The sequence below is a fragment of the Gigantopelta aegis genome, chromosome 3, assembly GCF_016097555.1.
Source record: "Gigantopelta aegis isolate Gae_Host chromosome 3, Gae_host_genome, whole genome shotgun sequence".
In the NCBI taxonomy this organism is placed as follows: Eukaryota; Metazoa; Mollusca; class Gastropoda; order Neomphalida; family Peltospiridae; genus Gigantopelta; species Gigantopelta aegis.
Genome location: NC_054701.1, coordinates 48,602,745 through 48,655,792, shown reverse-complemented (window position 1 = coordinate 48,655,792; position 53,048 = coordinate 48,602,745). Strand labels below are relative to the sequence as shown.

Genomic DNA, 53,048 nt, shown 5'->3' with positions numbered 1-53,048 from the left:
TAACCTAAACAATAAAATCTAAATATTGTCTGATTTCAATTGTAAAAAGGCTCTAATAGTGAAAATACGCTCTAATGTCAAACCTTTTCTGACATTCAATAGCCGATGTGTATGTTTGTATTGGGGTGTTGTTAAACATTCATTCACACGGGCGTATGAAGGTGCAAAACAAAGGGGGGGGGGGGGCGCGCGCGCGCGCGCATACACACACACACACACACACACATATATACACACAGTTTAAGTAAATGTATAGATATATAAAAATCATCGTTGCTGCTAAAAAGTGTGTGTGTGTGTACGCCCAGTGATTCGTTTATTTCAGTGGTATTTCGACACTGTCCGTCAAGATACGAAAATTGCCGGAAACATTACCATTAAAAACATCAACATTTCTTTGACGTGACGTCAACAATGCTTTTACGTTTCAATATACTGATTGATCTCAAAGCGAGATGTTTGAACAGAATCGCTGTTTGACATTTATGATCATATTTGTTTTAAATGTGTATAAATATAAACGTGCATGGATCTAATTCTGCCTAATGACGATTGTTAACTTCAGTGCTGTTCTGTGGAATATTAATCGAGGTAAGAGTTTGAATGTATATTTTGTTTGTTTCTTAGGACACGCATAGGCGTCGGAAAACGGGGGAGAAACTAAACATGATTAGAGATATTGATTTGATTTTAGAGGACTCTATGGTAAATTTAAGGTAATCTGTATTTATTTTACACTTATTGACAATAATGTAAGATTTTTTAACATTTAATGTGAAAATCATTGCACATTGCAATTTGTCCTACTTAATAAAAAGATAAAAATATGGCTTGTGGCCACTGCTATCTAGACTGTGTCCCCTCCATCTAAGGTTGTGCCCCCACGCTAAAAATCGTTCCTACGAGCCTGTTATATGACTGTCAAAAAATGTTTAGTTTATTGCATCAATTTAACCATAAGAAGTACATTTGAGTGAGTTCAAGCGTGTATCACCCATCCAACTTCCAACTGAAAGTACACCGAAAAAATCCAGTGTTTAGCAGATGGATGTAATGCATGTATTTTTGTGGAAGATTATCATATAGGTAATACATGTTAGTCTGCTTTTGAATACTGTAGGTATTCAGTGGCGGATCTAGAAAATCCATTTAAGGGGGCCCCATTGACATGAGGTGGAATGCCAAGGAAACTTTGGGGGAGGTTTGGAAGGGGATCGTACAAAAATGAAAATTAATATATAATAAAATTATATCTATCGCAAAATTTAGGGGGGGGCGGGCCCCTGCCCCCCCCTAGATCCGCCTCTGGTACTAGGTGCCCCCTTTTAAAACCTCGTAAGAAACATTCTACTTCCGCCCCTGTTTGTTGTGACACTATTTAACAAAAATCGTGAAAAAACAACCCACCCCCTTATCCATCAGCTAGCTTCACAGCATTGCTGTGACCCTTGCTCGATTTCACACTGGATCCGCCACTTAAATTATATAACATTTTGGCGGATAAGTCAATTAGGTCAGGTCAGGTCATAGGGTTTTACGTGCACATTCAGAACAAGCTGTTGTAGGGCACGCCTGTCATGGGCACAAGAGCCGGCCTTGGCCGGCTTCTCCGTCCATGACAGGATAAGTCAGTTTGTTTTGGGGTTCAGTTAACGTTTTAGGTGTTATTAGGCTTTCTTCTTCAGTAAGGGCCGGGATTTAGCTCAGTCGGTTGAGTGCTCTGTTGAGGTGGATCCATTCAACAGATTTTTTTCCTGTTCCAACCAGTGGACCACATCTGATCAAAGACCGTGATATGTGCTTTCCTGTCTGTGGAAAAATGCATTAGAAAAAATGTAGTGGGTTTCCGCTAATGACTACGTGTCAGAATTACCAAATGTTTGACATCCAATAGCCGATGATTAATTAATCAATGTGCTCTAGTGGTGTTGTTAAACAAAACAAACTTTTCGTTTTCAGTAAGTGTTATTTTAAATTGTCCATATCACGCCATAACCCCCCATAGTTATGGGTAGGCATACACACTCTGGTTATGTCAGTTTGTACCAACAACGAACTGGATTGGGGTGCGGGGGTGTTTGATGGATTGGGGCTGTGGGAAGTAGCCCAGGGGTAAAGCACACGTCTGATGCGCGGTCGGTCTAGGATCAATCCTCATCGGTGGGCCCATTGGGCTATTTATCGTTTCAACCAGTGCACAACGACTGGTATATCAAAGGCCGTGGTATGTGCTATTCTGTCTGTGGGATAGTGCATATAAAAGATCCCTTGCTACTAATGGAACAATGTTGCGGGTTTCCTCTCTATGACTGTAAAAATGGCCGTATGTTTAACATCCAATAGCAGATGATTAATAAATCAATGTGCTCTAGTGGTGTTGTTAAACAAAACAAACGTTTCATAAAATGCGGGACGGGATGACGCTCAATGGTAGATAGATTGCAAGATCGATCACCCTTCCTCCGTCCTAACGACAACTGATACATCAAAGGTCGTGGCATGTACTGCCCTGTCTATGGGAAAGTGTGTATATATAATCCCTTGCTGCTATATAGGTTGGGATAGCCTATGTGGTAACAGCCGGCTTCTTCTGTTTCGAACAAAAGGTGAAATAACCATCGATTCACTCGTAAATTTTGCAAAGATGAAGCAAGACGTATGCGCCTGCTCTCTCGAGTTACCCCCCCCCCCCACCTGGGGGGACTCACTGCCAGTTATGGAGTGCTTCTTGAATACCGCGTCACGTACACCGGGCCACGGGCAACCGTGACCTTGGTGTACGGCGACCCGGTAAAGAAATCAACCAGGAGGAGAAGAAGGAGGAAGACGGACGCGCCAGGGGCGGACCGGGGGAGGACAAAACCGACAGCTCAACTGCCGGCAGCGGCCTCTTCCGTTGTGCACCCCCAGCACCGATCAACATCAACGAGACCAGCGGATCCAGCTCAGCCGGACCCAGCCGTCGACTCGCCAGGGGCGGACCTCAATCAAGCGGTGATGGAATCGCCCCCATCAACTCCAGAGACTTCAGCCCCCGGGACTCCTGCGATGCCACCTCCGCCTCGGAAGAGTGCCGCAGTCGAGTCCCAGGCCCGATCTGTGGTCGTTGCCAATTGTAAGGCAATTGCGTCTCCAGGCAACCAACCAGCCAAGCCAGATCCGCCGACACAACCGCCGAATCCTGCTACGGAAACTGAGGAGCAGTGGTCACTCAAGGCCGGCAAACTACCAACGCGCTACTCCCAGTTAATTAAGACCAACATCGAGGACGTCCGGAATCTATTCACGCAACCTAAGCACAGTGCTTTTAGACCGTTACCAGCAAGCCCCTCAGAGGGAGACTTCTGTGTACACAGCGTCACAATGCGGGATGGCCGTGGACTCTGTTTCACCGTACGCCGGAAAGGGATCTACAACCAAGCACTGCTACTCCCAGAAATGGATAACCCGACCCTCCATCGAGCCATCAAAATCATAGCCGGGAAAGAGTATCGATCACTAGCCAAGTCGATAGCAGGATCCACATACCGGCCAGCCATCCCGCATTTCGACGTAACTAACTTCATCGGCTCGCCGTGAACTCCTCCCCTTTGCCAACCTCCTTTACCTCCGTGAGTATGGACTTTACTGACTTTAATTTTTTTAGGCCGTCACTCAAAAACTTTGTTTATTTTTTTGTAAAGAGTCGGTAAACCTTTATTTTCGGCAGTCCGTCTAAATTGCTCAAAATCACCTTAAAACCTTTTCGGCCGAGCAGTCATAAACATTTTGGTTTTAATTTAGAGTCCAGACATGTTTTTGGATGCAGTTACTCTTTGTAGACTTAGGTAAATTACAGGCTTCACCGAGGAATCGAAATTCAGCCAATCAGAGCACGGCTCCCACTCGGTGTTACTTCAAGTTTGCGAAGTGTCTGCTATTCGGTCCGCGCTCGCGTTGACTTCACTAAATGGCTTTTTTCCAAATTCTGCCCACTTCAAACTCACCTACCCCCCCCCCCCCCCCCTGCTCCGGAGTTACTCACTGGCGAAGTCAGAGGCTAAATCCGTAGTGGGCGTGCCTGAACCTCTGTGGATAGGGGCACGTTAATATAATTCCCAGTCCCAATAACCATCTTTCAAAATGTGCTTCTAAAGGTATGATATAAAAATGCTTTTCTTGTAGTTGTTGGTGTCTCAGCTGGGGAAATGTGTTTGATCTACCTTGGCTCGGTTATGTTTAAAGACAAGATCGAAATGTAATTTACATTTTAGACTGTTACGTGACTTGGAATATTCACTATGTGTATACATTCCAGTTCAGCTAACGCACACCATCACAAGGTGTTTTGCAAACATTGCAAGAGGCTACAGATAGCGCTAAAAATGTCACAAATGATTATTTTTGTTTGCTGAATCATGGATACGCAGGGGCGTGGCATGATCTGGACCTGGAGGGGGGGGGGGGGTGGTCGAATATGAACCAAGTGGACCCTTTTTCTATTTTGTTTTTGCACCACCAGAAACTCCATATGTATAGACCTGTATGTTTTAGTTCTCATCCGACCCCCCCCCCCCCCCCCACGTCCCTGGATACGTATCCATAATTACCCCATATCTCAAAGCGGGATATGACGACTATATAACGGGTTGACCGGCCTCAGTGGCGTCATGGTTAGGCCATCTGTCTACAGGCTGGTAGGTTTGGATCCCAGTCGAGGCATGGGATTTTTAATCCAGATACCGACTCCAAACCCTGAGTGAGTGCTCCGCAAGGCTCAATGGGTAGGTGTAAACCACATGCACCGACCAGTAATCCATAATTGGTTCAACAAAAGCCATGGTTTGTGCTATCCTGCCTGTGGGAAGCGCAAATAAAAGATCCCTTGCTGCCTGTCGTAAAAGAGTAGCCTATGTGGCAACAGCGGGTTTCCTCTAAAGAACAGTGTGAGAATGACCAAATGTTTGACGTCCAATAGCCGACGATAAGATAAAAAATCAATGTGCTCTAGTGGCGTCGTTAAATAAAACAAACTTTACTTTTTATATAACGGGTTGAATAAAGTACTTTATGGGACAAAATAAATGCACATGTGTTTCAGATGATATTGTGCTATTTAACAAGTCGAATTGTCGTGCGATGTTATTTTAACAAAATGTTGATAATGATCTACATTTTCACTGACCTGGGGCCCTTTCCACCAAGCGATCTTAGCACTATTAACTAATTACCGTAGATGCCCTTAAGGTGATCTTACAGCTAAGATCGCTTTATGGAAGGGGGCCCTGGCCGTGAAAAAACTAATTAAGGGGAGAAGTTAATTGCTCCCCTAACTTCGATAATGGGTAGCCCTTTAAGATATTACCATACTGATACCGTATAAATTCGCATACTATGGGAAGCTAAAAATACTCTTTGATCTAGTCTCAAGCAGTCGGTCAATAAATCAATAAATCAATCAATCATTTGACACGTGCTAACATCCAAAGAAGGTTCGAGCACAGCAGTCTTGGGCACATCCTCCAAATTTCTCGACGGATGTATCTCAGAAGAGTTGATGGAGACTTAAAGTGATAGCTCCCCTTAAACGCCGAGTTGGTTTTCACAACTGTACAAACCGTATACTACGCGCGAGTCAACATTTTTCACTCACGTTTTTGGAGGGGCAAGGAGTATCCCCAAAAGGTACAGTTTAAAATGTTGGTAAATATGAACAACACCCTAAATAGTCCTACTTTGACAATAACAAAATACAAAACAAAATGATGCAATGCTAAAATAAGATTTTATTTAACACAAGCTCCGAACTAAACACACGTCTAATAATAATAAAAAAAAAAAATATATTTTTCAAGTTTTGTGTATTATAAATTTAGGAGATCTAGGATTTAACCAATGGATGGAAATGAAATAGTCGACATAATTACAACAACCCCCTAAGACATACCCACCCCCGAAACAAAAAAATACCAGAGAAAAAGAAAGAGTAAAAAGGTTAACTTCAACGCAAACCCCCCCCCCCCCCCCCCCCCCCCCAACCCACCTCTTAACACCTCTCTTTTTATCTGAATCTCCTCCAAAGTCAAATCCTGGATCCGCCCCTATATACAAATTACTCACATAACTATTACTGTATATACCACCATGGTATTCGTTAATTAAAATATATTAGCACAAAATATACAATTACATTAAAATAAGCTAAAGCTAAAAATGTATTACAAATATATTTGTAAACTAATAAAATAGGCTATATAATTAATAAAATAGGCTATATAATTATTTCATTATTTTATGATTTATAAAAACAAATAAAATACCTATGCAATTCTAAATTTACATTTGATGAAGCAAAAACAAAACAAAATAAAAAAGCAACAAAATGTAACAAAATGTTTGACGGCCTAGAGAGCTTCGCTATTTAAAAGCTCAAGGGTCATATACACTGGATGCGATTTCAAAGATAGACTTTAAAGGAAAAGTTGAGGGACGAATGATGGACAAATCGGTATTAAAATATCTCTGCTGACGAACAATATAGCCGAGCTAAACAGTGATGCAATTTATTTTAGAATTTTAACCTAAGATAAATATCGTAAATATGAAGAAAAAGTTTTTATTTTAACCCTAAGAATTCATCGAAATACCCAAAAATAAAACTAGGGAGAAAGATAAAGCTCTAAAAATAAACAAAACTGTTTTCTACATTTTTCGGTGAACATATTTTGAATATTAAACATTTTAGAGACTTAAAACCCCAAATCGTACATTTATTAATTTATGTTAATGTTATTTATATATGAAGACATAGAGCCACAGAATTAAAAATATGTTATCATCGATTAACTTTAATCTGTTATTATTATTACAATTCACTGACAACAACATTCAAAATCATGTTTATAATTTATATGTCGATCCCAATATCGTGTGCAAGAATAACATCACGACATGACAAATAAGTTGTTTAGAGGGAGATTTTACCATTTGTACGTTATAGATTTGTAGGACAAAACGTATATCAGATAAATATTTCATACTAAAAAAGTATTAAAACCACCAGAAGAAATAATTATTTTTAATACAAATTTGGCGTATTTTTGTTTTGTATCTGCTTTTATGCTAATTTCATTGGCACATTTTAAGTGCTATAATTATGTGTTATTATAACAATGACTATAAGAAAGGTCACACATTTATATTGTTAAATACGTTTCAAAAGCATTTTATTATTGAATACGAATGTTGTTCTAGTTGTCATATTTCACTTGTAATATTTATAAGGAGAAACAGTTCTTGGATGTCATGCCCCTCATTGCCTTGATGCATATGTACTGTAAATGACAAATTCACCGTTGTCTGCAGTTGCCTTGATAACAACATACACTGATTTGACAGAGCTGTCCACGTTAACCGTGACACTTGTTACATGCATTTCTAAATCATGCAGCAAGTCAGTGTAGCCATTTCTCGAACCGACTGCGATGCTATACACCAACGCTGACCTCTGATGGAAGAATACTCTCCCCCAGTCTAAGTAAACCGTGCCTTCCCGCCATTGCGCTGTAATGGTTGAACCTGAAATGTTAAACAAATTGAATGTATAAACACTCACTGAAACTCATCAACGGATTCTATGTAAAGTAAAAAAGCTCAATGAAACAAAATTATATTTCGTAGTTTGGAATATACAAAATGTATACTTCGTAGTTGGAATTGGACAGAAATATTACACTTTAAGAATAATTTCCAGTAAGTTACCACTATCCGATCTAATGATTTTTGTTTTCCCCCATAAGTTATCTATCTACCTACCTACCTACCTACCTACCTGCCTGCCTGCCTGCCTGCCTATCTATCTATCTATCTATCTATCTATCTATCTATCTATCTATCTATCGTTTTATCAACCCGTATAATATCTTCATATACAAATAGATGTATGTATGTATGCATGTCCGTATGTTTGTGTGTATGAAGATATTTATCGGGTTGACAGATCTCCCCCCCCCCCCCCCCCAACGTTCATAAGATCCTTATGGATGTAACTACTAAGGTAGATACCTGTGAGTATGGGAGGGCGACTGTCAACAACAAGAGCACCAGCAATGACGTCACTGTGTTGGTCTCGGGTATCCACTGCCATCACCTCTGCGGTGCAAGTCTGCCCATCATGAAGATCAACATCAAGCTCAGCATAATTCAGACTTGTGTTTTTCCACTGTGTTATTGGTACTCCTCCAGCTGTGATGCGGTAACGGAATGTTTTAATATTGTGGTCATCGCCAAGGTTGACCCAGGCCATCTGCAAGTGTTTTGTATCAAGTTGTGCTGGAGGTCTGACTGTACTTTCAGGCGATTCATTGGACAGTATGAACATAACCTTTCCTTTTTGTGCTGATGGCGGTTGCAGCAGAACAATACGAGGACCCACTGATACAGCTGAGTGGAGTTCAATCTGATTGAAACATTTCAGACTGGCATAAATCTCCTGATGATGGGAAGCATTGACGACATTCAGTCTACAGTTTGTAATTTCTGGGGCTAGTGTCCAGGGCTGTATATGTTTAGATAGTGGCTTATATCCTGTAAATAAATTAGAACAAAGTCATATATAAAACAAAAAGTTTAACTGGAAATAACATTAAATCTTCCCCATATCAGCAATCTATATAATATATTTGTGTTTATTATATGAAAAATAAAAGAGACCAGGTAAGAAACTCCGCATGCAACGATGAAATTGTTTTTTTTTTAACAAAACACTGGCGTTTTATTAAGATATATTTGAAGATGAACTGCCTCTTACTGCATCAAATTGAAATAGTCAAATCCTGGTTTGCTATAACGACAAATATGCACATATAAAATGTTGTTAGAGAACATAACACAGTAAATGTATTGTTTTGATAAGTTAATATAATACAATAAAATACCTTGCAAATCACAAACTAAAACAAGTGTATTCTACTTAATTAAAAATATATTAACAAATTACCTAATTTAAGAATGTAACATCAGCTACAACGGACCAAAACAGAAAACTTCAAATACACCATTTTCTGTACCCAACAGACTCGTAAAATTACTTTTAAGTCACTTCTAATCTCGTTTCAACCACACCTTGTTATTATTTTGCAACATAATATTTAAAAAGCTGACTAAATATGAAATACCAATCAATGGTAGGATCCAGAAAAAAAACACTATTTCAAATATGGCCTAATAATAATAATAAAGATTATTTAATTCACTTTATCTTTATAAAATTTAAAATTCATTTAAAATTAGAACATATCAATGTGTCACGGAACTTTCCAGTTGTGGTTATAATGAGACATTCAAAACACCCCACCCACTGAATTGGCAAAAACTCCGAATTTGATATCCCATTCGAAATACCTCTGACTTCAGTTATCTGACATTATTCATGATTCACAAAAACAGTGAACCATGGAAGTTTATGCTGATACCGTAATATAGTCGTTTGCTTTAGTAAACTATTATAACATACCACATTTTGAACACTGATTTAGGAGAGATTATTATTTGAGCTCATTCGTTTTGAAAGTATACTAAGATAAACATCAGTCAGAAATGTTGTAACTTTAAGCATTTATAAATATGCCAGTAAGATTATGAGTACTCACCTAAAGCACACCAGCAAGATTTTACTCCACTCTCCTCATCACGTACGGTCCATGTTACGTCAGCAGTCACAGTCATCTTGTAATTCCCGTCAGAAGAATAAACCAGGGATACTGCAGTCTTACTAATAGAAGGTGGTGTATGATCAATGATCAAGGGGTCTGATTGGAAAACAGACACTAATCCAGCAGAATTTTCAGCTGTGACTGTAACAAAGACTGGTGTGCCATGAGGGATATTGGTTTCTATTAATTCATCGAAATGGAGAAATGTTGACTTGAGAGGTCGTATTTGAAATCCTCCTTTTGTCGTTCCAGCACCAATCTTTATTCGCATAAGATCGGATTCCGGATCACTGACTCCTGCAGAAATGGAAACAAGAGATGGCATTATTTGCTGAACTGTCAAAGCCCTATAATCAACAGTTTGCTTAATTTCATCACAAGAAAACATGAAGACATCTGTCTCAGATATTAAATCGGCCTGTTCGGTTAGTATTTCGACATCAAGACTTCCAGATTTTGGTGCAATGAAATAATGGTGGGCTTCAATTCTGGTTGCATTGTCAGTTAATAAAAACTGTGTTGGAACAAAAGCGTCACCAACTTTAAAGAAAATATTCATTTCAGAAAACAGGTATTCAGTTTGAAACGGTTTAGTGACACGAATCTTGAAATATAATTGTTTCGATACATCAATGGAGCCTTTGATGTTGCTGGTCTGCAATGTCTTGTTGGATTTTGGTTTGTTGATCCACGTAATATTCAACGTGATGTCTGAAAAATGTGAACACTCGAATCCAAAAGGTGGACTAGAATCAACCAGGATGGGAGGTGACATTATGGTTTTACTGACATGTCCAGCAGAATCAACAGCTGTGACAGATGCTTGGTATCGTTTTCCTTGAACAAAGGATACGTTACTGAGAGCTATGCTGTTCTTAAAACCAGTGTTGACCTGGAACAGTTTTGAGAGAACATCTGTAGTTTTATAGACTGCCACTTGGTAGTTGACTATAGCCGAATGGTGGTCTTGGAAACCACGCCAGGATACTCCAAATGAGGAAAGTGAGGATTGTGCTGCTTGGTTAACATGTTCTGCGGTATTGAAGACCACACCAGTTAGTGGGGGTTCATCGTCTATGACAAACCCATCAGAAAATGCCACTGAATAGAGGCCTGCTTTATTGATAGCTTTTACAGTAACATAGTATTTAGTTCCTGCTTTAAGTAGGTTTTGGGAAACAGAATAGTTTGTTGTCATTCCAACATCCTGAGGTTTTATTGCATCAGATCCTGAAAAATCAAGACATGAACAAATTCAATGTGTGTTGTTAGCAGATCAGAAAAAGGTTAGTCTGGGTAATACATTTAGACAGAGAGTTTATATAGTTAACGGGGCAGTGTCAAAGTTGCATAAACACTAATGGTTGTATTAATTTTTGTTTCAAATTGTAAAGCTTATACCCTTAGCTACGTCTACAAAAATTGCACACAAATAATATCATTTACTAGCAGAATGCACAGTTTATTGGTAAATCTGTAGTGTGATCTCGTTACGTAACAATATTTATAGCAAATAACTATGTGCTGTTATACAGGATATCCCTCGCGAAGTAAAGCTATTGTTTACTTTCTCGTTTTACCCTGGATTCGTTAAGAAGCTACTGTTAATGTCAACTTTCAACACATTACAGTTTTAATATTTGCCTTGCTGTAGGTATGGTCCTTTACTTTCTAGTGTAAATTGACGAAATATGACATTTGCATCTATGATAATTTACCTTTAAGTGTCATTTATGAATGGCGACAAAAATCAGCACATCTCTATAGTTCTGTTTAAATAGATGTATGATATATATATAAAAAACTAAGACAAAAAACAAAACAAAACAAAACAACACTTAATTTGAGTGGTAGTCAAATAGTCCAAAACATTGTCTTTGGTAAAAATGGGTGGGGTGGTAGTAGAGTGTAATGAAATTAAACCACTGATTTAAGTGTGCTGTCAAGCGTTAATTGGTCAATAGAAATGCATTTCCAGTTTTACTGAGAAACCTACTTTTACTAATAGAGAATAACGCACAACAAAAATCTTAGCAAGTTGTCTCCATTAGTCAAATCATAGATCTACCTCTAACACTACATTCAGCTTTAGTATATCTAGGTTAAATAAAATACTGAGCAAATATATAACAATCATATGTAATAATTTTATCATACCATGTGGACTGGAGCCCATTTGAATAACATATGAATCAATTCCACTTTGAGAGTCTTGGAATACACGTCCCCAGCATGCTGTTATAAGACTGCTCCTGGTCATAAAATCATAGTCTATTCCACACGTTTTATCAGAATCCATCACAGTTTGACCTCGTCGTATGTGTGGTGCTGTGGAGTCAACTATAATGGGTGGTGACTGAAACTGTTTGTACTCTGTAAAAGAATACCACATTTATATTGTTCATAACCAAGGCACCATTCAAATTTGACAATGTCCGTTTCTGGATCTTCAAAGCCTAGCCAATGTCCAGATAATGTTGACCTGATAAGTTAATATAACATCATTAAAATAATTTATACTAAACTATTTAAATCATCCTATGGTTATAACGGCTGTATTATAAACAATCAGTGGCATAATAGTAATATATAATGATCACATCTTGATTTTGATAAATGTAATTGCACGTTCTGTACGTTTTGTTAGTTGGGAAAGTGAAAGGCTAATAAATATGAATTATATGAAACACGGAAAAGGCATATATAAATATTTATTAGCATAAAATAATGGTTAATTAAGTATTATAAAATTATTAGAGATATCTTTTTTTAATGACACTTTTTATTTTCATTGGTGTATTGAGAGTTGGTAATAAAGCATTTGCAGACAATGTAATATGTCATAGGATTGATTCCCACAGATCATGTGAACCTTTCCACTGCCATCCAGTGATTTATGACTGGTATATCTAAAGCTGTGGTGTGTGCCATAGTGTTTATGAGAAAGTGCTTATAAAAGACCCATACCCATAATGCCTAGTACAAAGAGTGGTATATAGGGCTTGTCCTCTAAAAGGATAACCTAGTGACGTAGGCAATCGAAAAAGGGATCCGGATTATGTATTGGGTGTCTAGGACAATTGTGCTTGAAACTTAGTGGATTTGAGCACAGACATTTCTTCTACAATACCTAACGGATGCATACGTGGGTAATGAAATTGTTGTTTAAATACTAACGTTAACTGCTTTAATACAAACAAATTACTTAATATATACTCGTGTTTGGTTGGTAATGTCAATAATAGCAACACTAAAATGTTACATCAATTTTTGATTAATATGAGAAAAAGGTTTGTACCTGCCAGCTGAATGGGTAAAATAAAATGCAGATTTATATCAAGCCTATACCATGCTATGCAAAAAGCTAACTTACATGTGACCAACATAGTTTTCGTGATTCTGTTTTTGCCCTGCAAAGACACGTCCTATCGTTGGCGGTGTGTTATCCATGGTAAGCCCATCTGACGATCCCACAGAACAAAGGCCAGCTGCATTACAGGCTTCAACTATGACAAAATACCTTTCTCCTGGGATAAATGGCATATTCCACGTGAAATCTTAAAGAAAGGACCAACATAAATATGAAAATGTATATGGATTGTACCAAATTAAAATGAATTTATAAGATTCATTTTGTTTATTTTAAACTGAATTATGATTCAATGTAAACAAATTTGATATGTGTCCTTTATAATACATTTTGAATAACTTGTTTATTAGGATAGCATAGATGGGTACAGTTAAACTACCAATTAATACTATCTAAAACACAGTTATACTGAAAATTGTATTTATTTGTTATTTATAAGTAAAACTTTAAAATAATATTCTGTAATGACCTAATAAGTACCAGATATATAAAAATACTGTGTAGTAGAGGTGTTTGTTTAATACTATGACAAGTGTACATACTTGTACGGAGACCAACAGAGACTAATGGTTCTACATTAGCTTCAAATCTGTCAGATCCAAGTCCAACTTTGTAGCTACCAATACCAGAATGAGCATCTTTGAAACCCGACCAGTAACAATGATATATGGTCGTATTCTCTTGGTAGTCAACATCCTTGAATGAACACAAAAGATAGAGAAATCAGAAATGTTTTAATTATCATTCTTTACAATGCTAGACTATTAATCATTAATATTTAAAATAACAAAGTGTCAATCAGCAGGTTTCGAACGTACCGCACCGATTCGCATGGCATTTGACAGTCCATCGTCTTATACACTCAGCCAAAGTGGCTTCTACAAAAATAGAAGGACCTTAACCGTTAGCTAAGACCGTGTATTGACAAACACTCGGTTTGAAACAAGTGTAACAATTTTGTATGTATATACAGTAATTGTAATCAATAACATAACAAATATACATGAACCTGAAACTTTGGTCACAAATATTAATGGTTTTTAAAGAACTTTATTACAAGAGTCTAAGTAAAAAAATATGATATTGTGATTACTACAGATGTTACAAACTCTACTGCAATAATTAAAATAACACTTTGAAACATTTTCCTATATTATCTCATATATGTTACAAAAAGTATCAATGGAACTTATCATTTCACCTTTTCAAAATCAAGACCATCTATAACAATGCCAATATCAGGAGCTGATTCATCCATCATAAAAGGAGGTGTGTGTTGTACTGTGAATAAGCCTGCTTGGTTCGTCACCTAAAATTAGAATACATATCAGTGAAAAACTTGCTAAAATTAAAAGTCCCCTCAAAATACCGGCCTCGGTGGCGTAGTGGTAGGCCATCGGTCTACAGGCTGGTAGGTACTGGGTTCGGATCCCAGTCGAGGCATGGGATTTTTTAATCCAGATACCGATTCCAAACCCTGAATGAGTGCTCCGCAAGGCTCAATGGGTAGGTGTAAACCACTTGCACCGACCAGTGATCCATAACTGGTTCAACAAAGGCCATGGTTTGTGCTATCCTGCCTGTGGGAAGTGCAAATAAAAGATCCCTTGCTGCTAATCGGAAAGAATAGTCCATGTAGTGGCGACAGCGGGTTTTCTCTCAAAATCTGTGTGGTCCATAACCATATGTCTGACGCCATATAACTGTAAATAAAATGTGTTGAGTTCGTCGTTAAATAAAACATTTCTTTCACCCTCAAAAGGAAGGTATTTTTTTTCAAAAAGAAATTGCTAATAATATGCGTTAATCTAATCACCAATAATACACAAAAACAGAATAAATTTTAAAGTGTGTAGTAGAAGCTGTAACATATTTAACGATTATGAATCTGCGATTAGCATATTCAATATCGTATCTCTCTCTGCACAAGACTGATTACAATCGATAGAATCGTGAGGGTATGTGGTCATGATTCACTGTCAGGTGCTTTGACTTCAAAGAAGAGCTGATCTTGTGCACACAATATATGGTTTCAACTACATTTGTATGAGGACTGCTATTTTACAGCTCACACCCACACAGGCCTCGTTTAGTCCCAAACTATGGGAAGTGAACTTACATTAATAACAAGCTTCACTGTTTTAAAAAAAAACAGGCATTTGCATTGAACTGCATAATTTCTTCTTACAAAGTTTAAAAGCTAATATCTCCTTTTAATTGTAAAATAAAACTTTTCATTGTTTAACATTTCGTAATCAGGCGTGGGGTGGGGGTGGGAGTGGAGGGATGGTGATGGTGGTGTCAGAAATAGCAGTTTCGATGTGAAAGAAGCTTCGAACCATTACCTGCAAATTAACATCGGCTAACAAGTTCTCTGAAAAGCTCTTCCAGAAAAAGCAGGATATCTGAATGTGCATGCAGATGTACATAAACTAAGAACTGTATGCAAAATATTCACAGAAATATTGATCGAATTATTTTGAGGATGAAGCATGTTTAATAGCATACTATTGTCTGTAATGTGTTAAAATATAGCATACAATTAATGTACCAGGTTTATCATAAAAGCCAACTGCGCTACTATTAACATTGCCATCTATGAAAAATACGTTTTCAACAATTAAGGTTGCCTGGTATGACTGCTTTATACCATTCTGGAAATGAACAAAATTATAAAATATTTATTGCATTCAAACTTACACCAATCCAAATAACACACTGATCACAACATTTACTTATATGTTCCTACTAAAACTGTTTAGTGGAAGTAATGAATGAATGAATGAATGTTTAACGACACCCGAGCACGAAAACTACATCGGCTATTGGATGTCAAACTATGGTAAAGGCAAAACTTAGTGATGGTCAACATCAATATAAAAATTCAACAGTTAAATTAAAACCACAGTGTAAAGAACTGTATAAAATTACAAATATCACAGATAGTTAAAATTAAAATTTAGAATAAAAGTCAGTATCACGTAGAAACTGTAATATAAGTTCTGGATGGAATCGAAAAGATTCCATCACAGTTCTTTGTCCAAATATATCTTTTCGAGTTTCTTTAAGATGCTTACACTACACCAAAATGTGGCGTACCGTCAGAGTACACTGACAGTGCTCACTTAGTGGAAGTATGTGTATCATAAAAGGTATATGGCCTAGTGTTATATTACTATCTACCATTCTGCACAGATAACCTTTTAATGGATCCTTAAACCCCATCAGATGTCAGTACTGTTGCTATAGCAATTACATTTAAACATTAAACATCCATAAGACATATATGCACTAAATTGTACTTTGAGTTTGTTATTCCTATAAATATATTAAGATGTTATTTTGTCCTACATTGATTATAAAAGAAACTCACATTTTATGACATTGATTATAAAAGAAACTAGTGTTGTATGATATATTGATTGTTAATGTATGTCTTACCTCAAATCGAATATGGTATTGATGGCCATCAACAAATCCATTTCCACTGATATCAGCGAAGTTGTCTGTGTATTTCTTCGTTATGATGACATCATATTTGTGGTTAACTAATCCAACTAAAAGTCTCACAGTAGACAGCCCACTTTCTGGATCTTCAAAACCTTGCCACTGTATTCTAAATTCCCGACGTGGCAAAAAATGTTGATGGAATAGAAGTCCCTCTATATTAACAGTACCAGGTACAGGCGGCGTTGTATCTACAACAACTCCATCAGATACAGCTGTTGATGTGTGTTCCAGGTGGTCAAATGCTGTTATAAATAGTAAAAACATGTAGTATGGGTACATTGATTATATTCAAAAATAAGATTTACTTTAAGCATTACAATAAAAATGTGAAGATATTTATTTTAAGATAAATAATGGAATATCAAAGCTGGAAACATTATTTACTTTGTTAGGGTATGGAATAAATAACTGAACACATAACAATTTGCATAATAAACGTAAATCGGTTTACCTATAACACAAGGAAAAATTGATAATTTTCACATTGGTATTTACAAAAATATAGAAAAGACGGAGTATAACCTTTGACAGTAGCATAGTAGACTTGTCCGTTGATCAGTGTAAGATTCCAAAGTTGGCCAGAAGTTGTCATCCCAACACTTCGGAAAGGATAGATGTCCTCAGCATTTGGAATAGTTCCTTTATCAAATGCATATAACATCATCATATGTCACACTTTAAAATATGATTATTTGTTTTTTAAAATAGAAAACAAAAAAGTAACAATACAGTAAAAGAGATAATTTCAATATACCAGGTAACATATAATATAATTATAATGTGGTAAAATATATATATCTTAACAACATGACTATATCGAGTTAATAATAATCAAGTTTGTTTTCATAAACCATTAAATGAAGTAAACCAGACTCAAAGAAAGATGATCCACAACATAGTGGCTCCTTACCTAATGCAAAAGCGTATCCAGCAATTCCAGATTCAAATGGGATGTTGACATATTTCTCAACATCTGTGAAACTGTTCCAAGTTATAGTAAGTGCAGATCCGTCAGTTACAAAACCATTGTTTTGTCCAATGATGATAACATTTCCTGATTCTGGCGGTTCATCATCTACAACAAAGCCATTGCTGCAACCAGCAAACGAATCCAGTTTTTGGGTAGAAAATTCTCTCTTGACTTTTGATGCCTGGACATGCGCACATATGTAATATAGTTTACGATTTTGCAAGTATATCTTCCTAAAATTCACCACACCACCAACAGTTTGAAGATTTGATATGCATGTTTTGTCAGAAGAACAGTCCTGTGGCAGATAGTTATTTGTCATCAGGTACCACGAGACATTCCGATTGGCTGTGTTGGTTAGAACACCGCCAATCAACATGTCACTTGTTGCAAAGTTGATTTCTTTTCTATGTACAAAGTTCATACTGTCTTTATCAAGGTATTGACTCTTTATCAAAGTTAAGGCTCTTTCAAAGTTAACATCATTGCTGTCTATGTCGTATAGTATATATGGTTTATAGTTGTGTATGTCTTGTGCCAGTTTTACAGGTTTACAAAATATGTCTGAAGATGCAGATGTGCAAAATACCTTTGCACATATAGATATATCTTGATAACTATACACATCCATGGGAATGCACACTTGATGCTAAAAATAACAAAAATAAAACAAAACAGCATAAATAAATAAAAAAATCCCCTTCAAATAACAACAAATCAATACCAAACATATCATCATCATCATCATCATCATCATCATCATCATCATCATCATCATCACCATCACCACCACCAACAAAAGACAAGTCGAAACGAACACGTTTGATTATATAGATTTAATTTAAGTTCATAAACCAAAATGCATTAATAAATGTTTTATGCCTGTTGATCTTTGTAAAGGTCCAGGCTTGTCGAAAACGTAATTAACTATTGTTTGGTATCTACGTATACCTTTTACAATATATATGAAGTATCAATAAAACAAATTCCAAAAAATTAACCGTTTTTTTATATATTCGCAATAACAAGTCGCGTTTTCCACATCGCTTGCCAAAATGCTTCCGACTCCAAGAGCCAAGTCGCGTGACCCCGTGACGAGGTGTGCGGCATTCTCTGAAAGCGTGATTGTGTACAGCCTTTCACACCTGACCTGACCTTTTCACACATTTGATTTGGAACTCATGTTTTTTTTTTTTAAAACGTGAAAATGTTATTCCAGTGAATTGAATTGTATGGATGGAATGTTCTTTTGGATGTAATTTTCAAATGTGAAATATGGTTTGGATGTACCAAAGCTGCAGTTAATGGCAAGCGAAGTGTGCATGTTTTTCCAAACTCTAGTAGCTCAGTGGAAATGTAAAGGACCGGCATGATGGGATAGGATCTTTAGTGGCCACTTCACCCCAGGGGATTACAACAATTATTTAAGGTGGTTGGTGGGTATGACATCTAAACGTTTACATTTTTTTTATCTGTTCCAAGCCTGTATCCCCACCGACACAAGTTCTACGATTGCACATGACAGCAAACAAGAAACCATGACGAACATCAGCTAAACTAGAGCTCAAAAGGTGAGTTATAAGTTAGACACACACACACACACACAACACACGGCCCGGGGGGTGGGGGGGTACCAGTGGCGTTTTATGGATTTGGGGGGGGGGGGCACGGGAGCTATACCCTACATAAACGTTTTTTAAACTTAAAATTTTATAAAATCATACATGTATACTTACATAGTGTAGGCCCCCCCCATATAAAATCCTGACTACGCCAGTGGAGAGTACTAAGCTTTAGAATGATAAAACTATGGAGCCAGTATTTCATAATTAAATACATTTTTTTTCTGTGTATATATGCTTAGAACAATTTGTCTCTGGCTTGTACACCCCCACCCCCACCCCCCCACCCCCACCCCCCCACCCCCGCCCACATACACACACGAGAATGTGCAACCCACATTTACGACACTTGAACATTACTATATCATTTCCAAATCTTTTATATGCACCATCACAGACAGGATAACACATACCACGGCTTTAGATATACCAGTCCTAGTGGACTGGCTGGAATGAGAAGTTGCCCAATGGGCTTGATGGGATTGATCCCAAACCGAATCATCTAAGAAACAAAATAAATATGACTAATGAACTCAAAAGCATGTATGTATATATAAACTATTTTTATTAATCATGTAGGTTACATTGCTTGTTATTTCAGGGTACACTGACGAACTGATGACCACACTGTGTGATGGAGTGATATCAAATCTTTCAGAGCTTTCCTCCATCTTGGACTTGAACATTCCCAGCTTTCTATGTTCCAACTTTTAAGCGACCAGACACCGAAGATGCCATAGCTACACACAGTGCTATATCCATAATTGCACATTTTCCACATCTGCACCTAAAACAGAAAATTAATGTTTGTGTTAACAATTAGTTTAAAAACGATTTTTTATAGCACTGAAGAACAGGCCAATTGTTTGTTGGTGATTCGCCTGTCCTGTATGACTGTGTCAAGGGCAGCATTAACGTTTTCGTCATTGGACACTTCACATGGGCGACCAGAGCGTGGATAATCTTTAGTACCTTTCTAACCCGTTTGAAATCAGCACACACTGCTTTATGGTACTGTATGAAGGAGCATCATCCCCTTATGTTTCGGACATATCCTCATGAATTTTCTTCAGTGTCAGTTTCTTTAAATGCAAATACTTAATTACTGCATGACCCCCATTTTCTGTGAAATTCAGAGGGGTATCTGAAAACAAAGTTTTGCTCTGATAGGTTGTACACAATGAAATAATTTAACACTAACCATTCATCACTTTAGATGTGGTTCTAGATTTTGGACTCATTGTGACACCTCTTTCATAGTAAGGCCAGGAACGTTTGGGACACCCCTCGTAGTGTGTATTATGTAGTATATAATCATGCAAATAAATATTCCAATGAAACTGTTAACAATCCTGTCTTGTTTTCTTTTGTACAATTTATTATTCATTATAAATAATGAAATCTACATGTTGCCAACTTACTTGTATTATTACTACTATACTAGGCAAATATTTTCGGATGTCACCCACCCAGTTTTATTATTATTATTTTTGTTTTTACAAATTGGCTAAAAAGAATTGTCTTTTGATGATGGAACTTCAAAGACCCAAAATAAAATAACAACAAAACATCTCCAGTGTTTGAGCAATTGTGGTAGCCTACATGTTTAAATACATATACACGACAATAAGTAACCATTGGAAATGTCTAGACGGGGATATTTTGTCTCAAAATGTGACCCTATATTTGCTATAAATTAATTTAGAATGGAAAACCCACATTATTTGACAATGTATACCATCTCTATAATTAAGATCAATTCCAAATTTGTCTTACCAACTTTCAAGATCAGTGAGTAGTGTTCCGCCATCTCGGTCATCTTTGTTTACCACTTCAATACATAGTCATTTGGCTTGCAGGATCATCGTTGTATCAAATTGATAGGGAAGTACCCCTAACAGATTTTCTCCTCCTTCCTCACCAATCGAGGTACCATTAGAGTAGATGGACAAATGTGAGAGTTCTCAAAGTTTGTGAGCTAATAGGCATTGCAGTGAAGTTGTGCAATTTTTTTTTTAGGGCAAAGGGCATGACGGCCAACTTGGACTAAAATATTTATTTAATATTTGAAAATAATTTACTCTGGCAATCATGAGTTAACTGGAATAAAACTTGATACACAATCATATTTCTCCAAAACATGACTCGCATACCAAATGGCCACTTTCACCGAAATCTGAGGAAAGTGGTAAGGTTTGGGAGTCCATTCAAATGCAATAAATAATTTTGAGAGTTCTAAAACATTGGCATCTGACTTCACCTATGACATTTATAATTCCCCAAAATCAAGTGTATGGTAACCATTATGGATTTATATTTGGTGGCCATTTTGTATTTTAAATCGGGAACGGTAAAAATTATGCAAACATATGTACCTACTATCACCCCAACAAATAGGTTGTCTCAAGGCACTCATGTCTGAAATTCTGTATGTTGTGCCCGTGCAATGCGTTCTCACCATGGGTATAAATTGTGCATGATTGTCATCCACATATTCACGCACACTTCAGTCAAAAATGTGTTTGCATAACTTTGAACATTTTGTTGTGGCCTATAACCGGAAGTAACATTAGTCATATTGAAATCCAAATGCTACTTAGGAAACCTCACTCTGGGCCTAATTCACGAAGGCCATACATCCATTCTTTCATAATTAGTGTGTTGGACGGGCATCGTTAACATGTGTAGTACTAACAATATGAGTGACCCTTCAATAGTGACGCTGAGTATATAATGTTTGCTATGTGAAAACAATTTCCTATGAAACACAATGGGCCAGTCATATTTCTTCAAAACATCTTCTTGCATATGCTGGCAATCTTGAATTTAGGTGATTATCACATGAGTTTATATTGAAAACCTCTGAATCAATCGTGGGGGTTATAATGTAGAATGGTATCCAATTTGAATGTCCTTGCGATGCCACTAATAATTCCTTTATTAGCAACCAACTGGATGTCTTTAGCAACAGCAAATCGAAGCTCATAATAACAAACATAACTGTTAAAAACAACTTAAATAAAATTGAAAACAATGTCTCTCACCATTAATTTAGTAATATAGCAATTTGCATTCTAGAACTTTTCACTTTAGGTAATGAAGCTTTCACATAAACATGTCACTGTATGCCATATAAAGTTAAACAAGTAATGATTTGGTAAACTGCTTATTTAGATTTGTTTAATTATTAGAAGGTGGGCAAAGTAAATAAATGATTGGTACCTTTCCTACAGCAAGTAGATATTTTGAGAATTTTTTTTTATCCGGAAGATATAATTTCCAATTGGTTTCTTATTAAATATGTATATTGGTGTAGGTATATTATAGATACGTATGTGTATGTGTGCCTTTTTGCATGTATGGAAGTATGTGTGTGTGTGTGTATGTGTGCCTTTTTGCATGTATGGAAGTATGTGTGTGTGTGTGTATGTGTGCCTTTTTGCATGTATGGAAGTATGTGTGTGTGTGTGTATGTGTGCCTTTTTGCATGTATGGAAGTATGTGTGTGTGTGTGTATGTGTGCCTTTTTGCATGTATGGAAGTATGTGTGTGTGTGTGTGTATGTGTGCCTTTTTGCATGTATGGAAGTATGTGTGTGTGTGTGTATGTGTGCCTTTTTGCATGTATGGAAGTATGTGTGTGTGTGTGTATGTGTGCCTTTTTGCATGTATGGAAGTATGTGTGTGTGTGTGTATGTGTGCCTTTTTGCATGTATGGAAGTATGTGTGTGTGTGTGTATGTGTGCCTTTTTGCATGTATGGAAGTATGTGTGTGTGTGTGTATGTGTGCCTTTTTGCATGTATGGAAGTATGTGTGTGTGTGTGTATGTGTGCCTTTTTGCATGTATGGAAGTATGTGTGTGTGTGTGTATGTGTGCCTTTTTGCATGTATGGAAGTATGTGTGTGTGTGTGTATGTGTGCCTTTTTGCATGTATGGAAGTATGTGTGTGTATGTGTATGTGTGCCTTTTTGCATGTATGGAAGTATGTGTGTGTATGTGTATGTGTGCCTTTTTGCATGTATGGAAGTATGTGTGTGTATGTGTATGTGTGCCTTTTTGCATGTATGGAAGTATGTGTGTGTGTGTGTGTGCATCTTATCAAGAACAGTAACGAAAATAATAAATCAATTAAAAATAATGTAGTACTATAATTAATTCAAAACTATCTATATTACCTTCATAGAACTTAATAACTGCTTGTAAACAGTGTTCATTGATGTTACTTGTTGGTGTCCAAGACGTTGGTTAGCAAGGTACCACTGAAATGTACTAGAAATGTCATTTGCATCACACACGGCATCAATAGTGACTGACACATGTGTGCAATTTGAGGACACATCAAGAAACTCTGCATCAACACTAACAATCCTTGGTTTGTACACAACACGTACTCCATTCGATGATGAACGTTTCAAACAAATATTTTCAAAACATGGCTGAACGCTTGCCTTAATAACAGATTTGTGTGTTAGTGACAGTGCATTCCAAGTGTAATTTCGCCTGGTGCTATAGACTGTAGAGCTTGCTGTTTCACTAATACAGTCCTCTTCCAGGTTACTACATAGAGTGTGGTCAAGAGATATGATAAAATGCGTTACGTGTTGCTCCAGTACACCACTTGTATGCCAGTGCATTGAATATTGAAAGGTAGATGATTGAAAATCAATATCATTGATGCAGTGACTCACATGTCCATGGAGGGCAATGGATATGGAAACTGGTTTGTTTAGGAACAGTTCTGTATCAGAAACCGTTGGTATAAATGAAATGGAGTAACCATTAACATCTTTGCTTACAATTATTGCATTAGGTGAACTGATATTTGTTGTAACAAAACTGAGATGGACATTTGTTATAAACAGTCTGTGTTCTATTCCAGGCATGAGATGTTCAACTCTAAATCCATACAGTTGATTATCTTTTACCAAAGGGATAAAATCTCCTGTTGACACACTTTTGTGGCATCCATCGCCATCATAAACATCAATTGTATATTGTCCATTACTGTCATTTATAATCATAAAGCCATCAGAAGATGATACTGTAGTGCCTCCAGAACACTCTGCCTTGACAGACATGAAGTACTTCTTGTTTGAATTTAATGCACTGGACTTGAAACATACCGGGGTCTGTTGTACCTTGACAAAAGTAAGCACATCATCAAAATTTGGTTGCTGTCCTATGCCAACATAGAAAGTGACATTGTGGTGGTGATAAAAACCAGTCCAGTATACACACGCTTGCTGTGAAGCATTATGAAAATCAATATCTGCCTGTGTTTCTTGATGGAGAGGATTTATATCAAAGACTGTGGCATTTCCAGGAGGAAATCTGGATGGAAGCCTAAAGGTTTCTGTGTTTACCAGTGTGAAGTGACCAGCTGTATTGTAAATATAGAGTTCAAAGAAAAAGGGAAGACTTTGCTCAGAATCATGCTTCTGCAATGTGTTTAGAGGATACTGAACACATCCTGCAAAACCATCCATTCGACATCTCTGCAACACACGTTTAGGTGTCTGAAGGATTGCTGTCAAATACGAGTCGCCAACACCTAAGAATGACGAAAATGCAGGTTATACATGCTATGTTTCAACCATTGGCATAGTTTGTTTATTAATAATTCTACAAATGTTCATTGTTCATGAGTAATGGTCATAACAAATAAATAGAAATACACACACACACACACACACACACACACACACACACACACACACACACACACACACACACACACACACACACAGTATGTGTATTTCTTACCCACTGGACTGAATTAGTCACTGTTTGCACGGGGTTAGGTAAATCTCTGACCTTAGGCTAGACGATTTCTAAATATGCATGACGTCATAACTCGTGTTTAACGACGATTGATGTCATAACTTATGCTTTTTCAAAATTCTGTTGAGTTACTTATTCCCCAAGTTACAATTTCACAATTTAACATTGAATCATTGTTTTAAAAATACTTAAATTAATAATTTCAACTTTATATTTATGGGTAACTGGATAAATTTTACAAAATTAATATTTTGTCCCTATAATTAAATGGGCAAGAACAAAAATCAATCACTGTTGTAGATAAAGCAGTTCAAATACAATTTATATATACTCTTCAAAAGAAGAAACGCAAAACCACATTGTCGTAACATTTGGAGAATTGATTTAATTATTGAATGGTGAGTCCGATAATTACCAAATGTTGCAGGATTGTTCATTGTGAGTAAGTGATAGGACACACCACCAAGGTCAAGGTCATCTGGAGTCAATACCGGGTGTGGCCTCCGCGTGTGTTGACAACTGCCTGGCACCGCCTGCCCATTGAAGCAACCAGAGTACGGATGACGTCCCGGGGGATGGTGGCCCACTCGACCTGCAAGGCTGCTGCCAGCTCGGGCAGGGTCTGGGGCTGTGGTTGTCGCTGTCGGAGGCGTCGGTCCAACTCGTCCCATAGATGCTCAATTGGGTTCAAATCCGGTGATATCGATGGCCAAGGAAGGACATTAATGTTGTTGTTCTGTAGGAAAGCCGTTGTGAGACGTGCTGTGTGAGGCCTGGCGTTGTCATGTTGGAACACTGCGTTGGCGTTGGCCATAACTGGAACGATGTGTGGCCGGAGGATCTGGTCAATGTAGCCCTGTGCATTCAGGTTGCCCTGCACGTGGACCAGGTCAGTTCTGCCAGTGTGTGAGATGGCTGCCCACACCATGACACTACCCCCGCCGAATCTGTCCACTTCCTGCACGCAGTTTTCCGCATAACGTTCACCACGACGCCTATACACGCGACATCTTCCATCATGACGTCGGAGCAGAAATCGGGACTCGTCACTGAACCACACCTGTCTCCATCGCAGTTGAGGCCATTGTCGATGAATCTGGCACCACTGCAGTCGGAGTCGACGGTGTTGTGGTGTTAAGATGACACCTCAAACTGGACGTCTGGCACGAATTCCTACCTCACGTAGGTGGTTCCGTACGGTCTGGTCGGATATCCTGCGCAAACCTGGTATTGCTGCGGCTGTGGAGGTGGCAGTAGTCAATCGTTCCCGAAGGTGGCGTACCCGGATGTAGCGGTCCTGCCCGGGGGTAGTGACCCGTGGTCGACCGGATCTAGGGAGGTCACGTGTTGATCCATGTTGCTGGTAACGGTCCCACAGTCTGGAGATGGTGCTTGGGGACACATGGAATGCCCTGGCAAGGGCCGTTCTGGATTCGCCTGCGTCTAGTCGGCCGATGGCATTGTTTCTCTGCGGTTCACTGAGACGTGGCATGTCCTGGATTGTCAACTGTCGGCCAGATACAGAGGCCAGGCAAGCGAACACCCTGCACTTTTATACTGTCGGTGTTCATGTTGCACGTGCAGACAACGCACGTGCAGTGGTGACATGGTTTGCACGTGGCTGCGTTTTTGCGAATATTCACATTTTGGAACTTTATTGTACAGTAGCTGCGTTTTATCGAATGTAACCGTGGGAATGTGTTTGGGACATGCAATGACCTTATATTCACAAAGCATGAACCGGTAGGAAACATAAAATCGGAGTTATAACCCATTTGTACCCTTTTGCGTTTCTTTTTTTGAAGAGTATATATATTATGCACATTATGCCCGAGCACGGAGTAAAAATGTTCTTACCAATTCTATACAGTACTGTAAACTGATTGTTTGTTTCCTCAGGGTCTTTGATGCTGTCATTGGTCCATGTAACGAACACTCTATTCTTAATTATTGTTACATTTAGCTTATCTGTTACTTGTGGTGGGGTCTCATCTATCATGGCAGGTCCAAGCACAACCACTGATGTTAAACCTGCTTTGTTGGTAGTCTTCAGAAATATGTAAAATATGGATGTGCTTGTCAAGCCAGAATGTAAATGATGAAAAGATTCTTTTCCATGTGTTGATTGGTAAGATCTCACTGATGGGGCATCTGTCTGTGACTTGTCATCACCAATACCAATAACATAATCTCTAATCTGGCTCTCTGGCTCATTAGTTTTCCATTTCAAGTATATTTTGTCTGATGGAAGATAGATAACAGATTCGTCATTTAGCACAGATAATGTGGTGCATAAGTCATTTGACGTGTCATTGTCTGTAATGGCGTTTGCTTTAGGTAGGACATTTACATAGTCCAGACTTTCCTGATTTTTGCATTTCATTTGACATGCTGGTGTCTGCTGTAACTCTCTAGAGGTCATATTCCTGTCAACATACCAAGCTTTTGCGTTTTTACACCACAATCCCCTATGCATTTGTCCTTTTTTCAGTATCATATCAATCAACATTGGAGGTGTTGTGTCCTTTGTAATACCATCTGAACATATGACATTGGATGGCTCCATTGCATTATTAAAAGCAACCACTGAGGAATAGAAAAGTCCATTGCTTGGAAATGATAACTTTATTATCGTATTGACCGTCTTGTGAATTATACTTGTGTTAGCATATCCTGTGTTTGTCAGTTCGCTTAATGTTAAGCATCGTTCTGCTAGGGCAACATGATACAGTCTGATACCACTTTCGTGATCAATGAAGCCATGTATGTTGATGTATACATGATCTTCACTGGTGTAGTCGATATCTGGTCCCTCTGGTGGTCCCTCCAGTACGACTCCAGCAACAGGCGGTGATGCATCTACCAGGATATCCAGATGGTAAAATGATTTCAGCTGGGCCACGTTTGTCGCTATTAATGTAAAATAATATTCTCTGTTGTGTTTACCGATGTTTTTGTTGTTATGTACCAATCTGTTCAAGGTCACTGTATAGTTGAAGTAGGCACATGCACCAACAGAAGGACAGTAACAATAATGATCATCTTGACAGTTTTTCTGAAAGTATATTATAGATAAAGTAAGTTTTAACATACAGTTCCAACATGTTTTCCCTCGCCCTTGAATTCACAAAAGTATATGAACATAAACCATGTACCAAGGACTGACAGTGGCTCCCCTCAACCAGCCATTATGATCTCTTCTGAAAGATACCATAATGGTGGCGAAATGAAATAGGTAGCTTGTACATGTACATTTATGCCATATATAAAATTCGCTAAAATGTAAAGCAGTCTATGTTTGTAATAATTACGTGAATGGTTTAGTATAACTTTCTGTCTGATAGATTATGCAAATGCTTTCACTATAGATTGATACTTATAACACTACACTCATTGTATACTTATAATTATGGTTGTATATCACTATTATTTTGAGTATTCCAATTATATTGCAATACATATTGGACTATAATTTGGAATGTGTAAAATAAACTAGGTATATTAAAAATATGTTCATTAAATAAGTTAGTACTATTATCAGTTATTGTACTACTGTTTCGGAAACTGTTGAGAATGTTTATAAAACAAACAAAGGCACATTGATAAATAACGTCATTTGGTTTGTCAATGATATAATCCCTAAGAATGTTCTGGCTTCCCTGTGACAATTTGTCAGTGACCAAAGTTTGAAGGTAGATTTCAAGTCTTTGGGACCTTTAGAAAAACAAATCACCCATGTATCTCGCCAAAACTCCACCAGAGGACAATCGCCATACCTCACCTAATATGTGAGTTAGAAAGAATCACGAATAAGGTATCTATTCCCCTTACACAGAGGGTGCCTAATCTTTGGGTGGGGGTATTTTTGTAATTTGGAGGCATTTTGACATTGAAATCCAAGATGGCCGTTGTTCATCACATTGGTAATTAGAAAATGTCAAAGCTCTTGAAATGTTTGGGTTAACTCATAAGTGAATAGTAGTTCTATACTGAGAAGTGGATGCACAATATATTGTTAAGATTAATTTTCATCGTAATGCTAGGCAAGTGTAGATATCTGCTAGGCATTTGAATTTTTTCCACTGGACAAACTAGCCAGGACCAAAAGAAGAGGGTTATGTAGAAAAAGGAAAGAAAGAGCTAGATAAAGGCTTGGAAACAGGTGGTTATTCAGTGTTGTTCAAAAGAATGAGTATAATGAGAGTTTCGTTTTTATTCGGTTAGTACCACTTTTATCTCAAGTTTCTGAAAAGTTTAAGCAACTCATGTCACCTTACACAAAGTTCATGACAAAGGTGTTAAGGTAATTCATGGTTTCAGTGGAGATAGAAAGTGATGATCTACGAGAACTTGATCTTATGTTTTCACAGTACATTTCTCATATGTAGCCCTTTTAACATGATCAGAGACACGACGATTACTATCAGATCCAGTCATGACGAGTAATACAGATTATAGTTATGACGAATGAATGTCAATTTTGTGAAATAGACTAGGTCTCGATTATGACCAATCATACATTACAAACTTTTGTTCATTTAGTTCATCGTACATCAAATTATTTTGAAATAAATTTTGCAATTTAATGTTTCATTACAGCTGCCACGCCCTCTATTTCTAGGTCAAAATTACCTCAATTGCAAAATAAACTCACAAAAACGATTATGAATTCCCGGTGTAAACGGAATGCAAGTCCGTAGGAACAGTTGTCCGCCCGGACTTAATCTCCTAGGAATGCAGGTCCTAGGCCTAATATACCTAGAAATGCAAGTCCTAAGACTTACATTCCTTAAGAATACTGGTCTGACTGCCAGGATATCAAGTCCGGGTCGGACTTGCATTCCTGGACAATCAAAATTTAAGTCCGGTGGTACACATACAAAATTTAATTATAAATGTAGACAAAACGAAAAAAGTTTCCTTTTTGGTTTATTTAATTAACTTAGGATACTAGCGCCTCTCTTTATTTAATATTTTCTATTTATTCCAATACTTTCCATTTATATCATTTGCAAGATGTACACATTTTGTTGACCTTATTACATGAGCAGAACCAAGGTCTTTATTCATTGCGTATTGTTCCAACTAATAAATGTTTAAACAATTAAAAGTAACTCAAAAACATTTTCCATAATTCGAAGCATATTAGTACTCGCAAATAAGTATAACTTGCCCATATAATATACCAACACAATTATCTGTTACTGGTATTTGATAATAATAATAATAATAATAATAATAATTTCACTATAAAAATGTGATATTTGCGTTATATACATTATCTTGTTATTATATAATTTTAAGTTTGTGCCTCTTTGTCAATAATGTTGCAGGCGCGTGTACATAGGGTGTGGGGTGGGGTGGCGTGTTCCAAAAACCACTCTTCAAAGCAAATTTCTAGACCTCTCCCCTGCAGAGCTTACTGAACATGTGCCTGCTTTGTCAATTTTGCTCATTTTAAAAAATTAATTTGGTCTAACATATGATATCATGATATCTTAGTCCCAACAAACCATACCATCGATAAAAAAAAAAAAAAAGTTAAATGGTTTTCATTAATGTTTATCAATTAATAGAAATATCAATGAAAAAGAGTGGTTTTTAGCAGCTCAATGGGCTACTACACCGACTAAAACAAAACAGTAAACCCTGAACAATTATCATACTGTCAATAATATGCACACACAATTTACAAAGATCCTTTTAAACAGACTAACTACTCGTGACACTTTTACACCTGACAGTTTTGGTCGCAATAGGCATTCAGCCTTCCTTTTTGGGAGAAGGGGTGGGGAGGCATGCTGATTTTTATTGGCCGAATGAAACGAAAATGTCCGAATCTGGAACACAACGTATATTTATATTCACATTACTACCCAGACGCTAAATAGGATTCCAAACAAATCAGTCTGCATTTTTACATGTAAAATTATGGGAAATGCATGGTGAAGATTTTAGGCCAGTTCATTTTGCCCCACACTGGGGAGTGACCCCCCCCCCCCCCCCCGACACCCACCTCCACCCAGTCTCGAATGCTTATGGTGTTCCTAACGGCCAGGTATAATAATACAGAGACCCTTTCCCCAACTCATATCTTATGCTTTTTATGGTCAAAACTGCCATAAGGCAGTCAGTGATAATTAATTTCAAGTGTTTTGATGCTATTTTTAATTGTTCATCAATAAAAGTCAAATTTTCATGCTTATTATTCCTGTTATTTTATATTGTAGTAACTGGTCATTATAGTACTAGTTATAAGTACTAACTACTAGAACTAATTTCTTAGTGTTGAACACATGGCCTACTTTATATCTGTAGTTGCATTATATAGTTTTGAAAAAAGCAAGATATTCGTCGTACAAAAACAAAAATGTAAGACGATTACAAAAATTCACTCACATGTCTGATTCTCAAGTCTATGACGTAAAAAAACCCTAACTTGATACTGAAACTTAAAAATATTTGTTGACATGGAGATTTGAACCCACAATAATCTTAAGAAACTCGTACAATTATCCATCACACTACGAGGGAAGGCTGCCAAAACCTCACTTTTTCTCTGGTGTCTTTCTGGCAGCTCGTGCAAATTGCAGAGTATAATAAACGGACATCTAATTTGCCGGACTAGTATTTCTGTCACTGCTGTAGAAGGAATTTAAGTCCGGTAGGAATACAAGTCCTAGGATAAAACAACTTAAAAATAAACCAGGAATGAAAGTCCGGGTAGGACTATGGTTCCTAAGCTATGGAGGTCCGATAGGACTACTGTTCCTACGGACCTGCGTTCCTTTTACACCGGTTTTGTATAAATAGATACCTCATTTTTTATTTTAACCATATTAGTTTAAGAACTCCAACGGCCATCTTGGTTTTGAAGATTAAGGTGAACTGAAAATGCAAAAACTAAATATTGTATATCTAACATTTTGTGCAAATAGACACTTCATTTATTATTTAGTCCAAATATTTTAAGAGTTCCTCTGTTTTTAATTATCAATATGGTGGCAACGGCCATCTTTGATTTGAATGACAAGATGACCTTAAATTGCAAAAATAACCACGCCAGAAGAATAGGCATCCTCTATGTAATGTGAATAGACACCATATTCTTGATTCTAACTTACATATTAATAGAGATATGACAACTTAAAATTTCCAGTATTACCACCAACAGTCATCATGGACTTGGCCCCCTGGTGGAGTTAGCCAGTACTTTCGCAAGGTACACGGGGGCTAAACATTTTGTGTAGGTCCCAAAGACTTGAAATCCACCCTCAAACTTTGGTCCCTCCACTTTTTTTTATCAGAGTAACGGGAATGTTTTGCATTTTAATATGGTTTGTATGATTAGATCAAGTGAACATAAACAATGACATATTTATATCAAATCAAATATGTGTACAGGACAGCGTGACTGGATCGTAATTGGTAATAAGAACGAAAATAAGTTGAAATAAATATTTGCATAATTTTTGTTTTGACCTTGACAAGAACCCTCATGAAAATAATTAGATATTATATTAATAACCCATTTCACAGTTTGTTATTAAATTTTGCTCCTACTTTCCAAAAGTTCTGATTGATTTTTTAATTTGTTTATGTTCCTGCTTATATGAAAGCATGCCACCCTGGAACACACATCTGGGCTCTCTGACTAAAAAATGCAAATGTCTTAAAATTGTTTTAATTGTTAATTTTGTCAAAGTGTTTTTCATTTCATTTTATTTATACACAATATGCAGGAATGGCCAAATTCATAAAATTAAAAGTTTAAAGGGTATGTCATGTCTATTGTTATGCATTAGCGATAATATATAGTTTACTCCTCCCTCTAGGTTACAAGGAAATGTTTTCTTTAAGGGCACACTCATTTACGGTTATATGGCGTCGAACATATGGTTATTGAGAGAGGAAACCCGATGTTGGCACTTTATGGTTTATTCTTTTCGATTAGCAGCAAGGGATCTTTTATATGCACAATCCCACAGACAGGATAGTACATATCACAACCTTTGTTACACCAGTTGTGGAGCACTGGCTGGAACGAGAAATAGCCCAATGGGCCCACTGACGGGGATCGATCTCAGACCGACCGTGCATCAAGCGAGCGCTTTACCACGGGGCTACGACCCGCCCTCTAGGTTACAATAAACTATCAGCAAAGTAAAGTTGTATCTTCACACATTCAATTCACTACTTTAGTCACAACTACTCTGATATTAAAGCCATTTTAGTTACATAATATGACTCATACATTTGACCGTTGACCACATTCTAAACGTAATATGACCTTGATAATGCGACAACGCTCTTGAGATTTTCCAATATGCCCAATAGGTTACTTTATGCAACGCCTACAGAACCATTTTCTATGGCCCCTTTCAAAGGATTTAAGTAGACTATAATGCTTAGTTGTCTTTAAACATTTGGGTTTGGCTAGGCCTTGAATAAAAAACACAGCGCCTATCAGTTTTAAGTTCACCGAGTTTGGTCTTATAAATATAACAAAGCTTATTTATGAATTATCTATGAATTGGAATTTTAGATAGTACTTTAAAGTAAAACTTACGTTAACTGGTAGTTTAATGATGGACAATGCTTCATGTCCAAGATCAGATGTGTTGTACTGAGTCCCAAGTTTTAAGGTCACCGAGTTTGGTCTTATAAATATAACAAAGCTTATTTATGAATTATCTATGAATTGGAATTCTAGATAGTACTTTAAAGTAAAACTTACGTTAACTGGTAGTTTAATGATGGACAATGCTTCATGTCCAAGATCAGATGTGTTGTACTGAGTCCCAAGAAACCATTCCATTGAAAGGATACCACTGTGTGGGTCTGTCGCCTCTAACTCCAACACCATGTGTGACAAGTCTGTACTGTGATGAACATACAACTCTTTGTTCGCACCCCTAACCAACCACATGTTGTTAATATACGGAACTGTACGATCGATGTGTACGGTTACATTTTCACATAATCTGTTTTCCATGACGTCTTCAGCGGTTATCTTGAATACATATGTATCACCATCAGACAGAGAGAAGTTGAAACATACAGATTCCTTTTCAAAGTCATACACATATTTCTCTGGAGTGAATGAACCATTGTTTAACGAATAGGAATATATGAAACCAGTTAAGCCATGTATACTTTTTGTTCCATTCACAGGAAGCTTTCCAGTTTGTTGGTCATACACACCAGTAATCTCATTTGCAACATCAGGGTTAATCGGTGCCAAAAGATTGTTGTTGATGTAATACGAGTTATAATACCTATCATTCCAATTTAGACAAATCAATCCATGAAATACTTGCCATTTGTATCCAGTGATTTTTGATGCTGTCGAGACTCTCAAAGGATTTCTGTTTTTGATCTCAATTTTGGATTCATTATCAAACAGAACAAACCTTCTGGCAAATCTGACATTGCCTGCAACATCGTGAATTTCAAGCATGGTACAGTATAAAGCTGGTGCCTTAGGTAGAACAAAAGATATACTGTGATCCATCGAAACAAGTATTTCGTCTTTAAGTGGAGGATACAAACTTCCTTTGTCAACTTCTAACACTTTCCCCTTTGTTTTGACTTCATGTACTTCCAAGATGAATTTTAGAATACCAGATGCATGCTTGGGTGAACCGCCTTTAGGCCAGGCATCTACCCAACCATCTCCAAGAAGGATTGACAGATTTTTGGTTTTTGTTATTCTGCTATTTAGACCGATTAATAGTTTGTTACATGGTGACGTCTGATTCGATAAACAATGCTTAGGTTTTACGTTGTCATAGTTCAGACACAATGTTTTATTCTTAGTCTGACGAGTAAATATCTCTGTTCCATTAGGAGTCTTTCCAAAATCAAAATACTTGAAAAAGCCTCCAGATGATATCTCAAATTGTGTACATAATCTGCAATTGAGTAAATCAAAATATTTCAGCTAGAAATACATATATTTGTCATGTTCTGTTTACTAGTATAACATACACGTGTTCACGCATGCCCACACATGCCTATCGTAGTATCTACGTAGAAATTAGTATGGAGAGAAGACATGCTATTTATAAATGCATTGATATTAAAAATACACCAGATATACATATATAAACTTACTGCAAATTATAAATGCATACATTAATATTATTATGCTATGATATATAATTTTAACAAAACCAACCTTTGTCCATTTTGTAAAGAGTGGCTCACATTCAGTGCTATTTGGCACTCCATCATGTGAGAAGGCTTGGTATTGTTTATGTGGTCTCGACAAGAGGCGCCACTATTCAGAGCTATATCCTGTACATGATCGTGCGTTCCTGAAATATAATATATATATTTTTAAATAGATATATAGTTAAATAATCTGCTGTTACGTTAACTAGTTTTGTATGTTTGTTTTTATTTTGTTGTGAATATTACATTAAACTAATATATAATTATTAGAGAATTATTAATTTCAATTGTAATAGGCTAGTATTTCGTTAACTACTTTAATTCAATTCTTATTCAACTTTAAGCAATTACAACTCATCAGTTATAATACTAAATATGGGTATATTTACAAAATGTAAAACATATATGTCTAGTGTAATCATGCAATCTTTGCATAATTAATTAAAGAATATAAAACGATGTCAAATAGCGGTGTAAACAGTGGTTTTATTGCGTATCCATTAAAATAGAAGGTCTTTGTTAATATGTAGATGCAATTCAAATTCAAAATGTGACATCACAAATTGTACTAAAATATCCCATATAATACACAAAGTTTATTAAACATATCATTTATACATTTCACAAATGATCATTGGAACAAGATTTCTGAGAGTAAGCCTTACTGCTAAATTAATACATATCCCCAACCGGGCCTCATCAAATGTTCGTATCTCGTAAGCTGAAGGGCCATAACTCTATCAAAAATGGGCAAATCCCCATGAAAGTCAAACCTGATCAGTATAATCGACATGATAAAGCTATACACAAAATGTTAGCTCAATATATTGAGGCACTGCGAAAAGAAAAATCCAGAAAATCATATGTGGGATAAATGAACAAACATATGGACAATTCGACAAGGAGACAAAAGTTATAATTCCTCCTTCATTTCATCTTTCATCGAATTTAAGGTAACATTAAATCACAGGCATATTAAATGGCGATTCATTCAGAGATTGTCATAAATGGATGATTCGAAGGCAGCTTGTCTATTTAACATAGCTCATCAAGAATAATAGGATGAATGTGTGTTGTAGATAAATTCTGTCAACACCGTAACGATCAACACCATACTATTTTGCCATTATGATATTGATCAAGTGTCTAAATAACCATATGTTAGACACGAAATAGCTTTAAAATGTGCTGAGGTATCATTAAACACATATTACTTTGTCTTAGCCATTTAATTGGGTGGACAGGTAATTGTATCCACCATTCTATTTTAATGGCATGTGAAAGCGGTTTTTAGTGTTCCTTGTAGAAACAACTGAGACATTTTCATGCTAATTTATTCCCTGATCTGTTACCTAAAACCCCCAGAAAAATGGTCTGTATCATATATATAATATTTTAGTTTTTATTGAAAAAGAAAGCAGAATATGTCAACGCGGTGTTGATGAAGTATATAAATAATCATAATGTGTGAAACACAAAGTTTTAAATATATATTAAAAAACCGTTAAAATGTGCTTATGTGTTAAACAAATATTAATTTTTTATCGTACTGTTTTTGCCATTTTAATTGAATGAACGTGTATCTGTATCCAACTTCTTATTTCCGTAGTAACTGAAATATAGGTGTTTTTGTCTGTATATTTTTGTTTGGTTGTTTGGTTGGTTTAGTTGGTTTGGTTGGTTGTTTGGTTGGTTGGTTTGGTTGGTTGGTTTGGTTGATTGGTTTGGTTTGGTTTGGTTTGGTTTGTTTGTTTGTTTGGTTGTGTTGTTTGATGGTTTGGTTGTTTGGTTGGTTTGTTTGGTTTGTTTGGTTTGGTTTAGTTGGTTTGGTTGGTTGTTTGGTTGGTTGGTTTGGTTGGTTGGTTTGGTTGATTGGTTTGGTTTGGTTTGTTTGTTTGTTTGGTTGTGTTGTTTGATGGTTTGGTTGTTTGGTTGGTTTGTTTGGTTTGTTTGGTTTGGTTGTTAGGTTTGGTTTGTTTGGGTTTGTTTGTTTGTTTGCTTGGTTGTTGTTGTTGCTGTTTGTTGTTTTATTTTATTATTATTATTATTATTATTATTATTAATATTTTTTTTGGGGAAAGAGTTCCCTGAAAATACAGCTCACCTGTTGTCCTGCTATTTACTATTTGATATTTATATTTATGAAGCATTAGTATCTGACAGAATGGCGGTGTTCAGAAGTTATATATTTGTAAGCACTATAAGGTTTTAATTAATTCTTAGTTTCATTAGAATTACTTAAGACTAGATCTAACAAAATCTACCCTACGACAGTATCAGCCAGCACAACTGAGAGGCGTGGTGAAGAATGACGATAGAACATCTGAACAAAGCTTCACTTTTACCTATTATGTATCACCGACAGTCTTTGTATATCAAAGAAAATGTATTGTAGAATTTAGGTTCACTGTCTGCTTATTGACCAATTATTTACTGAACATTTCGACTAACTAATTTAATTGTTGAATTTTTATATTGATGTTGATAATCACTTTAGTTTTACATTTACCATAGTTTGACACCCAATAGCTGATGTATCTTTTGTGCTAAGGTGTCGTTAAACATCTATTCTATTATTATTATTCTATTAACTAAAATAATAAAATTCTACACAAAGATCGCTGCTTGAACAAAAAAATACCCTCACTTGACCCTAGCAATAAGACACGTCTATAGAGGATCATATTTCAAAACTATTTTTACAAGAGCACTGCAATGCAAAGTAACATATGCCGAGAGAATTGTCAAGCAAATATATTATAAGCAAACAGCACATACCATTGAGCAACTCCACAAATACATGTGCTGTTCCACTCACAATCCCTGTGTTGGTTGCTGACGTGTTGATGTAAATATGATGTGGATTGCTGTTGTCAGTTTTGTCCACAAACGTTGCCAGGATACTGAAATTCAACATTTTATTTGGCTGAATTTTGGCATATGTGCTGGTCTCAAATTCACAACTGGAGATGTTTCCTGGCGTTGACCTCACGATCTGACCATGTTGATCTTCTACTAGCATACTACATGTCATCAAATCTGGGAGTGCCGACACTAAGTAAAAAGTGAAGAAAAAAAAAGAACGCAATACATACAAAGAAAGATGTTTAATTAAAAATATGACTGGATTATTAGTGCTGCATATAAATAATGTTTTACAGTCAATAATGTTGTAAAATACTTTTAATTTAGCTTGCAAGTAACATTCTAATATGATATCAGATATACATGTGGCATATCGTGGAACCACATTTATACAGACAGTACGATTTCTTCCAAACTAACCAGGGCCCTGTTTCGCAAAGCTATCGTAACGGTACAACCGTGGTAAGTAGCTGCTGTTAGTGATGGGAATCGATTGGGATTTCATCATGGATCACCGGTTATAATCGGTTGGCACCAACCGATCAACTTTCGATTACACAATCAGTTAGAATTCCATGACCATAAGGCTTTGAATTATGAAGACCATGTACCTATTGTCGTGTGCACCTTGCAAATGGCTAATTGTACCTTTATTAGCTATTTAATATAATTTTTCTTTATGTACAAAACAAATCCAAACCACCATATATTTCCATCAATTTTATCATCTAAACTGGAAGAACAATTACAGTTAATATTTTCCCACACAATCTATTATGGATTTTTATAATTGATCATCACATCGAAAGAGCCAATCCGATCACTTTTCGATTATAATCGATCATTGGAACACCACTAACTGCTGTTATGATCGTAACCTTTTTATGATCAACAGCCTGTTCCATGAGATGCTAAATTACGATGAAAAATACAATTGTGCTTTTTTTTGCTGTCAATGTTGTTGTTTTTCACAACAATATTTTAATCGTTATGTGGAGAAGGGGTTTTCCTAAAAATATGTCTCCCTAAAAATATATTGCTGGTCTCTGCACGTATCGATATTGACCTTACGCGTCAACCAGGTTTTCTCTCAAAATTTCCCACAGTTGCTACGACAGTGACTTAAATTCCAAAAATAATGCTGCGCCAATAATAATATTGTGACCCGCCATGACACTGTAGGTCCAAGTGAGGTCATTTGGAGGTCATTTATAACAGAATGGAAGTCGTCAAAATTTGCTTTGGCTATATGAAAAATGTGAAGAAAAACATTTAAATTCCTGAGTTTGCTGCATTGTATGATGTTTCCGACTAATAAAATATTTCTACGATTAAACTTACATATTAAATATATTTTCTTGTTTAGAATATCAGTGTCTGTATATTCAATGTGTTTCTGGTCATCTTAATATTTGTAAGAAGCCCAAACTGGATTTTGCCTTCAAATATATTTTAGGAAATAATATGAAATTTAACCTAATACAAATATTAGAACGATCAGAAACACGTTTAATATACAGCCACTACTATTTTATGCAGAACAATATATTTGAAAGAAAAAAGAAAGAAATATTTTATTTAACGACGCACTCAACACATTTTATTTACGGTTATATGGCGTCAGACATATGGTTAAGGACCACACAGATTTTGAGAGGAAACCCGCTGTCGCCACTACATGGGCTACTCTTCCCGATTAGCAGCAAGGGATCTTTTATTTGGCGCTTCCCACAGGCAGGATAGCACAAACCATGGCCTTTGTTGAACCAGTTATGGATCACTGGTCGGTGTAAGTGGTTTACACCTACCCATTCAGGCACTCACTCAGGCTTTGGAGTCGGTATCTGGATTAAAAATCCCATGCCTCGACTGAGATCCGAACCCAGTATCTACCAGCCTGTAGACATATGACCTAACCACGACGCCACCGAGGCCGGCCATTATATTTGATATGTAATTACAATTGTTAAGAAGTCTCTGTTAGTCGATAACATCTTAAAAATTGCAGCAAACTCAGGAATGTCCCTTTAAGGTATCACGGAAAATGGGGGTAGGGGGTGGGATCAAGAAAGGTAACTGGAAAATAAAACAAAATACAGCGAAACCCCACCCGAGTTCTAAGACCACTCTGCTACAAATACCAAAATTTGAAAGACCACAATATTTCCTTATTATCTTATAGTAACATTACTTTGGTATTAAGACCATCCCGCTTTTACGGTTTACGACCTGTAAAGTCAGACCCAAAGGTCGTTTTCAGTGGATTTTGACTCCAGAAATGCGACCATATCATTTACCTGTCATGTCATATAATCGACAAACAATAAATAACGCAAAATCATGCCTAGTTGTCTACACCATGGTGTTAAAGTTAATTATATGACGTATATGTGTTGCTCAAACAAGTAATTAAATACTTAGTCTTATGTTTAATTAGATGGACAGACAAAGGTATTACTTTTGAACTAGCAAACAGTTGGTCTGTAAATGAGCAAGACATGGTTAATTTCTGGAATGTACGGCGCACAGTCCTTTTATTGTATAACTTTCACACAATAATGTTGAAAAGTAACAGTTACACAGAGTAACAAGTTTTATGAAAGCAAATGCCACATCATTCTAGTAGTTTACTTTTTCACGGAATTTGTCAACAATGAAACGATCATCTGCAATCAGTCACTGACCCAGAAGTGACACGTTTTTATTACTCTGGGACAGTGTACGTTCCAGAGCTTCGGGACGGTGTCATTTGTCCAGATGGTTGTTAATCTTTATTATGTAATAATTAAGAAAAAGAACGGACCCAAGCCCACAAATAACTGAATCAGTCTTGACTCTTTGTTATTCTTGCACTTCAATATAAATGTCAATACACTATCAACACTTATTAATTTTATTAATTTAGACATTGTTTATGACAACCGGAAAGGAGGTGTGGCATAAAATTCACAAACAAAATTTACCAAACAAGCATCATTTTGAATGTTGGTAATTCGGTTTTAGGACCATCCCTCTATTACAACCAATTTTAATAAGTCCCGCCGATGATCGCAATAACAGGGTTTCACTGTATACATATACCCACCTTTTCTATACAATCCATGCTTTTGCAAAAAAAAAAAAAAAATAATAATAATAATAATAAAAAGAAGAAGAACAAAAAGAAGCCCTATTCCCACATCAGTTCTGAAACCATTGGTCCGACCACAGACTGATTATTATTAATTTTGTTTTACAATTGTCCAAAACGTCTGGCAACAGTAACATTAATCATCAGTTCTAGGCCCAGATAAACAATTTTGTGTCTACCGAATCACGAAATTGGAATGAAAAATCTCAAAATATATATTTTTTTTCACCTGATAAGTGTAAAACCATTCAATGAGGGTGGTGTGGTAAACTGAAATGAACAGAATTTAGTAATATGCCACGAAATAATAATTTTATTGTGTCAAACTCTGTCCGTAAGGCAGTGTTTCTGAATAATCATAGTCCAGAGAATAAAGATTCTACTGTATTTATGTTTCACTGGAATCAAAAGAATTCACTGTTTAAGTTTAAGGACATATATAAAGTATCACATACTTCATTATTATTATTATATATATTTAACTCACGATCGCACTTGGTGAGGTCTTGTCCTTCTACTTTCGTAAATCCTCTTCTGCATATGCATGATGATGCCAGATGATCTGAGCATTCCCCAGGCCAGCACCATTGTTTGTTCCAGGAACAGGTGGCTATGCAGCATAGAGGAGAAAACATGAAAAATACGAGCAGCAAGGTTCTTAAACACAGATATCACAAGCAATAACTCATTCCACAATCTTCATCGAACAAAACCCCCCAAATTATTAACAATAAAACAAATATGCAAAATAAGTACATTAGTAATACATAGTAGTAATTACATCATTGACACTGCACGCAATATCAAACAACCCTCACCTGAACATGTGCGGTTATCAGTTGGCCAGTATAAAGAATACTGAATCTCAGACATCTTGTTATCACATAATTCACAGGTTACATCATCTGCTGTACTGCATACCTCTTGGTAACAATGAGCAATACTGGGACAAACTGAAAGATTTAAGTGTATTCAGTCAACTAGGATCAGTTCCATTAATTTAATAATTTAAATAAAAATAATCTAGTAAAATACAAACTACAAGAGTAAACAATTATTATTTCACTAGCCTTAAAGTCAGCAACACAACATGTATAATTTAGTATACATTTATTAATAAAAATGTCCTGAAACAAATGTAAAAATACGTTAACTAGAATCAGACGGAGAAATACTACAACAAATAAAACGCTTGCCAATACATATTATGTTTCTCCTACCGAATTGCAACTCTTTAATATGCACATTTTCAAAACCATATCACTGCCGTTGGTGTACTAGGCGTATGCCCATGAAGAAAGTATTGCATTTCTTCATCGAATATACAAGTTTGTGAATACTTGATTCCTCAGGTTTTTAACCACCTGCCAAACTGAACTCAAATAATGTAGCAGATGTGTTTGATGGAATGTATGCTTGGTGATGCGATGGCCATTCTATGACTGTAGACTTAATATTTTGGGGAACATTGCAAACTGCAGCTGCTACCTGAGATGATACACTGTTCTTTGAATTTCATACAGAAGGTGATATCGATATTCCTGAGATGTAAGACAACCACTAATGTCCAGAACTCGATACGGTTCATTTCCAGTGATAGAATACCTTACCACTAGACTTACGAACTGTGCATTACGTTCAACACGCCTACGCCACAGTTTCTGGATAAAAAGACACATGCTAGGATTATTATGGCACACAAAGGATCTCAAGATGTCTGTTGCAGGAAGCACTATTCCAAACAGAATCTCGCAAACACGTGTGCCGCAAACATTAAATAAACTTAGCTAGTGCAATACCTAACAGCAGTGTAACAGAACATAGCATGTTATTTCATCTGGCTAGTAACTTACTGCAATTTGATTTGAACTAATATCAATGTGCTAGATACTTAGTATTATGCGAAATACATGTACAGGGGCCACTAACATCAGCTACAACTTTATGCACAGCTAGAGTAGGGAAGAACTCTTTCTGTTATATAGACAAAACGAGGAACGTCAGGCCAAGTTTCTTTGATTCATTTTATTAGAAAAATGTTGTGGTACGTACTTATAACTATGGTGTACCGGTATATGTTGACTGAAAGGTTGTATGTAGTAGTTTTAGCCACCTATGTTAGCATTGTTCTCAATGGGATTTGACCAGAATGCACCATAAAAACTAATTTAATTGCATGCAGTCATTCAATGTCACAACATGTACATTTTCCCCAACATTACACTTTGTTCTATGATTATGTTATGACGTATTTAATGTATTAGAATACAAAATAATTTCCATTATATCTTACCGGTGCATTTGCCACCGTAGTATCCTTTTTCACATTTTTGGCATGTCCCGTACGCTGACCTGCATTGTTCTTGTGTCTGCTCTTTGCAGTGGCTGATTCGCGGACACTCTTAAATAAGAATGCAAAACAACAGCTTAAGGAAAGGAATATATACTATGTCTATAAAGTTCAAGAAAAAGAATGAATGAATGAATGTTTAACGACACCTCTGCACAAAAAACAACAACAACAACAAAACCCCGCATCGGCTTATATGTGTCAAACAAAGGTATATGATGATCACCATCAATATAAAATCCTAAAAGTATTAACAAAAAATAGTGTAGACAGCTATAAAATAGTCACATTTGTGTAAAACACAATGAAGCATATTAACATTAAATACAAAAACAAAATCTTCAAAAATGCCAAAATAAATGCTATGATCAGACCACGAAAACGGGTGTATGGAGCTGTAGGACACAAACTAATGTTTCACTGAATTATCAAGACAAAACGAAAAACAGATTTAAAGACAACTAAAATCGTCGTAAAGACAAGACTAATCCCTGTGGTCAGACAATTGAAACTGTATGGAGCTGTAGTATACAAACCATTACTGCACCAACTTATCAAAACAAAACAAAGAACATATTTGAAAACATTATTATCTCGCCTTCATGTAAAATTCTTTAATCTCATTGGTTGTTTGCCGTTGGACAAATCCCTTATCCCCCTGTGGGCGGAGCCAAATTCTCTTATACCCCGTCTGTAATTTCCCAACAGTTTCCAGCCGCCCCAGTTCATGCTAAAGCAATAATTAGATTATAAATAACATTGATAATCAATCAAGTATACATAATTAATTTTATTTTTACTATAAAATACACTATTTCAATAATTTTAAAAGCTGCAATGTTGAACTCGGCCACCTAATTACGGTCGTGGTGTTATTGTATTAATGCGCGATTAGCAACAGTTGTTTTTTATTTTTAATATTTTTATTTTTTTTACTACATACATTTCTGACAAAATATATATATATTTTTTTAATTATTAATATCTGTTTCAGACAATTTCATATTACAAACATTTGAAGTTAAAAACTCGTTTATCGATGGAACTATTTTTCGTCACTGGCAAGTGATTTCGTTCGCGTCCGCGTGGTACGGCTCCGTTAATAAATTGTTAACAATTATTGTCTGGCGTTAATTTGATTATTTGGCTATATGGTTTAACATGTCGGCAAGATAAATTCGTTGTAGAAGCATCTCTCGGGGTATATGGCTTTTTATATACCTTCTGTGTGCTCTTTTACCCCCTCGCCTTCGGCTCGGGGTAAAAGAACACACAGAGGGTACATAAAAAGCCATATACCCCTCGTGATGCTTCTACAACTTATATTATCTCGCCTTCATGTAAAATTCTTTAATCTCATTGGTTGTTTGCCGTTGGACAAAAACCTTATCTCCCTGTGGGCGGAGCCAAATTCTCTTATACCCCGTCTGTAATTTCCAACAGTTTCCAGCCGCCCCAGTTAATGCTAAAGCAATAATTAGATTATAAATAACATTGATAATCAATCAAGTATACATAATTAATTTTATTTTTACTATAAAATACACTATTTCAATAATTTTAAAAGCTGCAATGTTGAACTCGGCCACCTAATTACGGTCGTGGTGTTATTGTATTAATGCGCGATTAGCAACAGTTTTTTTTATTTTTTTTACTACATACATTTCTGACAAAAAAAAGTGTTTTTTTATTTTATTTTTATTAATATCTGTTTCAGACAATTTCGTATTACAAACATTTGAAGTTAAAAACTCGTTTATCGATGGAACTATTTTTCGTCACTGGCAAGTGGTTTCGTTCGCGTCCGCGTGGTACGGCTCCGTTAATAAATTGTTACCGGCCTCGGTGGCGTAGTGGTTAAGCCATCGGACTACAGGCTGGTAGGTACAGGTTCGCAGCCCGGTACTGGCTCCAACCCAGAGCGAGTTCTTAAGGGCTCAATGGGTAGGTGTAAGGCCACTACACCCTCTTCTCTCTCACTAACTACTAACCAACTAACAATTAACCTACTGTCCTGGACAGACAGCCCAGATAGCTGAGGTGTGTGCCCAGGACAGCGTGCTTGAACCTTAATTGGATATAAGCACGAAAATAAGTTGAAATGAAATGAAATAAATTGTTAACAATTATTGTCTGGCGTTATTTTGATTATTTGGCTATATGGTTTAACATGTCGGCAAGATCAATTCGTTGTAGAAGCATCTCTCGGGGTATATGGCTTTTTATGTACCCTCTGTGTGCTCTTTTACCCCCTCGCCTTCGGTTCGGGGTAAAAGAACATACAGAGGGTACATAAAAAGCCATATACCCCTCGTAATGCTTCAACAACTTATATTATGAAATAAGTGTATGAGTGAAGCGTATTTAAAAAATATATATGATCAGTCACTGTTCAGATTAGTTCACACCCATTTATTAAAGGTATGATCAATGAACAATTAACATTGACGGTTAAAGACTATATAAGACTCTGTCATATGCGGTCATGTGGGATAGAAAAAGTACACCCAATGTGGTGGAGTGTTCAACCTGGGACGAGACTTGCCGATTCCCAGGATCGACATTTTCACCACAGGGGGTGTCCTTTTTGTTACTGTATATGATAGTCTTTTTATCTCATTTGTTCGGTAAATAAACCATTATTTTACACGAACAAAGATGGCTGAAAAAGAAACTTTTTTATTTGACCATTTTATCATAAATAAACTACTCTATCGTATTTGCCATGTTTATTAAATGTGCTAAGTACAATTAATAAGATACTTTTATAATGAAGGTTTTAATTACAAAAGATTAATCTGAAACTCATTAATATGACGTAATATATTACCATGTCATGTTAAGCGCAAGCGCGTGATATCCCATGTAAGATTATAAGACTCCATCATATGCTGTCATCTGGGATAGAAAAAGTATACCCGCGGTGGTGGGAATATCGAACTGGGCTTAGGCTTACTAAATCCCAAGATCGACATTTTCATCACCGAGTGTGTTCTTGTTCTATTCCACATGACCGCATATGATGGAATCTTTTATTTCTCATCCATTCAGTAAATAAACTAATATTTTACACAAACAAAGATGGCAGAAAAAGTAACACTACAAATTAACAAGATAACTTTTATAATGAAGGTTTTTAATAACAAAATATTGATAAAATTGGTGTCTGATGATCTCACATCACCATCTCGCCTTAATATGACGTCATATTACCAACGACATCATATTAAGCACAAGTACGTGATATCCTATGTGGGATAGAATTTTTTTAAATAGCTGTCTTTCATAGCATAGGTCTGTCCCATATACTTGACGGCGTTCGAAATAAGCACTTGCCCATTTGTCCTGACAAGTGAAAATCTATTTGGACAAGCGAAGTGTACAATTTCCAATGCAGTTTCATTCTAAAAACTTAAAAACATTATCCTTGTACTTGAATAAAACAAACAATTTTTTTGGACAAGTGACAATATTGACGGATAAGTAAATTTCTAGATGCATTTGTCCGTTGGACTAGTAAACAATTCTGCTTATTTCTGCCATTGCTTGAGGATGAGAGAAAGAAATTTCTTTCATAGCTTTCTTTCATGGGATAGCTCTGTTTCATATACCTGAGGATGAGAGAAATAATAATCATTGATGTAACAGTCATCTATATGAAATGTGTAGGCATGAGAAAGGACCTTAAACAGGTAATGGGCAATAAAACAATACTGTGTAAACACTGGCCAGCTAGTAGACAGACTCACGACTCAAGAGGGGTATACAGTATACATTGCATAATCAAATAAAGTGTTTTGTCTGCCAAATGGGTGTCTGCCTTATGGGATGTCTGTCTTTTGCGAGGTAACCATATGTACTAACTGTAACAGTTTTCATTTTCCGGATACGAATCCTTGTAACATGAACACTGGCCACCATTATATGGTTCACACCTTCCAAGATTGTTACACGCAAGTCTCCAGTGCCTCTTCCATTACAGCTGTATGCTGAAACAAAATATGGAAATATATTTAATATTACTGTCCACATTGCTTATAATAAAAGGTTATATAAATATTGCATTCTTTGCGCTATCTTTATGGTATGTGCCATGATAGTCTGGGCTATTTCTCATTCCAACCAGTCCACCACAACTGGTATATCAAATATCGTGGTATGTGCTATCCTGTCTGTGGAATAGTGCATATAAAAGATTCCTTGCTACTAATGGAAACAAATGTAGCGGGTTTCCTCTCTAAGACTATATGTCAAGATTATTAATTGTTTGACATCCAATAGCCGATGATTAATAAATCAATGTGCTCTAGTGGTATTGTTAAACAAAACAAACTTTTTTATACATGGTTGGTTGATTAATTAGGTCAGCAGAGGTAAAAAAGTCACCCTTTTTTACCGATGCCTAAAATCTGTTTTGTTTTGTTTTAAATTATAGGACAAACGTCTCTTTCATTTCTATGAAAATATGGTTTATGAAGTCTTTTAAACAGTTTTTGTTTTGCTTCTAGATAAATGTCACGCCATGAGTGACCGAGGGCACTTAATCCCGTTATTCCCCAACAGAAACAACAAACAACAATATAATGATCACAAGGCCAATTTAAGCTTTAAAGTAAAGTGTTCTCTGGAAATTGAATATGAAGCACTGACAAATACTACATACAGTTCAAGTTCAATCACACCAGTCTTCAAAGTTACTAAACTACAGAATTCCTTCACATAAACACTTGAAACATCAGGTAGAGGTCGAGGTCTTCACAAAGGTCGCTCAGCCCTTAAAACCCCCAGCAAGGTCGTTGAGCTCTTGGAACCATCGTCAAGGTCACTCCGCCCTTGAACCACCAGAAAGGTAGCTCAACCTTTGAAACCTCATCAAGGTCGACACAATAGTTCCACTCGTTAATTGGTCATCCATCTCCAAACTGCGGCGAAACCAAAAGCCACTGGTAACCTTCAAACTATGTACGTCACCAGCTCAAACCCATAAAACGACCTATTAATAAAACCCATAATAACCAATACAAGTATCAACATATGCCAAATTGACTGAGTATAACTATGTTTCCAGTAACGCGGCTGCGATTCAGGTACGGGTGCGTCAAATATCGCACACCATTGGTTTTATAGTAAGTGTTTTCATTAATTTGATTTTCGTACCGCGCAGGAACGCATGCAATTGTTTTCGATCGGATCATGGAGCGATTCCAGCTAGCCCGCATAAGAATCGCACAGAGGATTCCCCTGGATCGTAGGGGCTTCGCCCAAAATTTCAACTATATATCGTGTACTTCCAATGACACTTGATGTTGAAAAACGTATAGAACTTGTACTAGACCAAATTTAAAGCGCGTGTATGACTGTACAGATCCCCATCATCGAGATTTACAATATATATATATATATATATATATATATATATATATATATATATATATATATATATATATATATATATATATATATTTAATTGAAACATTTTATTGATTTTTAAAAGAACAAATGGATTAGGCACAGGTTACACAACTTACTGGGCCGTCTTCATAATACATATATGCAATACATTTTCTCATCTATTACCAAATGGATAGTATGGTGCAACGCATGGGACATCGGGTTTTATTTCTTTTTGAAATGAAATTGTTTTGACAAGTTTGAATTTCAGCTCATGGGTTGTTCCAATGTTTTATTGTCGAATGGATATATGACAATTGAAGTAAATTAGTTCTAGAAAGGGGTAACGGAATATTTCGATTTCTCAGCATGTAAAGGACTCTTTGTTCAACTGTTTGTGGGATACTGTGTATCATAAAATCAGGAGCCATACTTTTCATTATTTTATACATTGTGCACAGCTTTTTGAATTTACGCCTGGATGTTGCTAATCCAGTTTTATAGTACAAAGACTTTATGGATGCAAATTTAGGCAAACCCGTGATTAATCTAGCAGCTTCTAATTGCACCTTTTCTATAATGTTTTCCTCGACTAAAGAACATCCATCCCATAATTCCGATGCATATTCTAATACCGGGCGGATAAAAGTTACATATATTTTCAATAATGTTTGTCGATCTAATAACTATTTGTATTTCCTAAGTACAGAAATATTTACCGAAGCCGATTACAAAAAGTATTGATATATAAACTTTTGAAAATGCATAGACCCTTATGGTTCTAGTATACTCTTTGTTTGTTATAATTTTTAACAATGGCGCTTCCTTTTGTTTGTTTGTTTGTTGTTTGTTGTTTTGTTTTTTAAAAATCTTTTTCTGTATCAAATTGTACGTTGCGACTATCATAATAAGCTCTTTTTCAGATAATAAGTGATGTTGCAGTGTTTGTATCGTGAATGCCATTACTGGAGTAATCGCAGTCAGTAACCGCATTAATGGAAACATAACAAACTCAAGCACCCGCACCGCAATGGGACGCACCCGGACCGCAGCCGCATTAATGGAAACATAGCTTATGATTGACTGAACTGCGGCCATAATGACGATCTGTGCCATTCGCAATGCAATATACATTTCCAGTAACACTAAATTGATTGTTGTCGCATGTATAACATACAACATTTGATGCAAATTCCAATCAATACAATTACTTATACCATTAAAAAACCCATTTATCAATGTTAAAACTGATATATCCTCCCCACTATCTATAATAGCATGTCTTAACAATTTACATTGATAGTATAGTTTAATTTACAACAGTTGTCATAATAAACAAATTAAATGCAATATACTTGCAACATAATGCAACTCTGAGTATGCATAATATAACAATGAACATTTACAAATAACCCAAAACCCCAAACATACTTACCCCAGTTGTTCACGGCAAACCTTTCCATAGCTTCCAAATTCGCGTGCCCACACCAACACACACACACACACACTCACACACACCAACACACACGCACGCACGCACGCACGCACGCACACACGGAGTTCAGTTCGTGCATTCTGTACGACGCAGCTCTAGGTTTAACACTGACAAAACCCAGTCGAGCACTTTTAACCAAATACCAATCAAAATGGAACAGTCCCCAGGCAAGCGTTACAATGAATGAATGAATGAATGAATGTTTAACGACACCCCAGTACGAAAAATACATCGGCTATTGGGTGTCAAACTATGGTAATTCAAAACATGAAGTAAAACTATTACAAGTCCTGCAGAGTATTTTACTGTATGTATGAAAAGGCACCATACAAACACTTCAGTAAATATGTAAACCATACAAATATCCCAGTTATCTACATCCCAATATAAGATATTTACAACAATATATATATATATATATATATATATATATATATATATATATATATATATATATATATATATTTTATTTATTTATCCTATAACTTACCCATGATATTCATGTGATAAACCCATGTGATAATTTACTTTATTAACCCGGTTAATAATGGTATGGAAATCTGCAAGGTCTCTAGGTAATTTGTTGTTGTGGATGGGTCATTTGCTTACAAGCCAACAAGACCGGTGTACCTGAGCGTAACGTTTTCAAAGATTTGTTTAAAATGCGTGACGTCAAACTAATCTGTGCTAATCGTGATGACGTCATATTATCGATGGCGGCGACTTTAGTACTGTGATTTACTAAAAAAATTAATTAGAACGTTATTTTAAAAGTGTTATAGGATAAATAGAATTCGCTACTCGTGTTTTTTAATATGTAAAATATCATCCTCGTCTAGTTAATCGGCAGAGCCTCGACAAATACCGATTAACATAGACTTGGTTGATATTTTCCATATTAAAAAATACTCGTGACGAATCCTCTCTCTCTGTCTCTCTCTCTCTCTGTCTCTGTCTCTGTCTCTCTGTCTCTCTCTGTCTCTGTCTCTCTCTCTCTGTCTCTCTCTCTCTGTCTCCCTCTCTCTCTCTCTCTCTCTCTCTCTCTCTCTCTCTCTCTCTCTCTCTCTCTCTCTCTCTCTCTCTCTCTCTCTCTCTCTCTATATATATATATATATTTTTTTTTTTTTTTTTTTACAGTAAATAAAAGAGTATAACAACAGGTTTAGGTAAGTGGTTCCGACATAAAAATATACAATGGCACGATTTTTGTGATATTGCGGTTTGTCGGAATTTCCGACATTTAAAGGTAATGGAAACATAATGCAAATTAACTCTGAATATTTTAATGGTATGATTATATCGTACCACTCAAACTGAAGACATTTTGACATGGTTGGTAGATTAATGAGGTTAGCAGAGGTCAACAGATCACCAATTGTTTTTACTGACGTCTGCAATCTGAGCCATTTTCTTTGGTTAAACTCTCATTTCTATAAAATGTGGTTTATCAAGTTTTTTAAACAGTTGTTATATATATATATATGTATATATATATATATATATATATATATATATATGTGAATATATATATATATATATATATATATATGTATATATATATATATATATATATATATATATGTATATATATATATATATATATATATATATATATATATATATATATATATATATATATATACACACTACTAAATAGCTGGTAAAACTAACGTCATCATATTTAGCAGCTATTTAGCAGTTGTTCTTTTCTGATGATGAACTGAAACAATTTTAAAAACGTATTATACTGTACACTATAGATACCGTTTCATAACTGTTACTTGGCAAAATGAAATGTATACATAGGAACGGTATAAATATTTTGATTAATAAACTGACTTTTTAAGCTACGATTCTGTGAATTTTGCTAACCACACTGCCTCATTATGACAAATAATTACTCAGATTCAATTTTATAATTTGATCTCTGTTAAAAATTTGTGTGGAATTGCGTATTTTTTTCCCAACACATTTGAGGAAAACGCAATTTTTCTCCCAGAAAACTTTCAAAGGTGATATTTTATAATAATTATCTACAACAAAGCAACAAGATATATTATATGAATATGTAAAGATACTCTTCGGGAATTTCCAAATGTCCGACTCGTTAAAGCTTTTTTAAGTGCCGCAAATGGATTGGGATGACAGTGGAATTTCACGTAACATGCAGATTGAATTATATTCAAGATCCGTAATAGATACAAACGTAGTCTAAAAGTAGAAGGCTTGTGAATAAAAGAAAATCACTGTAAGATCATACAACTAGACCACTGACTGAAAATACTGAAATACATCTTTCTATTAAAACAAAGGTAATAATGATTATGCATAAATACATATCTTAATGATTTAAAACATTACTATAAAGACAATGCTATTAAGTCATCTAATATTGCATAATATGTAATAGTCAATACTTAAAGTACAAACATTATCTAATCTGTCTTACCAGTTCTGAGAGTTGTATCTTTAAGCTTGCAGTTGCAAGAGTATCTATAATATTCCCAACTTTTTCTAACTTCAAACTGAAATTAACAAATGCATATAAATAAAAATATAAAGTGAAAAACATTATACATAATGTCTGTGTTTCCTAAGATTAAACAAAATATACAGTGCTCTGCCTGAGTCAAGTATTTTGGAAAACACCCCACAAAACATCTGCCACATTAAAAAATGTATAGTGACATTCAAC

General features: G+C 36.1%; 1 protein-coding gene across 1 annotated transcript; it reads right to left on the bottom strand.

The window, feature by feature from the left end:
* Nucleotides 1-5,996: 5,996 nt before the first annotated feature.
* LOC121368688 lies at nt 5,997-50,321 on the bottom strand. The gene is given in 19 exon segments (XM_041493426.1): nt 5,997-7,557; nt 8,044-8,565; nt 9,630-10,922; nt 11,850-12,082; nt 12,085-12,174; nt 13,066-13,249; nt 13,390-13,400; nt 13,532-13,785; nt 14,264-14,371; nt 17,400-18,191; nt 23,854-24,716; nt 26,804-28,070; nt 33,684-34,860; nt 35,127-35,265; nt 37,901-38,025; nt 41,605-41,774; nt 43,411-43,518; nt 47,332-47,456; nt 50,294-50,321. Coding segments are annotated over 19 exon segments (7,755 nt in total). The 3' UTR covers nt 5,997-7,291.
* Between the last annotated feature and the right edge of the window lie 2,727 nt (nt 50,322-53,048).